Here is a 72089-nt window from a genome sequence, read left to right as displayed (position 1 = left end):
ACTAAATACGTCACACGCACGCTCTGTTGACTGGCTTAGCGGCGCGGATGCGATTAATTGCTATAAAAACACTCTGCTGCTACTACGGACGGTATTACTGCCAAAGCACAATAACATTTCAGCTTGGCTCTTATGGTGCTCATAAATCTTTTTCCGCAGGTTATTATTATTATTCTGTTGATCAATGCTGAATCCATTCTTGTGAAAGGTGCACTCCGGTGGATTTTTCTGCGAGCGGCAGGGAGATCAATATACTTTTGCCTCTTTGCAAATCTCACATCCACATTTTTTATGAAAAGCCATGGATACCTATACTTTCATTCCACTTAGTCCATCTTTTCTGTGTCCAGTTAAAAGGCAGGTCATGGGCATCGTCAGGTTCGCTAGTGCAGGTGGTCCCGGCGGCTGTGGCCGTTGTTGAAGCCTCTTCAGGCTCCGCATCAGCAGGCCTCTCCCTTGGTGTGGAGCTGTCAAACTCGACCCTAACACAACTAAAAGTTGTTCCGTTCCCGTTGTAATTTTTAGACTTCTTTGCTTGTGAATCTAAAAGCTGCGAGGCTTGGCTGTTTTCGTTTCGCCATATTTTTTATTACAAAGCCAGAGTTAAAAATATCAATATGAAAATTTAAAATACCGCGCCGGCATCTCCGCCGTAACCATAGCAACGTAAGTAGAGTAAAGAATGCAGCGCCGCCACCTAAAGATGGCAACACCCAGAAATATTCACACATATAAAACAAATATTCAGAAACTGTAATGAACAATGACTATTATTTATTTCAAGAACTTTTATTTACAGAAACTCAACATTTCTAATCTGTGTGACACAAATATGCACAATTGTTTTGGGCTCCCCCTATTTATCTCAAAGTCGGCCTTCAGGGGAGCTCCCCCCTCTTTAGGGGAGTCAAGCTCCTCCTGGCTCCCCCCCGTTTCGAACACTGCCAATAATATATGCCTAAAAATAATATGTTAGGAGACCTTTAATGTTTAAAAAGCTCTTTATTTTTCTCATACTGCCTGTGCTGCAGTACCTCTTTTCACCCTCTGTCTGAAACAACCTGATCTCACAACACACTCTCACTCCATAAACGTCCAGGAGCGACGCTTGGTCAGGGTCCCCGAGGCGTGCAGTTGTGACGCTCCTAGGCTCCTTCAGCTTCATAAAGGGACGCAAATAGCTTTCAACTGATTGCAATGTATTCCCATCTGCGGCGGGATTTGACGGTCATGGAAGCACGGCATTCGTTTGTGTCGGCTGCCCTTAAAGGCAATGTGCGTGTCCATTCCCATTGGATAACGGAGAATTGTACACCCGGAAGTAAGTATTCCCCTTACTGTCGATTGATTTGACAGTGATATCTGCACCACTCATCGAATAAAAAACACCAGATTACCCTTGTTAATTACACAACATTGATTGGTTTAAATTATGTGCAATGCTTTTGTATTTTTCCCCTTAGATTCGGAGAAACAATAATTTTTTCGGATTAAAGGATGGCAGAAGACACTACACTACCCAAAATCCCCAGCTATCGTTTAGGACTACACCATGTGCTCTGTTTGACAAACCCAAACCCTGTGATTAGTTCTCAAGCTCTGTGATTGGTTGACCTCCAACTGCATTCCATATGAAAAAAAACGTTTCGTAAAAGATAAAATCATACTTTATTCAGCAGTGCTTGCTTTACTCTTTGAAACTCATCACATTAATGCATTGTAATAAATGGTGCGGCTGCATTAAATATAACACATCTGTCGTAGTTCATTATTTTTATTTATCTACATAGATCGGGCTCAGAATAGACCGGAAACTATTCTTTGACCGTTCAGTTTGAATTTCACAATAAAGTTAGTAGTAATATTTTGTTTTGATATTATTGTTTTCTATTAACTACTAGACCGCTGGGTCATGTTAAGACCATCTTTTCTGTGTTGCTGTGGGTTTTTTCCTTCGCTTTTGTGTTACAAATATCAAAACAATAACTAAATATATCCGTCGTAAACTAAACCAGAAACAGCAGTATATTTTATTTTGTTAACACTGTAAACTTGACAGCTTTTTAACCCAAACCACCTACTGGTTAAAGCACGTTATTACATGTTTAGTAATGCAATGCAGGTAGATTGTGTTGCTTTATAATGACTGTTTAAAATGCCTTTTTCTTAATGTATTTCATTTTTGTAAAGCACTTTTGAGTGTGTTATATTTTATGAAAACATTTAAATATTAAGAGTATATACAAAATAGGAGGAAAGTAGAAGGTCAATGATAGAAATATAGAATAGAAAATATCAAGAAGATACTGTAAATGGTATCTAGAATAATAATAATAATAATAATACATGGGACTTGTATAGCGCTTTTCAAGAAACTCAAAGATGCTTTGACAGAGAATAAAAAAACAAACAAAAAAACAAAAACAAAGAAATACAAAAAGAGATCAACGAAAGGACACGTTTGGATAGTGTGCCCTCAATGGGTTTCATTCCATTTCAAAGTGCTATTTGACGCGTGTAAACTTTGCGCACTGCCACTCCAACATCCAATCACAGAGCTTGAGAACTAATCATGGGGTTTGTCAAACAGAGCACATGGTGTAGTCCTAAACGATAGCTGGGGATTCTGGGTAGTGTAGTGTCTTCTGCCATCCTTTACTCCGAAAAAATATTTGTTTCTCTGAATCGAAGGGGAAAAATACAAAAGCATTGCACACAATTTAAACTAATCAATGTTGTGTAATTAACAAGGATAATCTGGTGTTTTTGAGTTGATGAGTAGTGCAGATATCACTGTCAAATCTATCGACAGTAAGGGGAATACTTACTTCCGGGTTTACAATTCTCCGTTATCCAATGGGAATGGACGCTCACATTGCCTTTAAGGGCAGCTGACACAAACGAATGCCGTGCTTCCATGAGCGTCAAATCCCGCCGCAGATGGGAATACATTGCAATCAGTTGAAAGCTATTTGCGTCCCTTTATGAAGCTGAAGGAGCCTAGGAGCGTCACAACTGCACGCCTCGGGGACCCTGACCAAGCGTCGCTCCTGGGCGTTTATGGAGTGAGAGTGTGTTGGATCTCACCAGAATGCATGGCTCCACCGCGACTCCTTAACACTGCATTGCGTGGTGGAGTGATGAACTTTGTTACATGTACGTGTCTGCACCACGCAAACAACCGCAATGTAAAGTGAATGAGGCTCCTTTGTCGTGGTGCACACACGCATTTAAAACTTCCAGCAGTGAGCTTTTATTCTATAAAACGTTTTTAAAATCTACTTTATAGCTTGTAGTCACTCACGGGAGCCTTCTTTTATTTTATTTGTTTTAATACGATACAATAACGATACGATACGAAAATACTTTATTGGTCAGATCAATTCTGAAATTTGACTTGCGTCACAGCAGCTCCATGTCCAACATCAACAGACAAATATGCAGACACAATACATGAAACACAAACAACAAACATTTAACATAACAGCACAATCAGTGAGAGACAACATGCTCAAAGAGCCTTCCGCCTGCATTTGATCTGGGATTTAGCTGTGTATTTAATGTGAGGATTGACTGATGCACAAAGTAGTGCTTCGGTCTGACTTTATTGAATCGTGGGACCCTGTATCTCCGATTAGATGGTAGCAGTTCATATTCACTGTTCAGAACATGGTTTGGGTCAGAGATTATGTTGTTGGATAGCCTTACTAGGTTGTTATGATGAGTCATAGAGTCTCTGACAGGATTGACCAACAATCTTTGAGCAGATTTTTAACAGGTAGAGCAGTTTTCATTTTAAAGCTGCTGACAAACATTTGTACCAGGTAGTATTGCAGTACTGCAGAATAGACATGATCACAGATGTAAAGAACAACAGAAGAATTTCTCTGCTCGCCCCAAAAGACCTAAGACGGCGGAGAAAATTAATTCTTTGTTTTGTCCTTTTGCACAGATACAGCTTAGTAACTGTAATGTCATTACTGCTGTTATCAACAGTGACGCATTACATTACTACGTTACAGACAAATGTAATTTGATAACAACAACGCGTTACTTATCGAGTCCTTACCAATTTGAGTCGACTTTCTTGCCCTGCATTGACTGAGCTACAGTATAACCAGGTGCTTTCACTGCAGTGACAGGACCTTGTTTAATGGAGTAAAGAGCAGCTATTAACACCCTCCCTGATTCAGTGCCTCTATTACTAACACTACACAGTCAGATGAGTCTACACTCTGGCGCTTCAGCAGGCCTGCAGCAGAATGAAATGTTAATAGTGTAAATCAGAACTGGAGGTAAACAAGTATATTATTTGTCTGATGCCAAAACAGCATATTTCACTTGCTTAATCAGTAATAGTTAACACAATCCTCACTATTTCTTAGCCACTTAAGCCAAACTTACTAGTTTGCTCAACATGATTAAAAAAATATGAACAGATTAGTTCCTCATCTCATGGGACTGCTGCAGAATTGCATATTAAATATTCAGATGTTGAATCCCAGTTGGTCGCTGTGCCTGTATATTTAGAACTGCTAAACCTTTTAAAGAGGCTGTATTTGGCTTTTGGGGGGTTTCCCTCTCCTTTAGTGTGTTCTATAGGTTTTATGCATGGAAATGGTCTGAAAAGGCTAAAACCCCTGTGTTCCATACAAAGGGAATTTCACGCTCTTATTGGCTAGAGCTCCAACACATTGTACCGGATCATCTCTAAGCAGTTGACCAATCAGAGCAAACTGGGATCTGGTTTCTGACAGAGGGTGAAAAGAGGTGCTGCAGCACAGGCAGTATGATAAAGGGCTCTTTGAACATTAAAGCATGAAGTAAACTAAGTAAAGTACTGTGTATTTTAGATAAACAAACATTTCTTTTTTTGATTGACTTTTTTTGATTATGTTCAAAATTGTATTTGATAATGTTTTAAGATGACACAAAGAGTAGCAGCAGTCACGATTTTGTGCTTTTACCAAATTTGAGTATTTATTCTGGGGTCTTCATCCAACCATGTCTGTTATATAGACAAGTTTACGCGCCAAAACACGGGTAGCGCCATGACACTACACAAATGCACTTCATTTCCGCCGGAAGTCTTTTGCACAGCGTCTGTCGGTGTAAACCGATGTAAACAGTCAGACGGGCACTGGTGTAAACACAGCGATTTCGATGCTAACAGTGATGCTAGCTTGGGAACACGATTCTACTTCTTTGACAGGAGATGGCGTTACTCTCCCCCACCCGAATTCAGTGCAAAACTGGGAGGATAACATGACGACGTGGCCCAGCATAAAACCAAAATAAACTGCCTTATTTAGGTCATGCCCACAGGAGCCAACAGTTGTCTGTTGTTTACATAATGCACAATTTACATGATCTCTTTATGCTGTGCAATATATCATATGTGCCTGTACTGTTTGAGTGAAAATAAAGTTTGATGTAATTTAATTTCATTATTGCACTGTTATTGCATTATTGCATTTCATATGTTCCTTAGAGTGCTACAATTTCTTTTAACACAGTTCATCATTCATATTAAGCTCATACTGTACATAAATAACACTGAATTAATTAATTGTTGAGAGGAAACTAAAGAAATGGCTTCAACAAGAAAGATCACATGTTTAATCCTAACAGGTATTACAAATTAAAATATAAAAGCAGCCCACACAATTACATCACCATGAAAATATTCATATATAATATAAAAAAATACAATGCATGCAGTATTTGTTGTGTTTATCTGTATTTAATGAACAACATGGCTGGGTGCTGGGTGCTGGTTTGTGGTCGTAGCACTCTCTATCTAACCACTCGTTCAGGTGCTTTCTCGAGTGATTGCAACCAACTACCGCACACGTAGTTCCCGAACCACTTTTCTTCATGTTGTAATTGTTATATCCTCTTTGTCTCTGCGATATCAGTGCTTTGTCGGCACAACGGAGCTAGCTAGCAAAACAAACCCAGTCCGCCAAAACGGAAGTGCATTGCATCGAAGGGAGGAGTTCAGGATGTAGAGCGGAAACGGCTCAATAACTTGTGTATTGTTTAGAGTATTGATTACAGCGTTTAGAATGTGTTAAATGAAAAGTGATGAAAGAGAATATGAGGAGAAACGGCGTGTTAAGCATATATTGAATGTGAAAAGAACCTATCCTCTGTTTAAATGCAATGACGGACATTGGAGACGAGGTGAGCCGGCTGGCGGGGAGGAGCCAGCAGAGGATATATATAGCAGCGCCGGAGGAGAGATCCGCTGTCTTCTTCTTGCTCAGGAGAACCAGATCACAGCTGTTTTTTGCCGGAACAATATTCTGTCTGTAACACTACCGCGCCTTTTTTAATTAAAGTATCCCATTTGAATCTTTTCAGAGACTCCATTTAGTCTCATTTTAAAGCTTCTCTCCTGGACGCGAGAATAAAGAACATATTTAACACAACTAAATAACACGCTAAATCGCCCGCAGGGGGGAAATTGGTCGCCCGCGTGCATGTTCTAAAAATAGCACAAGTCACCATGGAGCTCCGTCTAAAAAAATTATTGAATACATTTTTAATTTTTAAATGACAATATTGAATATAACATTTTAAAAGCACACATTTTGTATGTAAATATGTAAGTGAAATGGAGATTTGGTGCGTGAAATTGAACTCTGACCCCAGATAGGTTCAGAGTTTAACTCCACGCACCAAATCTCCGTTCCACCTTTAGCTGAGACAAGCTAGCATGAGCAGCTACGATCATGGGCCTCATCACACACACACACACACACACACACACACACACACACACACACACACACACACACACACACACACACACACACACACACACACTCACAGCAGTGGTGAGGATCTCAGCCTGCCACTGACGTTCAACCAGAAAACATCAGCCGTTAGCTGTTAGCAGTTAGCAAACAGAGATCACAGCTCCTCATATCTTTTCAGAAATTGGACAAAAAGTTAAACAAGTACAAACCACAGACTGTCTGTGTCATAGTGAATACAGTCGCTGGTTTATTTATGTCTGTAGGCCGTTGTTATGAGTGTGGAATGAGCATATACAACGTTAGCTTAGCCTGGTCGACCCAATCTCCATTCAGAAAACAAGCATTTTAAAACGTTTTTCGCCTGCTGTCTTGTCTGCAGACTTGTCAAGCATTAATTCATGGTTTTTACTAAACGGTATCAGTATGTTGTTACTTCGGCATCATTTAGAAACGTGTATTACAATTTAATCACGGTAAAATATGTTCATTTTGTTGTAGTTGTAGCGCGTCTTGTTTGAATGATGCGAGTAAACACAGCTGGCAGCAGCGGTGAAACCGAGCGATTAGAGCGAAGTCGCGTCCGGTGTGAACGCAGCATGACAACGACCCCTGATAGATCTCGCGAGAATGTGTATAAATATAGATACATTTTCATAACAAAACAATGGGGTTGCTATAGCAATGGTAAATCATTGTTAATAATTATTGTGAGGAATAATTAACATTAACATGTGATCAGACAGTCCTTCACATACAGTAAATTAATATGTATTCTGATTATTATTAATAATAATATTATCATTAAAGGTGAACTGTGCAATTATGTTATTCAGGAAGTTTGCATCAAACAACTAGCCCTTCGTATTACTCAGTACCCTTGAAGTAGCCCTCGGTGACAAAAAGGTTGGTGACCCCTGATTTAGAGGTATCTGTCACCAACACATTTTTAATATCAGTTAGAATGTACACCCCAAAAGTACATTTTTTAGGGCATAACCACATATGACGACATACGTACCACAGCTATATTTACTAAATGAATAGCACACAGCAATCTTCCTTAAATAAGAAGCTTTCAAAAATATATACAAACCCTTTTTATATTGGAATGGATTGAATATAAATCCTTATTTTAAAAAAGTGGAAGAGTTCAAAGTGATTTTTGGAATTATTTTAGAATCCCACCAAACATTTTCTGAGTTTGATGGGGGATTGTGAAACTTTGCTGATTAAAATATTAGTTTTCTTAAATGATTTATATTTACTTAGATTTCCACAGTGGAAATAAGAGCAGATCTAACAAACTGTGTGCAGATTGATGAGGTGTGATGATATAAACTGCAGCTGAACTCTCCTACACTCGGAGCTGTTACAGAGCGCTCTGCAGCGTCTGGAGTTTCTCCGCATTACTTTTGTCATTTTAACCTCACAAACCCCCCCTGCTGAGTGTTTACATATCAGCTCATGTACATCTACATACCCATATTGGGGAAAGTCTTGCATGACTCCTGGCTACTGCTACAGCAGGGCTTCAGAGAAATACAAATCAAACAAATGTACACTGTATTTCCTGTTGTTGCTGGAATAGGGAGCTGCTCTCACACACAGACATGATGTTGGAACAGTCCGTTGCAGCATTTTTCCTCTTCTGCACAAAAGCCAAAACAAATATTGAAATGACCAGGAGGGAGTTCTCTTCCGCCTGGTTATAGAAAAAGCTTCTTATATTCTTTAGCATAGCTAGCTAACCAGATGCTAATAACAACAATACCCGGTACCGCTCTCTCTCTCTCGCTTGCTCACACAAAATACGCTCGTGCCACACTCACACAGAGCCGAGCTTGAGTGACACACAAAGACTCAGAAGTAGTTGTACTGTAATGTAGCCTATTATTTTCGATGGCGTTATTGTATGATCAGTATGACAGATGAACAGATCGCCACTGGGCTTACAACTAAAGACAAAGCCACGCAAAAACTGCGGCATGTGTATGGCTCCTTATACTGCAAGTGCTGGAGCGGCGTTCCGGCACGTGATTAAATGTTACGCTCGTGTTTTGTTCAAGGAAGTCCTTGGCCAGGAAAAACAGGCAGTCGCATGTGTAATTTTATTGCGGTCTCTAGATTTCTTAGAAAAAAAATTTTTGCGTACGTTTATGAATTACCTCGAGGGCTGTAACAAATGGTCTCGCGGACCGTATACGGCGCGGAGGTTCCTCACCCCCTGAAACACATGAGTGCATACTACAGTTTAAAAAAGCAGTAATACAATCTGAGCTAACAGGAAATGCTGCGTTTAAGTTTAATAAACTGAACAAAAATATAAACAAAAGACTTCTGTTTTTGCTCAAAAATTTTAGGAGCTGTAATCTAAAGTCTAAGACTTTCAGAAAACCAGTATCTGGTGTGACCACCAATTTCCTGACTCAAATACATTTATAATATTTTTTAAATAAAATGTGTTAATCGTAATAAGTTGACTTTACTTAGAAAACTTCAGGAAACCGATTGCCTCAACATTTCCAAGTAAAGTTCATCATTAATTTTAAGTTGTTTCATCTTAAAAGTACTGAGTTCAGGCAACTTATATCATTACAGTAAACTTGAGTAGACCCAACTCAAGATCATTCATTACGATGACTATAAAAAGTTGGTTTAGACAACTTAAATATCTGAGTTATGTTGAATTAGCACAACTCATAATAAAAAGTGAACCTTACTTGTCAAACCAGTTCACTTTACTAGGGTAATATCAGGAAACCGATTGCCTCAACATTTTCAAGTAAGCTGAACATAAAATGTTAAGCTGTTGTAACAAACAAGACATTTCAATGGTAATGATAATCACATTTTATTTGTTTTGTTAACAAACATATTTTTGAGGCTGACTTCTGTGCTTTCATCGGAAAAATGTACACATTTTACACAAAAACAAAGTCCCTCTGTGGAACGCGGCCTTTGAAAAATAATAATAATTACAAAGAAAAATCACTTTTCCAAAAGAGAAAAGGTCCCAGTGGTATGGCAAGCCGATTTAGCTTTTATTAATTTTTGAAGGATATCAACAAATAAATTCTTACTAGAAATAATGTTTATTTCTGATATCAAAAATTGAATTTTAACTTGTTAGAAAGTGAATTCCTGATATCAGAAATTAAATTGTAACTATTTGTAATGTGTATTCTTGATATCAGAAATGCGATTTTAACTAGTGAGATTTGCTTCGTTTTTCTCATTCATTTCAATGGGAGTCGAAATTTGAATAGTTCAAATGCCAGTTTCTGATATCAGGAATTCAATTGTTACTAGTTACAATTACATTTGAACTAGTAAAAATACCAATTTCTGATATCAAGAATTCAATTTGAAGTAGTCGAAATGCCAATTGTTGATATCAAAAATACAATTTGAACAAGTTCAAAATCGTTTTTTTTATATCAGGAATTCAATTGTAACAAGTTATAAATACAAATTGAATTATAACTAGTAACAATTGAATTCCTGATATCAAAAAAGGATTTTGAACTAGTTCAAATTCCGACTCCCATTGAAATGAATGACAAAAACGAAGCAAATCTCACTAATTAAAATCCCATTTCTGATATCAAGAATACACATTACAACTAGTTAAAATAGAATTTCTGATATCAAGAATTCGCTTTATAACTAGTTAAAATTCAATTTTTGATATCAGAAATAAACATTATTACTGTAAGAATAGATTTTTAGATATCCTTCAGAAATTAATATAGCTAAATCGGCTTGACATACAGTCGGAGGTGCTCTGACTCACTGCACCAGGGCATTTTTGAGGACGACTTCTGTGCTTCCATCAGAAAAATGTACACATTTATAAAAAAAAAAATCTTAGTGCCTGTGTGTACTGCAACTGCCTTTGAAAAATAATAATAATTACAAAGAAAAATCACTTTTCCAAAAGAGAAAAAGGTCCCAGGGGGAGGTGCTCTGAGTCATTGCATCAGGGCATTTTTGAGTGATTGTAGTTTTGGTTTAAGGGACTTATGGCCAAGTGAGAGCATCACCCTTTGAATAAATTCAAAAGTGTTCTTCAGTTGTTGAGGGTATTGCAAATGTAGGGCGTAGATGAGCCCAAAAAGTAGGCACATGGCATCTGGGAGAGAATTGATGCCGTCCATCACCATTTTCCCTTCCAATATGATGGCGATTGCTGACGGTGCAAGGTGGACTGAGTCAGGTGAAGCCAGGCTGTCTTCAGGGATGACTGTAAGGATTCCGATGGAGCTGTTGGAGATGTCCAGGTCATCACAATCCTATAACATAGGCAAAAGTACAATTACAACCACAATAACATTTTAAATACAGAGTTTACCTTGGCCTGCTGAAGGCCCATTTTTGGCCAGTATCATAACAAAAGCTAAAATATATTTATTAGGGCTGTCAAGTTAACTCGTTAATAACGCGTTAATAACGCGTTAAGGCAATATTTTTTAAGGCCACTAATTATTTTAACGCAATTAACGCATGTGTATTTTTTGTCCTCGGCCGCCCCGTAGTTTCAGAGCGCATCGAGTTTAAGATACCATCTACAAGCTGATGCTGACAGCCCCGCTCCTGCCGTCCGCTTGCGGCAGACCACACTTCCACGCTCTCCGGCAGGCACCGACTGGCCATCGGGAGGACCGAGAGGGTGTGTTTATGTGTGGCGCGAGAGAGACACCTTACGTGTATTGTTGTTGTTGCTGTTAGCATCTGGTGCTAGCTAGCTGCGCTAACGGATATAAGGAGCTGTTTAAATGAAAACAGAGGAGTGACATTTCACCGACAACTGCGCAGAGCACTTCACTTTATGCAGGTAACCAGACAGTGGGACATTGTGGGAAAAGTCAGCACACTCAGCACGGATAGTGCGCGCAACATGATTGCAGCGTCCAGGCAGCTCCCGTTCGAGCATATGCCTTGAGTTGCACATAGCTCCAACGATCCAAAACACACACACACGCACGCACACACACACACACACACACACACACACACACACACACACACACACACACACACACACACACACACACACACACACACACACACACACACACACACACACACACACACACACTGTATTATTTTATGAGAGAGGTTCCAGATTGAATTGAGGCGAACATTTGTAATTTTCAGAGGTTGTTGTGTTTAATATTCATGAGAATATTTGTCATTGTTCAAATGATAATAAACATTTGCATAAAGAATATTTGTCCACTCATATGTTGACAAGAGTATTAAAAGCTTGAAAAATATTCCTCTAAGGTACATTTAGAACAGATAAAAAATGTGCGATTAATTTGCGATTAATCGCGATTAACTATGGACAATCATGCGATTAATCGCAATTAAATATTTTAATCGACTGACAGCCCTAATATTTATGTAACACAAGGGACAGGATAAAATAGATTGGGAGTCCTGTGGCGTAGAATTTAAATAATGATGAAAAAAGACTACTTACAAAGCAAGTCTTGAAGAAGTCATTGTTTTCATCACCCAGGATGACAGGAAGACCTCTGAGGACTGCTGTTCGCTTGCCATTAACATCTGTACCCTGAAATATATAGAAACACACATTACTCCTAAGTGGTCAAGAATGATTTGTTAACAGAAAAATAAAAAATTATGTTATTTGTGTATGAAAAAACGTACGGCTGGTGCCACCTGTTGCAGATACCCCTCAAGTTTGCGACCAACACTTCCCCCCTTGGATTTAAAGATGTCAAAGAAGCGGGGAGTGTATTTATCCAGTTCTTTGAAGGATTCCATCTTCAAATTTTTGCTCGACACACGACAGAATTCTGCAACAATCTATGGGAAAAGTTAGACAAATTAAGATTTCAAATCGAATTTAAAGCCATCTTGGTCCTACATTAACGAATAAAAAACACTCACACAAATGATGCTAAAAGTAAAGTATGGAGGCATTATTGTAGCAAAACTATTAAACGTGTGTCTTAATCTGTGTTTGCGTATTCAGATGTGTTAATATGTAATACAATCAGTAAATATGTTCTGAGATTTTTGAGCATGAACAGGAATCTTCAAACGTGTATTAAGATTCTATCTATCTCCAAAACTTAAAATACAGACAAGTGTCTTTTTCGAAACTTTTGCAATAAAAAAAAATATTGGAAGATTTGTAAATGCATGCAGCAATCAACAAATTTGTCTGGGGATTTGTCCAATACACATTCACAAATCTTAGGACACATTTACAGATTGTTTTAAAGATTTCGATATATGATGTTTTGATACAATAATGGCCCCATATAAAGTGCTTTACAAAGAATCATAGGTCACTTCAGTAGGACAATTTCAGACAATCAGATGTGTTGTAAATCTGTATATCTGGAGGGCTTTGCAATACTAGTTTCCTGCCCAGTGTAATTGTTTTGTGTTGCTTTTGTTTGAGCAGACATTTTGGGACTCTGAATGACAATAAGCAGTTCATTTTTGTTGTTGTGTTTTGATAAAATGTGCATAACCAAAATTATAAAATGATATTCAAATTTAAACCATCCTAAAACAGGCAAACAGTTTCAAAATACCTGACTTTCAGCAAAGAGTACTGGCCATCTATCCATGATGTCCTTTACTGGCGTCTCCAAGGTCACAAACTCCCTTCTTTTCAGGGCAAAAGTAGAGTCCATGTTCTTGTTTAACAGAGTGGCATTTGGAGATCTTTTTTTCATCTCTTCCACAAGTTCCGTTATTTTGGACTCCATAATAGTCTCATCTTCACCATCATGTAAATGGGTAGGAAGTTCACTTCAAACCGCTTGGGTCTTTTGTAAATTCTTAGAGGCGCTTGGCCTTTTCTTTTCCCTTCATTTACGGCCACATCATTACACCCAGCTTGGCGTAGGTTTTGTGCGATAATTACCCATTTAAAATTTGACGCTATTTTTCCAGCCATTACATCCATTGGAGGAGCATGGTTCAGCGAGACATGGATGTTTTTGAATAAGAGCAGTTGCAAAATCAAGGTATTCTTCATCACAGGGATATGCCTTGAAGCTGTAAATGGTCTCAGCAAGTTTTCGAGGATCTCATGCTTCATGTCCCTGGGCAATTGTAAATATTTCTTGTCCCTCATACAGATGTAGCACTGAATTTCGGACTCCAGCTTACAGCTTCCTGCCTACGGCCTGCCAAAGACCAGTATAGAGGAATGTTAAGCCCTCCCACTATTTTCCAAGAGGGCGTTGCCAGATTTTCAATTTCAGGTTTTAACCAGGAGATGGCGCTTCATTCACAAATACAGAAAGACAAGTTTCATGGACTTTCAGTTGTGTTTTGAAGAGCATTTGAACACATCAATATTTTAGATCAACTAAAGTATATCTAATCTTGTAATTCAATAGTATATAGTCTTTATATATTAAATAATCATAATTATAATGTAAATGTTTACATTACACTTCTTTATTTGTTATGCTCATACTTTAACCTTTACAATCGTTTGCTTTAATATGCAGTATATTTTTGTGTTTGCTTCCTCCTGCTCCCTTTCGGACACATACTGTATGATTTATTATTATTATTAATATGAAGATATTATTAAGATAAGATAAGATGTTACTTTATTGATTGAACATTTTAGTTTAGAATGTGCTGTCCCACGGTAATTCAGAAGGCTCACAGGTCACATTCCGACCATTATTTAGAACAATAGGTGCTTTCACACCTTCTACAGTTTGATTTGTATAGAGGGAGCTCTGTCAGTTTTCGAATTACCCATTTGCTTTCGGGGAGCCCTATTTTTCAGAGCACATCCTGCTACTAAATATGTCACACGCACGCTCTGTTGACTGGCGCAGCAGCGCGGATGCAATCAATTGCTATAAAAACACTCTTCTACTAATACAGACGGTGTTACTATGCCGGCGGATGTGGCCGTTGTTGAAGCCTCTTCAGGCTCCGCATCGGCAGGCCTCTCCCTCGGTGTGGAGCTGTCAAACTCGACCCTAACGCCGCTTACAGCCGGCCAACTAAAAGTTGTTTTCCGTTCACGTTGTCATTTTTAGACTCCTTCGCTTCTTTGCTTGTGAATCCAAAAGCTGTGACGCTTGGCTGTTTTCGTTTTGCCATATTTTTTTATTACACAGCCAGAGTTAAAGAATATCAATATGAACATTTCAAATACCGTGCCGGCATCACCGCCATAACCATAGCAATGTAAGTAAGAATGCAGCGCCGCCACGTACAGATGGCAACACCCAGACATATTCACAAATATAAAACAAATATTCAGAAACTGTAATGAACAATAACTATTATTTATTTCAAGAACTGTTATTTACAGAAACTCAACATTTCTAATCTGTGTGACACAAATATGCACGATTGTTTTGGGCTCCCCCTATTTATCTCAAAGTCAGCCATCAAGGGAGCTCCCTCCCTCTTCGGGGGAGCCAAGCTCCCCCTAGCTCCCTCCCATTTCGAACAGTGTCTGTTGCTGAATGGCCAGCGATTAGGTGCGGCGCATTTATCAGAGCTAACTGCCTGCCGTCAGATTTCATTTTAAAACTATTTCTGCGCTCATAAAGAATGATAAGAATAAGAATAATGCGTATTGAACTGGTTTAATTAATTAGTGAGTTTATTTAACACTAGAACCGCCAATCGGGTCAATTTGTGTGATGTGTGTTGTGGGTGTGCAATGTGACTTTTTTTCAATAAAATATTAAAGTCTCCCAGTCCGTGACTTTTCCTGAAAGTGTGTTATGTAGCACCCTATGTTGTTAAAAATGGCATTCTAATAGCTGGATTTGACGGGTTTAGGTAGGCCTATACAAAAACCTCTTGCGGTTCCAGTGTTAAGGTAATTAGGTACAGTAGAAGCCCTTTTTTATCAGTCACGAATTTAGCAGTTGAACATAAAAGTCAACTAACTGAGGGTCACTTGCAATGACAGTGTTGGGTCTAACTGTAAGCTTGTCACTCAGAGTAACCTACCGTTAATTTAGCTGCTGGAGAAGAAAGATCAAGGGGGGAGGGGGGGGAGAGAGCTGTGGTTGATGGGCCATTAGTTGTGTAAATACACAGCTGAGAGCTGCCGTTTCATTCAGACTGTTTAAAAAACTGTAACAACGGACTATTTTTCTTAGCGGATGCATGTCAATTTAAATCAATACATACAACTATTTTTTAAATCAATACATACAACTATTTTTTAAATCAATAAAAACATTTTCTAAATCCATAAAAGCATTAAAATTAATATTGGGAGTCATGTCGTTACTTTGTTGAGAATGTGGCCGTGTAATAAGTGGGATAATTTGCAGCGACTTGTTCCTTATTGGGAAAATAACACCCGTCATGTGTGTGTGTAGAGGTGTGTGTGGTTAAAACACTTTCATGAAGTGAAGGAATTTCCTTCTATAAAACGGCTGTGGGCAGCAGTGAGTGTCACGGACATGAATTCATAGATCAAGGCAGACTGGTGCACACACTCTCCTGTCCTGCCAGGCGACATGCCCGTTCTAAGCCGTGTCCCTCACTCCTCACATCCCAAGCATCCCCACAAGTGTATTATGTTGTTACATCTCAGATGTTATGTTTCAGTTGTGCTCTGTCTATGTTCAGTGATGCAAACTTGTCACCTTTCGGCGAAATTCGCCGTTTTGAATCCAAAATAAGTCGTTTGTGTGATTCATGTAGATCTGCAATACAAATATTTTTGGGGTATGGGGGGGGCTGGGACCCGGAGTAATCTGCGGCCGTGAGCTGTTATGTGCCATCATGACACGCATGGTGTTCTTTTTTTATATATTATAATGAAGTACGAGCTGTGTGCTCGAGTCTTCCTGCCTGTCGGCTCTGCTCATGGATCGGGCCGGCGCCACGAGGGGGCAAAAGGGGGCATTGCCCCCTCAGTTGTATTATTTGCCCCCTCACTTTGAGCATCATTCATCCATCAAAAAGTACAATAAATGTCACAATTATTAAATAACTTTAAATAATTTTTTTCCACAATACACGTTACTATGTTTAGATCAGATATGTGGGCAGGCAGTCAAGCAACGTGTAAAAAAGCCTCAACCCCAAGTGAGCTAGTCTTAATGTTAGCGTGTGTGCTTAGCTGTAAACACAGTTGTATGGGTGACCAAAACGTCCCCGTTTCCGGGCAGAGTCCCCGTTTTCGGTGGCTGGTACCCGGTTGAAACTCCCGAAAATGTTCCCGTTTTTGAACGTGCGTTAAAAAAAATAGAGCAAGGTGAAATCAAATGTTACATGTCAGTAAAAACAGAGTAACAGTGTTGTGCCTGTTTGTAGCGTTAGCGTATTTCTTGTTCTACAACTACTACTTCTTCTTCTTCTTCTTCTTCTTCTTTTGTCTTTATTGGCGAATCGCTTCCCCTTGGAGCATATATCGCCACCTACTGTTGATTTATTAAATGTTCATATTAAATCCTTGTCCTCAGACCAGTGTTTTTCAGGAACTTGAAGATCAGCTTGTTGGCTTAATTTCTTGATTTACTTTCGTATATTGACTTGAAATCCATGTTGTTTGACATCAACAAAAAATAAGACAAACAACTACAGATAGCACCACACGTGATGGTTACTTGTTATTATTTAGGGCTGTATGGATCAGGTGTTTGCCAAAGCGAGCCCTTTTACTAGAATAATAATATGTTATGTATTATATCAACCATATTGGTACAATGAGCGACATCTCGTGAGGGATTTTGGAACATTGATTTGATTTTTCTCATGGCAGTTAGACTCTAGAGACAAACCATGGGACTTTATTTTATTTTTAATCTGTGTCTGTCCATTTGGTGTAGTATTTAATCCAATATTACATTTGGTTTATATATTAGTCACTTTCTTATGAAATGCCAGGTTTTAGGCCTTGATTTGAATATTCAATCCTGAAAATAAAAAATCAGCCAGATTAATGTTTATTTAATCCTGACTTGACAAGAGGTAAGTAAATCTGTACAAGAAGACGAGTTAAGGGATAGAGGAGAAAAGGTTATGGTATAATTACAGAGCCTGTCCATTTATAAATTGAGGAAATCAATGTTAGTCTGTTAAACAAAGTTCGGCCATCTAATAATGTACTATCTAATAATAAAGATCAGAGGAAAAAAACAGAACGACAGAGGTAAATCCAGAATAACAAATAAAGAAGCAAAGAGATTGTAGAGCAGTTAGAAGGAAAAAACCTTGGTGTGTCAATTCATTACATTGCCAGTATTTTTTGTTGTTGTGAAAAAAAGATCGCCCCCTCTGATTTTTTAACAGCCCCCTCAGTCATTTCATCCTGGAGCCTGGCCTGTCATGGATGTATAATAAGGCTCTGCTGCTCCGAGATGATGGTCTAGCTTCAGCAGCTACATTACCTACGGGTGCGTTCGTTAATATTACCTGTGCGTCCGGAGTCACTGTGGCACAGACTGGACCGCTGGTGAACAGCTGTTAGAACGGGCTCAGGTGTTCAGAGCAGAGCTCCCTGTCGGAGCGGCAGAGCGTGATGTGAACTGAAAAGTTTTTCTGTGGCAATATTATTTAAGGAATCGTTGAGCTAGCTAGCTAGCATACATTGTCACTATCTGCTAACGTTAGCTTTAGCCTTCTATTTCTAATAGTTTTTTTCATAGGCTATAAACAGAGGTGGTATAAGTATATATATATTGTACTTGAGTAAAAGTAGAAGTACTCAGATCTTGTACTTGAGTAAAAGTAGAAGCACACAGATCTTGTACTAGAGTAAAAGTAGAAGTACTCAAATCTTGTACTTGAGTAAAAGTAGAAGCACTCAGGTCTTGTACTTGAGTAAAAGTAGAAGCACACAGATCTTGTACTAGAGTAAAAGTAGAAGTACTCAGGTCTTGTACTTGACTAAAAGTAGAAGTACTCAGATCTTGTACTTGAGTAAAAGTAATAGTCCCAGAGTGTAGGAATACTCTGTTACAGTAAAAGTCCTGCATTCAAAATGTTCCTCAAGTAAAAGTAGAAAAGTATTATCATCAAAATATAGTGAAAGTAGCGACAGTAAAAGTAGTCATTGTGCAGATTGGTCCATTTCAGAATAATAGATATGATATGTTTTATAATGATTGATCATGAAAGTGTTCTCAAAGCTGCTAAAGGTGCAGCTAGTTTGAATGACTTTGTATACTGCAGGGTAGCTTGTGGATTTACTCCGGGTGGAACTAAAGTCTGATTTAACACTTGATTATATTTCACTTAATTAATCCAGATCTGTGAAGTAACTAAAGGTATTAAATACATGTAGTGCAGTCAAAGTACACCATGTACCTCTGAACTTTAGTGGAGTAGAAGAACAAAGTAGCAACACATTGAAATACTTAAATAAAGTACAAGTATCTCAAAATTGTGCCCAAGTATATTACTTGTTGAGTTTATGAACTTAGTTACTTTACACCATATGGCTATAAAGATAAAAAGACTTAAGCCTTGCACAGAGGCATGAAAATACATTTTCAAAATGCTCAACAGTGCTGCCAAAATTATAAACTAACACTGCTGCTTTAGTTGTTCTGACTGCTAAAATCCTCTGTCATTCCGTGGGGTGGGGGAGCCGGGGGCTCCGATCGTTGTCACCTTTTTCATACCTGATGAGTTTGCATCCCTGTATGTTAAAAAGCCTCCCTCAGTCACCTTAATTCATGTAATAAAAACATCTCAGGTCAGTAACACTCAAAGCTAAATGTGCAATACCTTGTTCAGCTATGTTACTATTTATAATGTTATTGTTGTTACATCAGAAGATGTACATATTGAAATGATTTCTTCACTTACAGTAGGCTATTTTTTACAATGTGTGTTGGAAGGATTTATTAAATTACAACGAATATTGTCATTGTTGAAGGCTTGTAGAGAAGGGTGAACTATAAGCCTGAATTACATAACATTTTATACCTAAAAACATAAAAGCCACAATAAATAAATCACAATTATTCTAGTTATTTTTACCTCCCGTATTGCTTTCAACCCACCAGCTTTTATGGTGTTGTTACGTCACTAACTGTAAGCTTGTCACATATAGTCTATGGTCACTCAGAGTAACCTACTGTTAATTTAGCTGCTGGAGAAGAAAGATCCGGGGGGGGAGGGGGGGAGAGAGCTGTGGTTGATGGGCCATTAGTTGTGTAAATACACAGCTGAGAGCTGCCGTTTCATTCAGAATGTTTAAAAAACGGTAACAACGGACTATTTTTCTTAGCGGATGCATGTCAATTTAAATCAATACATACAACTATTTTTTAAATCAATAAAAACATTTTCTAAATCCATAAAAGAATTTCAATTAATATTGGGAGTCATGTCGTTACTTTGTTGAGAATGTGGCCATGTAATAAGCGGGATAATTTGCAGCGACTTGTTCCTTATGGGGAAAATAACACCCTTCATCCAGATGAGGATCCCTCCGCTACACTTTGGGATCCTGATCGACCGACGAAGCTCCATTAAAGGCCATGTAATGCATCTAACACAGGTGTTTTTTAACATGTAGTTTAGATATCACCAGAATAAAAATAAATAAAAATGTTTAAAGTTTCGTCATAATTAAATGACATATACGTTAAAAACCGATGTTGGTTCCGAAGTTTGCCGAGTACGCCCCCGATCACTCCCGAACGAGCGGTGACGTCACACGTGGCAAACATTGCCATTTGATCAAATCAGTCCGAATGGCAAGCAACGCGATAACTTCAGACAGCGACAGCGACAGCGATCATTCAAGCTCAGATTCGGTGGGTTATCTGGATACAGTTACAGAAGTAGAGAGTCAACCAGCTAGCCTTTCACTTCAAGGCATCTTGCCTTATAAGTACGAGCCTCCTGCCCAGCAATCGAACAACGAGGCAGAAACTTGTGAAAGAGAAGCGGATTCCGCAGCCGGCGAGACTCGAGTCGGCAATACTGAATGGTAAATTCTGTTTTATTTAATTTGACCTGCACTAAATGTCGATCTTAATTTGTCATCTGTTCCTCACACGTCCGGCAGATATTGTTTTGTTTTTTAATGTTATGTACAATATTCAGGTGTACATGTCAATGCTGTGAAAGCATGCCCACTGCAGATGAATGTGTATGCTGCAGAGAGATCTGGCAGGTGATGGAACAAATAGACAGTTTGCAACCTACTGACCAGATAGCAGAGTCCTGCATCGGGTCGGGTATCCGCGGGTACCCGACGGGTGACCCGCAAAAAAGGTGATTTGCGGGTGGTATTTTTTCAAACGCTTTTTTCCGGGTTCGCTTCTGGGTAAAACAAAGATGATGCGGGTCCGGTTGCGGGTGTTGCATAATAAATATATTTAAACAATAATAATTTAGTTTAATGTTTAAATCCTCAGACCTCTCCTCCGCGTTACCGAGCATAATCATAACCTCTGCAGTGCATCTATCTGCTGCTGAGCGCACCACATTCTGAATGGCTGAGGTGAAGCTCTCTATAGGGGAGAATACAGCATTTTCAATAACTCTTCCTCAAGAGCGAAATCCAACGTCTGGGAGGCTTTTGGTGTCATCCTAGATGGAGAAAATAAACAACATCCCAGGCTTTTTGAGCCAAATATGCAACTGCGTGTGTTAATAATTGCACGTTGTCACTGCTTATAGGCCTATATATGCGGGTTCGGGTCGGGTTGCGGATCATGTGCCGGCGGGTCGGGTCGGGTTGCAGAACTAATTGGCAATATGTGCGGGTAGCGGGGCGGGTTCGGTACTGCACGTCACGGGTGCGGGGCGGGAGCGGGTCTTGAAAATCAGACCCGTGCAGGACTCTGCCAGATAGAAGACACCGACGAGAAACCAAGGTGCATTATTAGCCACCCAGGCTTTAGAGAAGGCTGTCTCAGTGTTTGGACACTGAAAATAGCGTATCTTCAATACAAACAACAACACAGAGCAGTTGATGGCCCACTACACCAGTAAGTAAATATTGATTGACCCAACTGCCTATTGCAGCTTTGCTTTCATATAATACTTTTAGTCGCTACAGATATGGTACACTTTTAAAGATACCATTAAACTCTTTCAAGCAGTCAAAAACAGCTTGGCTTTTATTTTTTCTGTGTATGCAAGTTCAATGTATGCTTGGGAAAAGAAACAACTACACATGTGAGGAAATATATAAGAGGTCTATGATTCTGTCAAGCAGTCATGTAAAACCTCATATTTATTTTGTACAAGTAAAATACAAATATCATGTTATAAGCCAATTTGTAACCATTGCTACATAATAGTACTACATAACATTTTATTTTTCTCCAAATATATTTATAATCTGTATACTTTTTTTTCATTAGGAAGTATCGATATACAGCTTATCGACAGTTTGTACGTTGGTGCTGGGGTGTACTCGGCCCAAAAATCAGAATCCCGCTGCCTGCATGTGCTGTAACCGAGATACGGAAGACTTACCCTGAACCGGGAGGCCGCTATCAGGGATTTCAATGGCCAAATCTGTAATTTGACATAAGTCATGCAGCTGAACTGGTTAAAATGGTTTCGCATGATGTAAATAATTTACAAAGTACATCATTTACAATATTATTTTTCCAAAGAAACATGTAAATAAAACAACATTTTCCAAATCGCAAATTTGTAAGATTGTATTAATTTACTGTTTGATAAATAAAAAAGGGTTCTTTTGTTAATTTTTCACTTGTAACATTTTATCTTTATTGCAGTGTACATTAGTCTATTTTGGTATATGTGCGAGCCCACAAATAATTAAAAGTGGTAAAAATAATAAAGATATTCAGACGTAATTCATTTTTGGCCTTACTTATTTCACTTCAACTTTTATATATTTCAGTCACTAGGCAAGTTCACTGTACTCTGGTGACATTTAGCTCAAGCTGGCATAACACCTGTAGTAACTTAATTCTGACCCGAGTTTTGTGCACAATCTTCCAGCACCCATGATCAATGTTTATAGCAATCAGGAAACATTCACAGCTCACAATTACACATCGCTTCCCCATCATGAATTGTTAGATAAAAAAAGTTTAGCGAGGTCCGGTTACACATATGTTAAGCGAAAATAGCGGAAGGATACAAAACAAACAATCCAGACGGGGCTGGTGTTTGCCACGTGTGACGTCACACAGCTGGGTTAATGGCTGGCAAGCTTTTTGCTACCGGAGCGGAATAACACGGGAAAGTGGCACACATTTCATGTTATTTGGGGGGTATTTATGGAAAGAATCATTGATGTTGATATGTCAAATGAAACAGTGGAAAGTGATGAAGCGATTTATTAACACAGAATAACATTTATTTTGGACATTACATGGACTTTAAAATATACATATTTTTGGTGAATTACTGAGTTTAGGCACGTTAATAAACGTTTTAATGAAGTTGAATACAGTTTATTCATATGTGTCAGTGATTTCATGTCAATTCGGCGAACATAAACATAAATGATCGTGGTGAAGATGATGATTAAATTTGGATTAAAAATCGAGAGCCGGGCTGCATTTCCTCCCGTTCGCTTTTTTCGAATAACAAAATTATTTTGTTAAATAACAACATGGCGATGTTTTGTAAATGATTACATGTCTCTTATTTTGCACAGTAGTATGATATCCGTGACATATGGATCTTAACAAAGTTCCGCTGTACATCCAGCGTACTGTATCTCACTTTATTTCACATGAGCTCCAGTGTGGAACCCCACTGCACCCCCTGGTGGATCAATGATCCATTGCAGCTGGCTTCATTATAATTACATTTATCTATCACGGGGGCGATCTCAAGTCAAGCTGGAGGTTTTCCCTTGAGCGAGGGCAGATCACGTACCAATCACGGCCCTCGCGTTTCAAACTGTCTGAAATTAATCGCTACATCTGTATAGAGGAGATTTACCTGGCGTAATCTGCATTCAATGTCTGTAGGAAAATCAGGAATTTCAAAGTTGTCTGGCCATGGAGACCTTGTAAGACTTGACCAACTTTCGGGGGAGGAAATAGACATGGTCGCTGTGTCCGCAGTGCTTGGTGTGGGTGTTGGCACCAGGGAGAGGATCTTTATGGTGGGTTGCTCAGGCAGGTCAGCAATGTCAGCCAGGTTGATGAGTGCATTGTTGAAATCTGGATCCTCATACTGAAGGCAGAAAGCAGTGATTCAAGTGTCTGAGGTTTCTCATTCAGTGTAATCTTCCTAATGTCACCGTCATGCACAATTACTCGTAGAATGGTCCGTGTCCCCATTGTTTGTTGTGATTGTAAAAAGGATTGCAAAAAATGCAGTTCAATTCCTGTTTGATACTTCAAATTCAAATCACATCCAGTCAGCACAGAATATAATGTCTAAGGGTCACAAATGTTCTGCCTCTAATTTTGTAGGCTGCCTGAGGAAACGGGTCATTCAGATCACACAACATGTGCACCGAAAGTGATGACCCATGACTGCATAGCTCATAAGAACGCAGGTGCTCATTATACCATGCTGTCAGATGTTTGCACACAAACAATACATCACTGTTAATGACAATGATTTTGTCAATTTGACTGAAATCTGGTAGAGCTGAACAAGCACCAACAGACACAATCATATCTGGACTGTATTTGATGCCTTCAATGCTCACAGATGATGCAACAAAGACAGTGTTCTGAGCTGCATTCCTCTGTTTCAGTAAGTTCTGAATATTCTCTGGGAAAGACGAAACCAATGAGACTGTCACCTTGTCCATTTGTATAAAGGTTTGAAAAATGAGTAGGAATCCACATGGTATGCCATCATTCTTTGATGCCTGACAGCCAGAGTTTGTGTGACGTTTTTTAAGTTTTTTGTGTTGCGAATGACTTGTTTGAAAAATGTGTGTTTGCCTTCAAAGCGCATTGTCCACATGTCTCCGAGTGGCCCATGTATTTTCATCAGCTGTGGATAATGCTCAACAAAGTGGTGCTTGGGACGCAATCTGAAATGAGGAAATACTTTTAAAAGTAAGCCTCTATGCTCTGAGATCTTGGCCTCGAGAAAATCTATAGAATCTTCCGTTAATCTAAATGATGCTGCCAGGTCTAGTATGTCCTTCAAAAGCATCACAATTTCCCATGTTTGATCATTCTCTGGGACATCAAATCCAATCATGAGTGGGAGAAGTCTTGTCAGTGCCCAGTTTTCATGCGCGTTCCCGCTGATAGTACCTCTAGAAGCAAATGTGGCTGGGATGGTCTGAGGCTGATCAGTTTTGTCAGTGAATTTGTAAGGGAAGTTTTTGATGGCTTCATTCAAGGACTCAAGAGAGATGTACTTCTTGGAGATCAAATCCTTAATACACAAAGACATCTCAATCGGGATGATACCCTCCAAGAGGTCATGCATTAGGTCAGGTGGAAACCCAGTGAGGGTGTGGAAATGTAACAAATTCTCTCTTAAAACACGCGGACCTTTAACCCCATACTGTTTTACCAAAGTTGGATCCTCTAAAACTTGAGAAACTTGCATGTCATGATTCTGGCTGGTTCTGCGCTCAAATTCTCCTGAACGGACCTCTTTCAGCTGAATGTCACTCTTCTTCACCATGCAAAATCGGCAAGGGTGCTCCACTGTGAAACATTCCTGGAAACCAGCCAAAGAATGAGCCCCTAGGTCAGTGACCACCAACTGGCGGCCCGCGGGCCACATCCGGCCCGCCAGACATTCTCATCGGGCCCGCACGACGGGGGTGACTGTGGCGTTGGTGGAGTGTTTTTTTTTACAACGTCTCGTGAGTAAGGTGCAGTACCGGAGTCCAACAGAGAGGCAGCAGCTGCGGGACAGTAGACTGCGTACTGCGAAACCTTCCCTGCTTTGAAGAAGAAGTGATCCTTCCTTTTGAAGAGTCTGCTTTGTGCGCTCCGCACCACAGCAGTTGCCCCGCTGCGACAGAGTCCAACAGAGAGGCAGGGGCTGCGGGACAGTAGCCTAGAAGCAGGGTTGGGTTGTAATGGAATACATGTAACGGCGTTACGTAATCAGAATACAAAAATCAAGTAGGCTAACTATTCAGCTGGCGTTACATTTGAAAAACGAGTAATCTGATTACAGTTACTTTCGTAAACCTGAAGTGAATACATTTTGGAATACTTATTGGAATTATTGGTGGAAAAGTTTCCTCACAAAATGCAGTATTCATTACCGGCAGAACTGTGTGTACACTGCACAGCGCTGCAGCATGTCTGTGGGCGAGAGAGAGATGCAGCGTGTCTGTGAAGCCCCGCCCCCGCACGCAGGTGAGAGAGAGAGATCTCTTTTCAAATGTATTGAAAGTTAGAAACGGAGATGGTTAGATAAAATGTGAAAGATAACGTTTATGTAGTATTTATTGTCGAAATGATGACATTTCATAACGGGATCAAATCAAAGTGAATGGCCTGCTGCTGAGCGTGCTCCACTAGCACATCCTCCCCCCCCCCCCCCCCCCCCCCTTCTGGGCTATATAAAAATCACTGGCCCGCGATAGTGTCTATTGGATACATTTTGGCCCTTGGACAAATGTAGTTGGTGATCCCTGCCCTAGGTTATCAGCTGACACATAGAGTACAGTTCCTTTCACACACTCGCCTAACTGTTCAACATAGACACCGCGTTTTTCACGTGTAACCCGGTCTTTTAGAAGTGGGTGAAGGACATCAGCATAGCCATACTGTTTAACTGCACTTGCTCTGCATAACATTGCTAGCTGAATAGAGTGAAGAGAAGATCGGTGCTTTGCCGGAAGATTGGCAAGAACCCAATACACACCAGACAATTTGTGTTTCTTTCTTGAAGTGCCCAGAGGATTGGCTATCTCAAACTCATCAATTTAAAGCCCAAGGACAATCCGGAGGGTCTCAGTTTTAAAGAAAGCCCTATCACGATAGTGTGTGCCATCTCTATAAGTGTTTTATCCATCAACAGATTCAGCTTGACTGAGAAGTTTTTCTAAAACATCAGCTCTGTTTAACAGTTTTTGTAACATTTCCATGATTGGCACATAAGTTAGTGATTTTGATTCTTGTCCAAGCTTGTATTCAACTGGCATCACTAGAGGGAAATCCTTTTCAAAATATGATGCTCTTTTACCAGCTGTGGAGAGTGACCTGCCAGCATCAGTCATTTTCAGGACCTGGTTATTCTCTTTGACAGCATTTGTAATCGCCCTCAAAACAGAATCACTGTCAGTGACACCATGTTCATCAAGAATGTTTTTAATGGCATTATGCAAAAGAGGCTCTGATAAAAAAACAATCTGAGTCAGATGTTGGATTACCTCCTGTACTGCAATGTCAGATATATGCAAGATTGCCTGCAGTTTTAGAAATACCGAGGCTAAATTGTGTTCCAGTTGATGCTGTAAATCATCCAGATTTTCGATTTGAGCTTCTTCCTCATTTTGCTCTCGAAAAAAAACGATAGGATCATTGTAAAGAGCCTCATCTTGTGGTGCATCTTGAGACAGATTCAGATCTGAATTGTAAGCTGCACTGGTCACAGCAATGTCAGGCTTCAACTTATTCTGTCTTGGATGACTATGTTCCTTGCATTTATGAGCATTAAATGTTGAGTACACATTGCTCTCAAAAGTGCAGTTTTCAAATGGACATTTCACCATTTCCTGTTTTTAAGATGTTGGCGCAAATGGGTGAAGAAAATGACTTCTGTACAGGGTTCTTCAAAATCTCAAAGAGGACAATGGTATATAACAGGGAGATCACCAGCTTCGCTCATCTGCATATCATGGGAGTGATATCTTGTTAAATGGACTTTTAAGGCATTAAATGACTTGAATGAACACAGACAATCTTTGTAGAGGCATGGAATTGGAGTGGTTCTGGCATAGCTTCCATGTTTTAAGCGATAATGCTTCAATAGCTGAGCCCTCTTTTCAGAAGAAAATAGGCAGTATTGCCAATGCATGTTTTCTGTCTCTGAAGATCAATACCTACACACAAAAAATAGAAAAACCCAATAAGTTAAACTGCATTCAAACTATACAGGGTTTCTACACAAATTCTGAAATCAAATTTCATGCATTTCCAGACCATGACGAAATATAGAATAAAACTTTACCAAACTAATAATGCAAATAAGGCCTGCAACTATGTTAGAAATAATTTACTCAGCATTTATTGGAAATGTTTTTTAGGTGTTTTTTTTCGTGTTATTTTACAATGTTTGAAAAATATACAATCCGCCCATATATATCAGTATGTAGTTAAATGGGACGTTTTTGAATTGTAATTAAATTAATTCATTTATAAGGCAGCTTGTGTTAAACTATTGCATGTAAAATATCAGTTTTTAGTGTTTTAGGACACGGTAGGTCTGTGCGGTGTGAACAAATTTAATATCATAGTATTTTTCCGAATTATAACGCAGTGTTTCCCCTACCATTGTCTTGGGTTGACAGTGTGTGCTCTCATGTGTGTGTCGGCAGGGGATCCCCGTCCTTCAGAAACAGAGCTAAGGAGAGAACGTCTTTTTTAAATTAATTTGTTATATATGCCAAATTGCAAGGGAAGTAATCTATCTATGGTCACTTTTCGCATTGAACATGTGCTCTTTTATTAAATAAACTAAAGGCTTATGTTATTTATCCAATTTATGTGCATGTTTCAGTGTCCACTGCATTACTTTGCACGTTCTAGCTCTGTTTCTGAAGGGCGGGGCTCCCCTCCCGACACACACACACGAATACACACACTCACAGTCAGAGACCAGAGCAGAGGAAAGGCGGAGCACACAGCCTGCTTAAAACGAACGTAGCGTGCACATTCTAAAAATAGCTCATTGATGATGATGAGCAAGTAAAAATGGTTAATATCGTCTGTTAGCTGAGTTTCTTCCCGTGAAGTGGGTGCATCATTAATAGGTTTAGAATGTTTAAATGTGAAGTAGCCCTAAAACGCTGTTTTTTGCAAGACGTTGCGTCCCGCGGGGGCAACCAGGCTAAAGTGAGAACAACAGCAACGCCTAAAATGGCGGTAGAGGAACGTGCAGCAGTGGCTAATGTGTGCTAACAGGGAATGCAGCAGTTGCTAAATGTGTCAACCGTTAACGAACATGCTGCTTTTGCTTTTACACAAGTTTTCTTCAAATACATTTATTAACCGGAATTAATTCCACGCCATATGCCTACATGACGGGCTAACTTTATTAGCTTTAAAGTTAGCTCTTACCTTATAGCCTTACCACGATTTTTAATTAAACACGGTAAAAGTCGGTGTTCATCTGACAAAAGAGGATGACTCATTACAACAACACACACACTGCAGTTCATATATTGGCCGATAGGGACTGACTCCAAAAAGGAGCAATTGTCATAGACCCCCATGTTAAAATGCCCAACTTTACAGCAGAAAAAAACATGTTTCTACCCATGGATGTATTAACTATGTTCGTTATTCTCGCGTCCAGGAGAGAAGCTTTAAAAATGAGACTAAATGGAGTCTCTGAGAAGATTCAAATGGGATACTTTAATTAAAAAAGGCGCGGTAGTGTTACAAGCAGAATATTGTTCAGGTGAGGAGAGAAAAGCTGCAGCTCCCTCTCGCAATGGCGTCCGTGAAGAAGAGAGCACACAAGTCTTTGTACTTCCCGCTTGCTGCAATAGAGAGGCGAAGTCCCTCCCCTTCCGGGAGCCTCCATGGGACCCCGGAAGTGGAAAATTATACATTGAAGTCAATGGAGAGAGAAAAGTTATCTTTTGATCCCGTTTCAATCGTGCCACGAATGACACATATGATGTTTGTCAATCTTAAACAATCATTTCCATGTAAAAAAAGTCACAGTTTGTCGTAAAACTGTTGAAATATAAGACTATGAATAATACGCAACTAGAAAGACTACAAATCCCAAATGCATTCTGGGTCGCGTAAGTGATGTCATAGGCGATAATGCTCCAAGACTGGTTGCGACTCGCAAAGCAAAGAGGAAAAAGAAGACTGATTTATTCCCTCCAATAAATATAAGAGATTGCTCCAATAAATTCACTTTCACAAGATGCCTGTGTGCTTTGTACCAGGTTGTAATCACAAAAGAGATCATATCACTTGCTCGTTCTATCGCTTCCCGTCTTATGAAAGGACCAGGAGTCGTTGGACCAAACATATCAGGTAATATACCTGTTTTGCATGGAACATAGTCAAGTTAGCTACCTAGCTAGTAGCGAGCATGTTAGTTAGCATTACATTACATTACTTAGCCTTGTCATTTGTATTAGCCTTAACATGAAGTAAACCAAAATGTTAAACAGTAAGAGTAGTCATGATGGTAAGTATTTTGTCAAACATTTGAAGAGTAGCCTATCGCCCCCTCCACCAGGTGCTAAGGGGGCGGGAGGTAGGCTAACGCCACATTATCATATTTTCTACTTAATGCTATCTGCACAAATGGTTAACATTGAACATTAAAAGATCAGGCAGTTCAGGGAGAGTCGAAGGAAGGAAGGCAGGCAGCTTTGCATGACATTCTTCTGGACGTGTTTCATTGTGATGATAGTGAGAGTGAGTCAATCTGTTTGTTGGAAAGACAGTAGTTGAGTGATTACTGAGAGAAAATTATTAAAATAGATAATTATTCAGTGTTGTTACTTTAAAGTGTTGTTACTGACCTTTTTCTCTTTTATTTTCTTTCCTCACCTGTAACTGCTGAGACCCTGAGGAACATGCACACTGGACTGACCTGCTCTGGCAACCTGATTTCCACTGTACGTAATAGTATTTGGTTATGGTATATTATTTATATACATCAAAGGCACAATGCATCCCCCAGAGACACACATGTATTGAGTGTGATATTTTGCATTGGTCATGTGAAATCATCTTTACATACTAGAAAACTGTAGGAGCGGCAACTTGTTTTGAAATTGAATTTTTAATATCCGATAATAAAGTTGATCTGTTTTCTTTATTCTTCTCTCTTCCCAGCTCCATCCATCACCATTCTCTGTTCCTGCAGGTCCTGCTTGCTAATCAATGCTCATATATTTTTTTACACAATTACAAATAAAGTCAATGTATTGTATGACATGAAGTTGTGCTTCATTCGGAGTCAATAATAAATTCATTCTGCCTTCAACTGCAAAATTATTGTGGACTGCACCGACATCCATGTAGCTGCCCCCCAGTAAGACGAACCAAGCAAAGCTGACACTCAACATACAGCTGTGCTCTTAAATTTACATGAAGAATTTGTGAAATATTGGTAATAACAGGTTTAAATGATTATTAGTAATTAATTGTATAATTGTCTCATTGTAGACGAGCAGACAGGGAGCCAGATGAGAAAAGCAGAATATGCAGCTGCCATTTTCCACATGGAAAAGAGAAAGGGCCAAGTGTATTTGAGTGGACAAAAGAGAAATCCCAAATACGAAAAATAAAATTATACAATTTACAGATATGCATACAAATACATATATATATATATCCTATATACACCATGTATAATGATGGTGTATGATGTAGAAGGAAGTGTGGTAGATAACAAGTAAATATAGAGTTACATACAGATCCATGTTACAGTAAAAGATGGAATAACTAAGAAGCACGCAGTATAATAATAATTACACGCAACAATTAAATAACTGCTCAGCATCTCCACCAAAATCCCAATCTGCTGTGTCCTGTTTTCCTCCCCTCTGCATAACACCCCATCACACATACGAAACACAACGCAGAATCCGAGGGTGTTAAGAGTATGTTTATTTAAATGTCCTCCTCTCTACTGTCCAACACAGGGAGCATATGCTGGGTGTAGAATTGTTCCAGGAGGAGGAGATTTCCATGCCATGCAGGGTCTTTGGGGATGGGGATGATGATCGCCTCCTTCGTGGTCCACAGTAGCAGAGACTCCGGTCTGTGATGTGCAGCTGTTATATAATATACAATACATTTTTGAAAAACATTTGATCAACAAAAAAGGATTTGGTCAGGATCCAGAGTCAGTGTGTACTTTATTAATTAATCAATGCTCTCTACATTAGGAAAACACATACCAGTGTACCAGAGGGAGTCACACACAGCTGTGCCTAGATAACCAAACAAATTGACAACAGGGATGCAAACTCATCAGGTATGAAAAAGGTGACAAGGATCCGAGCCCCCTGACCCCACAGAATATCGGCTTTAAAATGAGGAATAACAGAGGATTTCAGCAGTCAGAACAACTAAAGCAGCAGTGTTAATAATAACAGAAACGCCAAAGAGTCACATCTAATAGAAATATATAAAAAGCATTTATTTTAATTGTGTAGCAGCCAGTTTATAATTTTGGCAGCAATGTTGAGCATTTTGAAAATGTATTTTCATGCCTCTGTGCAAGGCTTAAGTCTTTCTATCTTTATAGCCACTGGTGTAAAGTAAGTAAGTTCATAAACTCAACAAGTACTATACTTGGGCACAATTTTGAGATACTTGTACTTTACTTAAGTATTTCAATGTTTTGCTACTTTGTACTTCTACTCCACTACAGTTCGGAGGTAAAAGGTGTACTTTTACTCCACTACATGTATTTAATCCCTTTAGTTACTTTACAGATGTGGATGAATGATGTGAAATACAATCAAGTGTTAAATCAGACTTTAGTTCCACTTGGAGTAAATCCACAAGCTACCCTGCAGTATATAAAGTCATTCAAACTAGCTTCACCTTTACCAGCTTTGATAACACTTTAATGATCAATCATTATAAAACATATCATATTATTCTGAAATGGACCAATCTGCAAACTGACTACTTTTACTGTCGCTACTTTCACTATATTTTGATAATAATACTTTTCTACTTTTACTTGAGGAACATTTGGAATGCAGGACTTTTACTGTAACAGAGTATTCCTACACTCTGGTACTTCTACTTTTACTCAAGTACAAGATCTGAGTACTTCTACTTTTACTCAAGTAGCCTACACGATCTGAGTAGGCTACTTCTACTTTTACTCAAGTACAAGAACTGAGTACTTCTACTTTTAATCAATTACAAGATATATACTTATACCACCTCTGTTTATAGCCTATGAAAAAAACGATTAGAAAACGAAGGCTAAAGCTAACGTTAGCAGATACTGACAATGTATGCTAGCTAGCTAGCTCAACGATAATATTGCGACAGGAAAAAAAAAAATTTCAGTGCACATCACGCTCTGCCGCTCCGACAGGGAGCTCTACTCTGAACACCTGAACGGCCCGTTCTAACAACTGTTCACCAGCGGTCCAGTCTGTGCCACAGTGACTCCGGACGCACAGTTAATATTAACGAACGCACCGTAGGTAATGTAGCTGCTGAAGCTAGACCATCATCGCCGAGCAGCAGAGGCTTATTATTCATCATGAGCAGAGCCGACAGGCAGGAAGACTCGAGCACACAGCTCGCGCTTCATTATAATATATAAAAAAACCTTGCCGCACATTAATCCGGGTCCCAGACCCCAAAATATTTTTATTGCAGATCTACATGAATCACACAAACGACCTATTTTGGATTCAAAACGGAGAATTTCGCCGAAAGGTGACAAGTTTGCATCCCTGGACAAGATAACCAAAATCCTTGAATCTACACACAGCAAATAAACTCAAATGACACAACGAGATGTAAAAAGGAGATCACACATATAGTCGATATAAAACTGGCCGCTTCAATCTGAAGAGCAACTAAAACAAAACACGGGAGTGTATCTTCTTCTTGTGAACACTAATGTTATCCACAGCATACATAGACACCACGAAGTTCTTAAGGAGAAAACTAGTTGCGAAAACAAAACACGTTAGTGTACCTTGTTAGCTAATGTTAGCGAGCTGACATTAACCTTAAACATTGCACTCATATTACTCACTGAAACCTTGTAAAGCCGGTCCCGCATGCTGGCTCTTACAGAACCGACTAACTCCCCTTTCGTGTATGTACAGCTCTCAACATGCCCAGACTTGTAGTGATTTTCACCTCGTTTTATACTTTTTCGCCTCATTCTGAAAGAAACAGGTGAAATTTACTAACGTGACAGTCATCTTTGTGATGGTGACGCGTATTGTGCGAGACCAGAGACCTGTAGTTCACTGAGCGGTTTCAGACCAAAAAAAATTGTAACTTCACAGTTTTACGACACATTTTTATTTTTTTGACTTGCAAAATGTTCTTTTAATTTGACAAACATATGTGTCATTCGCGGCACAATTCAAACGGGATCGAAAGATGACTTTTCTCTCTCCATTGACGTCAATGTATAATTTTCCGCTTCCGGGGTCCCATTGGTCGGAAGTAGATGGGCGGGACTTCGCCTCTCTATTGTATGAAGCTGCAGCGTCGGAGGCGGCAGATACAGACTATTAGATACAGACAAGTAGATACAGACTTCTAGTTGTTTTGCAACATCGCCCCCTAGCGAATTGGATGCCCGCAAAAGTACAACAAGCGAGTATTGAGTCTCATGTATTTTGTATTTAAAAAGATAGTCTTTTATATTTTTCTTATCAAATTTGACATACAACACATAAATATATATATATATATATTGTAGTAATAATGATATCACCTTTACATTTAGATGTATATTTGTTAAAAGAAAACAAAACTGTTAATTTATTTTTTGGGAGAAGGGGTGGGGTTAAATACGTGTAAACCTCTTCCCACGCCTTTTCCGATGTGTAATTAGGTAGATCATTTGTTCATATATAATTGGTAATACAATAATATTCACTTTATCAATTTGATACTGCTTACGTTTCTACAGGATCATTCTACAGTATCATAATTATTTTGTTTCATTTCATTATTATTATTATTTTTTTTTTATTGTATTAAATCAAATGTGTCTTTGAAGAGGTGCTAGATTACTGAAAAACAACTGTTAATGTGTTTATGCACCAGGCTGCAAAAGATAAACAAGCAGTTTGACCGAGAGGCAATTCAGTGCAGAATACATTTTTATTTATTTGCACACTGAGGATTCTTCACTGGGGTGAGGCGGGTCTGTTGTTCCGTCAGCCACCAGAAAACAGCTCCAGCTGCAGTACCCCGGGAAGCCCTCTTCTGAGAAGAAACCCTGAAGCCTTCCTCGCCGTCCACTTCCCCGGTAGCCTGTCCCTACGTCCTTATACAGGCTGTCACACTGGAAGCACCTGGAAATTTGGTACGCCTTCTTGTACTCCTGTTTGTGTCCCTCTGAGAACACATTCCAGTTGATGACACCTGAAGTAGAATGTCATAAGACAATTACAATTCAGACAGAAAAGAACAAAACCTTCCTTAATTTAGCTGACCTTACTCTTAGACAATCATTTGCATTTCACAAGAGAATGTTTGCTAACTTTACCTTCATGGAGAACTGCTGAACGGTTGAGGTGGCTCTCTAAATGGGTTTGGACCTTACCCAGTCTGGCTGGACTGAACAAATCTGAGGCACAGAATGGGCAGTGAAAGTCTTCACAACAGGTAATGCACCGTTGAAGGTCCGGCGAGGATCTCCCCTCTTGGATTGTAATATGCATCTTGAAAAGAGAGAGCCTAATTGGTCAAACTGAACATTTTGAAATAATTTCACAGACAGACATAAATTAGGCCTAATTGTTAGATTCTGACACGACAGATTCTAACCTACAGAATAGGCCGACATAATAACTGACTAAAACACCTCATGCAATATTACACAACATGTCAAAATGATGAGACTGTCTGATTAACAGTAAACAGGCAATCAGCACAGTTAAGATTATTTACAATGAATTCAAATAGTAATACAATGACTATTAAAGAAGCATTTACACTGAAGACAGAACTTAGGCTACTGCTGATTTAATGTAGCGGACGCACAGATCATATTGACAAGCTATTGTCATCCTTTGAAGTTTAATTAATTAGCTGACTATAATTAATGATCAGGGTTGGGAAGTTTAATTTTTTTTAAATGTAGTAGGTTACAGATGACTAATTACCCTGTTAAAATGTAATAAGTAATGTAACTTGAATATGTAACTATTTCGATTGAAATTCTAATGTTAATTATGGTTATTTTATGTTTTTTGTGAGTTACTTTGGATAAAAGCCTCTGCCAAATAACATAACCATATGTTATAACCATAACACGGTTTCATTAAACAAATAAACAAAATGGCTAACAGTTGGTTTTGCAGCGAGTCATCATAGGCTAACACAGGGGTTTTCAAAGTGTGGGTAGGTGAGCCTCCCCTCAGAGAACATAAGAACAGCCGCGCCCCCCCTCCCAATTATTATTGCTGTTATTATTATTATTATTATTATTGTTGTTGTTGCTATAATGCAGGGGTATTCAATTGCATTTCAAAGAGGTCCAGTAAGAGAAAATGTAATTAAATGCTCTGTTTTCGCTGTCTACCTTCCGCCATTTGAAATTACTCCGACTGTTTCTCTCCTCTTGTCTCGTGTCTGTGTTTGTGTGTTTGAATCTATCGTGCTGACTGCACCGATTTGATTGGCTGAGTAGCGTCACCTCCTTAAAACATTAAACAATAACTTTTTTAAACCTTTTTATTTTTATTTTTTAAACATATTCTATAAAACTCCCCCACTACTTGGACTATTCCTTGCACCCCTCTAGAATAAGCCCGAATGGTCTCAACCATATTGCATCAGTAACGTGCACTTGTTATTATAACAAGATCGCAAGGACGCTGGTAGCGATCGGAAAATTGAGTGTTGTTCAGTTTGTGTGTTGTGGAACATGCGTGTCCGTGCATGAAAATATACCACACACCCAATTACAATTGCATGTTCAATTCACTACCCTGGAAGTTAATACAGTTGTTAAAGTTGGAACAGCCTGTGGACAGCCGTTCTTCCTTGTATGTCAGTCGCCGACACCTTCTTACAGAGGACAGGCACATCTAGCTGCAGCACGACCCGTATATTTCCGCACGCCGTGTTCTCAAGACATATTTTTTTTAACATTTTCAACATGGTGGATAAATCCTTATATGCTCCCGGTAACACACTGAACGTACACTTTGCCTCCTTATTACACTCACCCCTACTTTAGTGGGAACAATGAGTCTGCGTCTTTGATGCACACAGGAATAAACGCAGATCATCCTCTGGCTGCAGCCTCTACCGGCACTTGCTTTTGATCAAAGTCAATGCGGAAAACCTGCACTCACACAGGTAGGTGGAGGGGAAGGGAATGAGCACTTTTACAGCCTTTTTGGCGAGGTGGGGGAACTCACTGTCCACAGACAGCCACAAGTGGGCAAGTGTCACTTTACTCGTCTTTTTCTCGTTCTTTTGTGTCTCACGCTGCGCCTCCCCTGAAGCTCTCTGGCGCCCCCCAGGGGAGGCGCGCCTCACACTTTGAAAACCGCTGGGCTAACAGATGACATTTAGCACGTGTTGCTTGTATGGCTGTCCAATTCAATACAACATAATAGTTGTTAACTTAAATCAAACAACATGATTCACATTACTCACACTCTTACTGTAATTAGTGATTAAATCAACAACTAGGACACCTAGTTGGGCTTGCCAAAATCACGCTAGTTTCATTAAACAAATAATCAAATTATATAAATCAAAAGGCTAATGAAGCTAATGCTTTTGCTAATGCTTTTGCCGAAAGCTATAGCTAACAAATAGTTGTTTTTGCAGCCGGTTAGAAGCTATCCTAAGCTAACAGATGTTTGCTTGTATTGCCTTAAGACTATCATAGTGAATGTTAGCTAATCACACTTCATTTGAAGACACCGGAATTGTTATTAATGTTAAACAAATAAAAATGTAAAAGCACTTCACATTACTCACACTCTCTGCGTTGTCGTTCATGTGGGAGTGTCACGAAAAACTAGGGAGCTGTATCTACGCGTCTGTATCTACCGGTCTGTATCTACCAGTCTGTATCTGCCGTCTCCGACGCTGCAGCTTCATGCTACTCGCTTGCTGGCTGTTCGCTCCTCCTCTGGGAGCTGTAGTGACGTAGGGGACTCCCCCCTCATTCTTCTGAGTCCGATATTGCGTTATACGGAGGATTCCTTTAATTCACGTAGGTGTAAGTACAAAACCATCGCTATGTTTTTTCATCAGGAAATGCAGCCCGGCTCAAACAAAAGATTTTCAATCATCATCCTCACGATCATTTAATGTATCATATGTTTGCGAATTGAAATGAATGGACTAATACATGTAGTTTAATCCACGTGAGTTTACAACAACAAAAATAATCGCTTTATTTTTATATCACATCCGACCGGAAGAAAATGCAGCACGGCTCTCACTACCGATAATCCTAATCCCACGGGCAAACAATAATATTTACAGTGTTAATAGTTTACTGTATTATTAGTGTCTAATATTACTGCTATAACAATCACACATTGAGTTGTTAAAATCAGACCGTTGTTTTTTTTTTAAACAGTCTGAATGAAACAGCAGCTCTCAGGTGATCAGCTGTGTGTTTACCAGTGTTGGACTAACGTGTTACAAACTAACGCACACAACTACCTTTTGCGGTAACTAATAACGTTACTAGTTAACTATTCCCATTCAGTAACGCCGTTATAGTTACTGTGATTTAAATGGGTGCGTTACTGCGTTACATTATGTGATCCAATTTAACCGAATCTCGCTGCGGATGTAATTTACAGGCGAATACAGCGATGTCCTCTCACAGTACCATGGAAAAGTGAAAGTGACCAGAGATGAGTGATGATTGGTTAACGCGGGGTAACGTTTCAGGGTAAGCCAATCAGAGACAGAGTTGGTCTTGCCTCATGGGGAAAATACACAGACACACAAACACTTGCACACAAACACACAAACATACACGGCAACGCCCACCACCAGCACACAGACACTATGGCAGAGGCAAGTATCAGCGAGAGCAGCAGCGCATTTACAACTTGGAGATATAACCACTATTTTCAATTTGTGGGGATAAAGGACGCACGAAATATTACGGTCACATGTAAACTGTGTGCAGGACAGAAAGCATTGTCCACATCGAATAACAGCAATGCCGATCTCCTGAAGTCGCCAAAGACCCCACCGTCTCAACCACCGGCAGTGACCCAGATGGAGCAACAGCATCTAAACCGCCAAAAAACTATTTTTTAAAATCGCCACATGTCACCCAGAGTCAACTAAACAGATTGATTGCTGAAAATAGTTTGTTTGTCTTCAGTGTCAGTCTGACCGTTTATTATTTATCTAATTGTTACTGCCAAAAGAGTGTAGTTCTTGTTTAATTGTTACACTGCCAAAATAGTGTAGTTGTTAATGTGTACACTGTGGTGATTGACATTATTCACCCACGGATCTATGGGTTGGGGTATTGTTCTGCACGGACATTTTAGTGAACCGGACTTCCTGTTTCCGCCGGTCTTCGCTTCCCGGGCATGAAGTTGTTTACAATGGTTTTCAGATGCTAAATAAAAGTTTAGCTTGTACCTTTGATGCCCCGCCTCCGACTCCCATCTCTCGGCACCACAACCAGGGTGTCTGCGGGGTCTTAAAAAGTATTAAAAGTTGATAAATCAATTTAGCGAAAATTAAAAAGTATTAAACGGCATTTTCCAAGGTATTAAGAAGTCCCACAGCAACGACAACATGAAACACCCTTTAATTTACTGAAACGACATGTCGGGATACCCCCTCAAAGCGGCCCCATGCATAGCGCCGTAAAATGCTGCTTCTTATTTTAAGTTTTGTTGCCTTGCTCCGCTCTGTGGGGGGGGGGTTAATCTATAGACAAGTTTACGCGACAAACCACGGGTAGCGCCGGAAGTCTTTTGCACAGCGTCTGTCGGTGTAAACCGGTGTAAACAGTCAGACGGGCACTGGTGTAAACACAGCGATTTCGATGCTAACAGTGATGCTAGCTTGGGAACACGATTCTACTTCTTTGACTGGAGATGGCGTTACTCTCCCCCACCCGAATTCAGTGCAAAACTGGGAGGATAACATGACGACGTGGCCCAGCATAACGTACAGCAAAATTTGCTCCTACTTCGTTCAATCCATGGCAATAGATGGAAAAGCAATGGACAGTCTGAAGGCATATCATAAGGCTGCGCACATTCTACTTTGCCCACATGCTCCCGAAAATTGTTGACGATTTTGTTGAGGGAAGGTTACAGTTCTGCAGTAAATATCTCAGCATTTTAAAACCAAAAAAAACTGCCTTATTTAGGTCATGCCCACAGGAGCCAACAGTTGTCTGTTGTTTACATAATGCACAATTTACATGATCTCTTTATGCTGTGCAATATATCATATGTGCCTGTACTGTTTGAGTGAAAATAAAGTTTGATGTAATTTCATTTCATTATTGCACTGTTATTGCATTATTGCATTTCATATGTTCCTTAGAGTGCTACAATTTCTTTTAACACAGTTCATCATTCATATTAAGCTCATACTGTACATAAATAACACTGAATTAATTAATTGTTGAGAGGAAACTAAAGAAATGGCTTCAACAAGAAAGATCACATGTTTAATCCTAACAGGTATTACAAATTAAAATATAAAAGCAGCCCACACAATTACATCACTATGAAAATATTCATATATAATATTAAAAAATACAATGCATGCAGTATTTGTTGTGTTTATCTGTATTTAATGAACAACATGGCTGGGTGCTGGGTGCTGGTTTGTGGTCGTAGCACTCTCTATCTAACCACTCGTTCAGGTTCTTTCTCGAGTGATTGCAACCAACTACCGCACACGTAGTTCCCGAACCACTTTTCTTCATGTTGTAATTGTTATATCCTCTTTGTCTCTGCGATATCAGTGCTTTGTCGGCACAACGGAGCTAGCTAGCAAAACAAACCCAGTCCGCCAAAACGGAAGTGCATTGCATCGAAGGGAGGAGTTCAGGATGTAGAGCGGAAACGGCTCAATAACTTGTGTATAGATTCGTGTTCACCAACACGATTTTCCCCTTTTTTTCGTGTTGCACAGCACGATTTTAAAAGCAATGTATTTCTATTGGTAGTCTTTCCCCTTTTTTTTCGTGTTGCACGGCACGATTTTAAAAGCAATGTATTTCTGTTGGTAGTCTCACGGCATTACGTGTTATAGGAAGACCGGAAGCTGCGTGGTTCATAAAAACATGTCCTTACTCAATATCAAGCCACGATTATTGCTTTTAGTTAAAATCGTATCATTTCGGACTTTTGTTGCTGTCTGTGAGGAAAATAAATGGGGCTCATTTTTCCTTTTAATTTGTTATTCTTTTCAAAATAACACACTGTTATTTAGTCAACAATAACAAACAATTATCCTTGTTTTTATTTATTTGTTTAATTCTATAATCTCTGGCTTTTTTGCCGTCCTTCAGGAACTGAATTTCAAAATAAAAATAACCGGAAACAGAGGGACATTTTGAGCATCATCGAGTTTAGGATGGCCGAAGACACTACACTACCCATAATCCCCAATTAAAATGAACCGATTAAACATCTCTCTGACACAGTTTAAACGCATTTCAAGTGGAAGAATTGTTCGTGTCTCCTCTTCGTGTCTCGGGAAGCTGGAAGCTGTATTATTTTCAAAAAATAAAAAAATATTTTTTTTAACCATAACGGGTACTTTACACAACATTGAGTCAAACTTATCCTTGTTTTAATCCTTGTTTTATTTATGTTAAATTGTTGTTGTCGGTTCATTTTCCATTTGATTTATTTTGGTTTAAGATATCATTATTTTTTATTTATTATTATCATGTTAGATGTTTAAACTTCTGCATTTTATAAAGCAATATATACTTTTTTGTTTTTGTCCGTAGGCTACTTAGGTTATTAAAGAGTTATCGTGTCAAAATATAGGAAATGTATTAATATTTTATTGTATAATCGGTACAGGAAATTACATCATTCAGAGCACCACCTATTGGCCAAAGACGCTGCCACCGGCATTGCGATCCATCCTCTGACAAAGTAAGTTGGGTCACTAAAGTCTGATACATGTTTTGCTTAGATTTAATAATTGGGGCTTTTCTTTAAGCCTTTACTCGCATGGTTCATCATACATACTGAACTGTTCTAAGTCTGAGAAATGCTTTCGCCATAATCAGCAAAGCAACATTAATGTGAAATTATTCTTGCGTGCGGCTAGCTAGCTAGCTCACGTTCAACATAAGCTTAAACTAGTTTAGCTACATTTATATCAGCTCATAAGTGGTGTGTGCAAAATATTTGTCTTAATTACGGCTACATACGTCGGTGTTAAAGTGTGAGTTATACGTTATCTTAATCGCTTTTGTTTTACACATGACAGTACTAACGCTGGCCGACATTTTAATATATGTTTGGGGGGGAGGGGCATAGTCCACGTCCATGTGCTTGTTACGCGTATGAAACAGGAAACACGTAAATTAACTCAGTCTGTCTAAAGTAGTTAAACCGTCACAATGTGCATTTAAAAAAACTAGTTTCACTACATAATTCACTTTTTCTGTTCTCTCCTGCAGCTACTGTACCCACAACACAAACCCATACACTGATCTAAACCATCATAAAACCAACAGCACTTTTAAGAGCCAAACTCAACCTATCTCCCTATCTAGCTCTCATATATCTATCATCTATTTCTTTATTCACCCTTCTATCTATGCTGTGTACTTCTCTACTTTCCTGTGTTTGTCAGTTTGTCTGTCTGTCTGTCTGTCTGTCTGTTTGATTGTAATCCCGTGTTAATCATGCCAGGTGGGTCTACAAAAAAGACATGTCACTTCTGTCAGAACATGTTATTTTGTGCACAGAATATGTGTGGACATTGCCTTAAGGAGCAGCCAAAAAAGCCGCGGCTTGAGAAGAAGCTCAAGAGGTTTGATGAGAAGCGAGGGGGTTGGGTGTCAGGGCGGAAGAAGAACCACAACATTGCTTCCATCAAGGATGAAGCCATTGTCTTGGTATGTACACTTTTTACTGTATGTTAAGGCCCGGACACACCAAGCTGACACCAAAGAACTGACAAAGACGGACCCTGACTGTTTGCCAATATATTGGGCCAGGATCAAGTTGAATGTTGTATTTATATACATTATATCTATATTTATTTCTTAATGATGTTTGTATCTTATTAACCAATATACACTTTGATATCAACTTCAAATATAGATATTATTGCAAAGGTATTATTTAATATTCTCTTTTCTTTCAATTTTAAAACTACTCTTATCTTAACTTTCACAGCCAAGGGACACTATTTTAATTTAACTACACATTTAAATAAACAGCGCACTTCCTTCACTTCCATGTTGTGTTCCATTCTTCCTTATGTACACACTTTTAGACCTTAAAGGCAGGGTATGTAAGTTTGACAAACCGGCTCGAGATCGCTAGAATTTGAAAATACACAACCGGAGAAAATCTGCCACTTCCTTATAGAGCCCCTCCTCCAACACACACGAACGTGCACATGACCAATGAGGGCACGAGATAAGTTTGTGCACAGATGGAAGGCTGACAGGCAGGTAGGCCATCCAGTTACTTTAGCCGGGCCGGCTCAGATGATTGGTCGTGCTTTTTACAGTATTATGGTTCCACAGATGACATTTTTTTATGGATTTTTTGTCAAAGCACTTCAGATATTCATTGCTATCGGGATGTTAAGAGCATTCCATGGAATATAACAAAAAGTGTATCTCGAGCCGGTTTTTCAAACTTACCTACCCCACCTTTAATAAGACTACATAATTGTATGTTACTACTCTATATTACTCTTACGACTGCAGCCACAACATACGGGAACGTTTTACATCGTAGCACGCAATTTCAATTTCAACAGTGTCAAGCTATGCTTGGATTGTGTTACATTTTTAATTATGCAATAGTCATTCTAAGTGTTAACTGTTAATTGTTGAGTGGTCACACATTTGTATCTTATTGTACTTTAACTTTAAGATTATCAGGGTTTGAACTGGGACTCAGGATACTGATTTATTTGTATTTTGTGTTTGTCTATAAAATATTTTCTGCTTCTACTGTGTAACCCTTCCTGGTAAATACATGATTCTGCAAAAGCTTAACTCAGCATCTAGGTTTATGAATGGCATACAACTAGATGTTGTCATCAGTAATGTTATAGTTGTAGTTATATAGTTGTTGTTGATGTTTCCTTTCCATTTCTTTAAAAAGTAAATATATTATTTTGTCATTACAGCTTGAGAAACTCCATGCCATTGCCTTCAAACCAGTGCTGCTTCTTGGCAAGGAGACCAGGAAGAAGGACGTCAAATGTGAAATCCTAACCCCTCGCTGCACACTGACCGCCTATGCCCAGGATTACCTTGACAAGATAGGCACTTTTTATGAGTACCTTTGTGAAGGTGAGATGCTTGCACTATATCTTCACAGTATTGTGTACACAAAATGTTTGTATCAATGGAGAGCTTAACATTTCCTTATAACCAACACAGTTATATGGAATGAGTTTGGATCAACTCATTTAATAAAGTCAGTTAAGTTAACAACAACTTACAGCGACTGTTTTCAATCCATCCAAATCTCGTGGGACAACAACTTGATCCAGTATTTATCCTTTGATACAGCCAGAAAGCAGTCATTCGAGCCATTTATTTGGGTTTGGCAAACTATATTTTTGTGAGACAACTAACACACATCCTTTCTACCTGTTAACTGTCACTATTTTTAGCTGCAAAGTATTACAAAAGTTGAAAGTAATTGCAAAAATATTTAGGGTTACGGAAAACGTTTGACGGTTTTTATTTTAGCAAACTACATACAATAAATACATTTTTAAACACTGAGTATGTAGCCTAATGAGACTTGGCTTACTCTGCAGAGGGGACTTGTGGACATTTAACTGTTATTTATCAGGAAATAATTAGGCAAGTTTACGTGAATTTGAAAAACCATTTTGGGGTATTGTGGTACCACTTGCGCATTCATTGTGTACAAATTGAAAGTTGTAAAGTTGTTAATGTCAAGGTAGTTAGGTTTGATGACTGAAATGTATGTTTAGGCTTGAGCCATCCCTTAAGCAATTTCCTTTTAGCAAACCGTTCCTAAACGGTTTCCTTTATCAACGCCCAAAAGGGAGAAATATTTTGAGGTTAATGGTAAGAGCACAATACATGAAGACGATCCCAGTTGACCACATATTCAGTTTGGCAGTTCTGTATTAAGGTCATGTTTCTCGGGTTGTAAACAAAAGCAGTTATCCAGTGCATCCAGAGGTCCCTTTACATTACATTTATGTTTTTATCCAAAGCGACTTCCTACTTATTTGATTGCACTTATGCAAAACACGTTTGCGTCAGTCTCATAAATTCTGAACAAAATGTGTGGATGTAAATAATGTAAGGGAACATACATGCACACGTCTATATGTTGTCTACCGACAAATTGACATGTCACATCACATGTGGAATGTAGACAAAAATTGGAAGAATAATATCGCAAAAACCAAACTATAAATGGTTGACTGGATAAATACCACTATTTCTCTGCTATTACCGTAACTTTGTCTGCACACAGTCCTATGACATGACGAGTATATTTTTGACCCTGTCTGGAAACATACCTTAAGCACGCTGTATTTCTTATTTCTAGATATATGAGTTAACCTCTTCGTCTTAAGCAAGTCAAGACCAACATTTGTTTAACTTGCACAGGTTGGACACAGGACTCCACTGGCCAGGGGGTTGCGGAAGATCCTGAGGAAGAGACAGTCACGCTGAACCTCACACCCTGTGACCCATCTGAAGCAGAAAACAACTGGCAGGAGGCAGGGACCACAGAGAGCCAGGTGCCAGAGACAAACACCGTGCAGGTGGAGGTGCTGTAGACCCCCCCGTGAAGCAGTGCACCATCATAGAGGTGGGGCAGGAGGAGCAGCCGCAGCGGGATGATGTGAGACAGGCTACCACCACGGAGGGGCCAGGTAATAAAATAGATAGATAGAATCGGAGGGATGAAACCCTCTTTAATGGTCACACATGCAGAGCACACAGCACACACAGTGACATTTGTTCTCTGAGATTTGCAGCTTTTATATTTATAAAAGTCAAGAGTGTTTTCCGATATTTTCCTAAAAAATTATTGGAGGTAACTTGTTGGCAAGTCATGCTTCTACAATATCTCAAAACACCTAATTGCACTTCTTGCATTTTTGGGAATAATGATTGTTCCAATCGGTAAATAATAATAACAACAACAACAATAGCTTAATCTAAATAACAATTTCACCTACAACTTCATAAATATGAAAGGAAAATGGGATACTTGGGTATGTGTATATCCTTAGGTACTCGGATATAAATAAATATTAAACGTTTAGAAAAATACAGTCTTTCATTCCTGAACAGACATGTGGTTATTATATGGTTATACCTTTTTCACACAAAAATGCAAAGCAACAGCAGGCTTACTTAACATTTGATAAATCACAAAATAAAACTCCTATGTGATTTGGTTTACACACAGAAAGGGTCTTACATTGTAGCGTTGGGCAGTAGGTCGATTACATCAAAATGATTTGGCTCATGTCCATATATTGTACGAGAGGTTGATATCATTAATATTGTGGTCTACCTGAAGCAATCCCTGACCATAGGGGTAAACTTCGAAGCAACTCATGCAACAACGTCATGCAGCATATTTAAACTTTATACTCAAGAACTGCATTTAGATACGACACTGTCCCATAATGAAAATACGGGGAATAAACTTAGGTTTTTGAATCAAAGTTAAATTCATTTAACGTTACAGCACAACATGTTAATATTTATCAAACTATTCCTTACACATAAAGTATGGAGTCAATTATATAGGCAAGACAACAAAACACCTAGACTTCATAGATCAACCTCAATTAAATCGCAATAACAAAAAAATATCTGTACCTAAAACCTATTGCATCATGTGATGCTGCATTTGTGGGATGTATTTTGAAACTTGAGTTTAAGCTTAACTTGGTGTACTGTATGTATATAGTAACATTTCTTCTTCAACCCACAGCTGTCAGGACAGGGTCCGTGAGGGACACAGTACTTGGTCCTAGACGCAAAAAGAAAAAGTCAGGTATATTAACAGTATTAAGTATTTTGACTGATTATAAACATTTGCATGAGTCGAATTGATTGGTATTCTAATAAATCTATCGACATGTACTTTAGCAAAGTGCATGTAAACGCAGTGATTGATGCTTCTTCAGTGAGTTAACAATGCTATATTGTGACTAATAGCTATAACTGATACATTATCCAAAAATCCAAAGGGCTTTAATTGTCTAATTAGACTCAAATACATACAGTCATAGTTGATAAGGTGGTGATGAGAATGCTAGGCAGTAAAGGAAGCAGCAGTGCAGTATTTTCTTTGGTCATCTCAGGCTCAGCAGTGGTATGGCCATTCAAACAAGCATCCCATGTTAGGACTGAGAGCAGCTTGGTTCCATTTCAATGATGTATACAGTAACTTTTGACCAGTGATAACAGTGTGGTCACTTTTCATCATGCAAGTTTGGTTGCTACTTCAGTGTTCATAGTTGTATTTATTTTCTTTCTAATATGACTAATACTGTATGTGGAACCTGCTTTGATGTTCACAGATTGCTCCTACCATACTCGCCTTGAAACTTTCCCCATCAGGAGTGTAATAAAAGAAAGAATGATAAAGGTTAGACGGGAATAAAAGTAATGCATAGGGTGTGCTTTATGATTTACAAACTTCCAACACAATTGTTTGCTAAATAGCTAATATGCGTTAGGTCTTTCCGAAATTAGAGATTTGTTTTCTTCTCTTGATAGGGAAAAGCAGAAATGTTGGTGGAGTGGGAGCCCTGTCCAGTATGGTATATATCTTCCAGTTACTTGGCTTCATGTCATCTGATGTAGTCCCATGTTGGAGAACAAACACATGATATTTAACAAATGCAAAACATCCAAATCTACCACCAGTCCTCTTATATATTTCACTGCTGTTATTCTGAAGCAGCTGAAGTAGTGTAGGAACAAATGATTGTTTAACTTCATTGTTGTTAATGTATGTATTTTAGTTTGTTTTTATTGTTTGTTAGAACATTTGTTTTAATTTCTATGTTCAATTTTTCTAAATGGTAAATGAAACATTTACTTATATAAATTGAGTTATAAGATGTTTGCTTCACACATGGTTTATGCTTTTCGGAAAGACGAAACCAGTAACTGTAACTAACATTATTCCATTCTGTTTTCAGTGGCAAGGAGTGGGCTCATTCCTGGCAGCCGAAGAATTCTCCGGGATAATGCATACAAATAAAATCTGTTATTTGAACACCAGTTTTGTTTTTGCACGTTTGTTCTCTTGTTTATATGCTCCATTTGAGTCATATTTAATATGTTTCTATTAGAAATAAGATGAAAACCTCCACAAAAATGCATTTGACTTTTTAGGAAATAACAGTTGAAATACTACATGATTTCATTGTCAGTGATAGGAACACCATAACCTATTTTAAGCATATTCATGTGTGAAATCTGGTACTTTGCCATCCACTGCCTTATCTAATTTGTTTAACTTCCGAAGTATAACGCTTTGGAGGTAGGCTTGCATATAAAGCGTCTTTGGGTTTCAGAAAAGCGCTCTAAAAATAAAATGTATTATTATTATATCATTTAATTATAGGCCTAATTAAAATGATCCTGATCTGGATCACTGGTTTTGCTACTACATTTGAACGCTTTTGGGGACAAATGCTTGAGATATTAAAATGGTAGTGATTACTTTGAATTTTCTTTTTCACTTATTGAAAACCACAACTCGAGTATCAGGATGGTCTTTATCTGGAAAGTTATCCACATCTCATCACCACGTTGTCACGGCGACCCTTTGTCACGTCACAGATACGGTACCCGAACTCAGATCGCCACCCAAACGATACTGCCGTTGCTAAGGAGGCAAAAGTGCAAATTTGTATTTTATATTTTTTTAAACACAGGGTTTGGTTTCGGATTGCGCCCGATTGACGGATTTCTGAAAGGGAATGGAGCCTATATGGCCGTCAACGCAAGACAAGTCGAACGAGTCCACGCACACACGCCGGAAGAACTACAAATATGTCAGCTCTGTGTACTTCGTAACGATTGATGGGCGCGTATCTAATGGGAATTGTAGTTTGTAGCACTGCTCTCATATCATTTCAATGTATGTTTTGAGCTGAGATGCCAACTCAACATACAATGTTGATGAAATGAATGAAATTTGGTGATGATTCATGGTTTTTGTGTTAATGTAATAGCAGTTAAAACAGGACCGGTCAAATTTGACCGCGAACACCAAAGTAAGGGGGGGAAACGAATACAATAGGAGGGTTTTAATGTAACCATTGCTTATGACATTGATGATATTTTAAATCAAAAAACATTCCCTAAAATGTGGAAGCTCTGTATGCCATACAAATGAATAGTTTATATTTTTGTAGGGCCACAACTTTGGCACTAGAGCACCTAGTGTTATCAAACGCATTTCAATGGTGAAACTATCCAACATATTGCATATGACAACATTTTCCACTACGATGAAAGTAAGCCAAAAAAAACCTTATTCTTATTCCATCATGGGTAACCCCACCCATCCTCTCCACCTGCAGCTGGACAGAAAGATAACCCCCCCCCCCCTACCTGGACAGACAGGAGCTCCTTCTCCAACAGACTGCTGCAGCTCCGCTGTCACAGGAACCGATACAGGAAAACATTCCTGCCCACTGCAATAACTCTGTACACAACACGTTCTCACTCCCAACCGGTCACATGTTGACGGACGGTCAACTCCTTGCAGTATCAATACTATTTCGGCTGACTTTTATATTTGATCCAATCGGTATATTGGTATATTTACACCATAACGGTGCACAGCTGATAGAAAGGGACACCTAGTGGTTAAAGCACGTTATTGAAATTTATTATTTTATTATTAGATATTAATAGGAGACACAGACAGACAAACTAATAAGGCTTTATTTAAACATTAAAGAATACTTTAGGTTAAGGTCTTATTTTGAATAAGTAAAAAGCTTTGGGGGTATAAATATTAAGCCTGACAAAGTACTAATATATTGCTTTCCTGCAATGTTAACTACTGTATGTTTAAGCACTTATTTTAACTGATATTATGTATTATACTCTTATAAGATGTATGTAGATAGTATAAGAAATTTGCCGAATATGACAGTTTAATGTTGGAGGTATACACACATATTGATAGATGTCTTGTAATGCAGTGTTGAGGAACCTGCGACCCAAGTTGTTCATCTCCGACCTTGTCAGGTATTGAACATTCAATAAATAAAGAACACAGAATTATTAAATATAAAACACAGAATTTGTGTGATTATACTAAATGATTTACAAATAAACACCACTGCATATTTACAACTGTTTACAACCTGATCCTGATGCTGATGTAACGCAAATGTTTCCAACTTGGGATCAATAAAGTATATCTTATCTTAAGATGATCGATGCCTACTGCCATATTTGCAAAATGTGCCTCTGAACCTTGACAAGTGCATGTTTCAGGCTTATCAATTTACAACAGGAGGGGTCACAGACATAAGACCAGCTGTTAAATAAAGCTCTTCTGACCTTAGCTGGCATGTGGGTATATATACCCACATGCCAGCTAAGGTCAGAAGAGCTTTATTATTTATATTATATTATATATATATTAGGGCCGGGACTCGATTAAAAAAATTAATCTAATTAATTACAGGCTTTGTAATTAATTAATCGCAATTAATCACATTTTTAATCACATATAAATATTTGACCTGAGAACAGTGAGAAGCTATTTTTTTCACATGGATTTTAGTATACCATTGAATAATGACTGAATACGTAAGCTTAAGCAACAAAACATTGTTTATTTTTTTCAAAGTGGTACTTAACCAAGACCAACAGAAAAGTGCAATTTTTGCCATAAAGTGTAGCAATAGCATATTTAGGAATATAGTACATTTCAGAGATTCAGGTAGCCTATAGGTAGGTAAACCTTCTGTAAACTATAACACTTTGTTTTTTAAGTAAAACACAATACTTTCAAGTACATTCAGAACATTGGAAACCCTGACTATTAGAAAACATCTCTCTGTTGCTTCAGAGGCCATAACAGACTTTGTTGATTTACCAACAGTTGATTTAAAAAAATCTAATCAATTTCAGTCCAACTCTCTCAATAACCTTGGCCAAAACAATAAACAGTTCAACATAAAGTGCCAGTTGCACCAACAACGTCATAAATAGTTCAACATAAAGTGTACCATTTAAAATAAAATAAAAAAAGTGCCAGCGATTGACCTCAATCCCTCCTATTCTTCCAATATCCTGATGAAAAATAAAATCTCTCTGTTGCATAGGCCACTGTTTGATCAACGCGAATTGGGTGTGGGTCCTTGTACTCCGAGTCGGGCTGAAGTCCACGCTAGCTTCCACGCTAGCTCCTATATGTTTTGCATTGAGGTGATACTTGAGGCTTGATGTGCTGCGGTGATATGCAAATTCCTTTTTTCATAATTTGCAAACAACCGTGCTCTTATCGATGCTTCCATCCGTCCGTTTTTTAAAAAAAAATGTCCCATCCACGGGGCCAACCAAAGCAGTCTCATCAGCTTCTTCATTCACGTTTGACTATTGTTCACTGTGGTTTGTTGTTGTTTGAAGTCATGAACGTTAGTTGGTGCTCCAGTATAATCGGTACCCCTGAAACTCATCCAGTGAGAAACGTTTCACGTTGCAAAAATAAGTGCGATTAAAATGCGTTAATTTTTTTAACACGTTAATTTTTCTGTAATTAATTAATCTTAATTAACGCGTTAAAGTCCCGGCCCTAATATATATATATATTATATAATATATATATATATATATTATTTATATTATATTATATATAATGGGCAGCATTAATATATATATTAATGCTGCCCATTATGGGGCACAAGCAATTTTCCCCCATTTATTAATTATATGTTTTAAATGTGAGTGTTTCCTATCCCCTAAACCCCCAGGGATGTACACAGTTTAATACTGGCAATTTCTTATTATGGGAAATATGAAAACGTCTTTTAAAACTACAATTCCCAGCAGAGACGTGCCATAGAACATGTTGCGAAACACACGATAGTGTTTAGTTACTACACAGTTACTACATTTGTAGTTCTGGGGACGGGGTGGGGGAGGGGGTGGAACCGTTCAAATCCAGTTTTGGACAGTCGGCCGTGGTTCCATCCCATTTCAAAGTGCTGTTCGACGCTCGGCGTAACCCTCGGCGCACACTCAAACATCCAATCAGAGCTTGAGGACTATCACGGGGTTTGTCCATGGATGGGTTTGTCAAGCGAAGCGGAGAGAATACTTACTTCCGGGTGTAAAATTCTCTAAAGCGAATGAGCTGCTCCGACCCTCGGTCCTGACGGATTCCAACTTGTGTTTATTAATCAAACAAATAAATACACACAAGGATACTTATGTGTTGTTGAGTAAATGACAGTGTGTGGTTTAGAAAATAATACAAAATTAGAAGGAAAAAACGATGAAACAATACAGATTTCAGTATTCTGAGCCCCTACTCCCCCCATAACTGACGGCAACAAAAGTCCTACATTATTCAATTAAAATAAAGAAGTAAAAACAATAAATGTTGCTTTGATATTGAGTAAGAAAAAGGTTGATAAACGCAGTGAGAATGGATCTGCGGAGAGCATTTCGCCGCGATCCCAACGTGTCTATTACCAACGTTCAGGGAGCTCTATGCAAGTCGGTGACGGGGAGGGGCCCTGACCGTCCGTCAACATGTGACGGGTTGGGAGTGAGAACGTGTTGCTGTACAACAAATCACCTCTGGCTGGAAGAGAACTCTCTGCTCCATAGTTTCTCTCTTCACTGTACATTTGACATATTCAGTGTAATATTTAATATTCCATCTGTCACATAGTTATGTAAACATAATACCTTGCATATCTTGTTATTGCTCATTTGTAAATTCAACATGTATATTTCCTTCTTTATTTCTTATCTTTTTATTTGTATTGTATAATGCCATGTGTTTTAATGCTGCTGCAACGCAAAGATTTCCCAAATTGGGATCAATAAAGTTCTATCTTATCTTAAACCAACAACCAGTGTTCCGGATGAGGATCATCTCTTTACAAAAATATTCAAGTGCTAACCCATATTGTTACTTCTAAATGAATTTATTTCCAAACGCATTATAATGCATTGTGATGTAAACAACAAAAAGTACCACAGACGTATGCTTAATTTATATTTATTCATCAACCAACCACATCAATAACATTGTTTTTAAAACAATAAAATGGTCCTCTCTGGCAATGGTTTACTTATTTGTTTCACCACAATACAAGTAAAAGGCCACCATAAGGGTGTATGTCTTGACTCTAGAGCGTTGGGGTTAGTCTAACATGAAAAGCATGGACAACAGAACATAAAATCAAGTTATGCAAACAGTTATAACATACAGTATTAAGAAATCATACAACACAACCATTTTTTTATGATTTAACTATGTATATTAAACATGTACATTCTATGTGTAAATCAAATATAACAATTTATAACAATGTATTATTTGGTTTTGAGAACAACAATGAGGTGATTCACCAAATAAACTATTTGTTGTTTATCTCAATGTCCCTAATTATACATCCTAAAAGACTGTGCATTGTACATGTTGGTTGAAGTACTTCAATCAATCAGGTTAATAGCTGGAAACCAAGAAGGAAATATAACTGACAAAGCAATTAAAGCAAGTAACGCAAAAGAAACAAAAATGAACAATTAGAGGAAAGCTGTTATTGGCCTGCGGTGTAACAGGTGCAGTCGTATAAAGTTAATGACAGGTAAATCCTATAAGAGATCGAAAATAATAATGCATAGGCATCCCGTTCTGGGAAAAAAGGGAAAGACCTCCTGCTCTTGGACAATGATGTGCTCACCAAGTTGTATGGTAACCAGCAAGATATACTTGGAGATTTAGGAATTTACATTCTAGTGTTTCAAAAAGGATCAAAAGTGAATGGTTCATTGATCAGGATGCATTCCAGGGACGCTGAGCATTTTCTTCAATACAATTTAAGTTGTGTACAAGTGAAATGTTTGGCCTGATGCTGCGGCATAGGGAAAAGTCATATGGTCAACATATTCAAGGGTGATCTTTCATTGAGGAGTATGAATACAATCTCCAAATATAAAGTCAGTAAAGTATTTACATTTCTGATAGCACATCAAGTCTTGGCGGATATTCGTGCTTGAGAGCAGCAGCAATCTGGGGAAATACAGAGAAACAAAAAAAGAGGGGCAGATCAGAAACCAAATTTGAGGTTTTTGAATACACAACATATGTTTAGCATTAATGAACACAAAAGTAACAGCAACATGTCTAGGTTGAGGCTAAATCAACAAAGATACTGTACATTAATTCATAAGTAAATTACCTAAATTATGTTTCCTTCTTCATCTTTACTGGTGTCTGGACTGCTTCGGCCACTTTGACTTTCCTCTTCATGTTGAAGGAAACAAGCATCAGGACCTAAAGCGGTCTTGTACTGCTGCAGTACCACCTGCAACCTCTCCAACGCCTCAGCATGCTTCCTTCTTAGGGTGCACCCAAGTCCTCCATTCCCCTTGTCTACATCTGAAAATACACAAAATATTGTTTTATGGACATACTATAAAGTAAGATTGCTTCACGAGGCCAGAGCACTTCAATGGACTATATTCTCTCCCATGTACATATAAAGATGATTGTCACTGTCAAGGGACTACATTATGTAAAATGGCCGGGTCGAATGGGCAAAGGCCATTATACTCCATCCAATTTCTGTGACCAAGAATGATTTGGGCTGACTTTTTTCCTTTAAAACTCATACTTTACAAGGTAGGTTAAGTTTTGCTTTCAACTTACCTTCCTCAGCCACCTTATTTTTTAGAGCAACTGCCATGTTCTGCAACCATGTGCAATGCTGCGCCATCTCCCACAATAGGATGCCTTTCTCCTCTTGCAGTCTCCGTGTAAGCATGACTTGATCAAGTATCTTTTTCTTGGCTGTAAAGTTAGCTAAAAACCAATCACAGTTATGTTTATACATGAATCACATTTTCATTATAGCATAACAATATGTTTAAAACTCCAAACATGTACTTTCAAAATAATCAAATGTATACACAATAAGAAAACTTAAGATATACCCTTAAACTAAATGAACGTTCTAACACTCTACATGATATGTGCATAACTCAGCAAGGTATACCTTCATATAACAGAACTTCAAATTAATTATTATGAAATATCTGAAAACTGACCCATGCCATGAACTTCCCACGGCCACAGCGCGGACATGATGCTCCCTCCAGAGAGGGAATGCTCCACTGCAGCAACATCTATGCCTCTGGCAGAGTCGTGTACCAGCTGGTTGTACTTCAGTACCTCCTGATTAAGGCGCTTTTTGTCGTCTGCAAGCTTCCTTCGAAGTCGATGGCGGAGCTTGCTGCTGTCTGAAAAAGACATGAAGTTGTGGGATAGGGATATGTGACAAACTATATTTGCAAGTGCAAAAAATATATATAATTCAGTAGGTTGAATCTGCAACCTAAAACATTATATTGTTATACCATTCTGTCGGTAAAGGGATTGCTTCCGCTGCCTCACACTTAGGTAAAGCCCCTCAATGCTTTGCTGCAGTGCTGTTTGAAGGATGTCTTCAGAAGTACCCGATGTTTCTGATGTTCCTGTAGAAATAATATTGGCAGTAAAATGTACTGTTACACAACACGTAACGGTTTTGAGAAACAAAGTTGTGCAACATATTTAACACCTTTTAACACAAATTGATGGTACAGCTATGGAAACTGGAACATATCAGAGATAAACATGGACACATAGTTGGCTTGCTATTGCTTGAAGATTATGTCCCTGTCTACTGAAATCCAGTGAGGGTCCCATTACGTGGCATGAAAAATCAGCCTTATTGCCTTAAAATTGGCTGCTCTTTAGGATCAAATCTGTAAATTCAAACAGTCATGGACAATGATATGTAGCTGGTGTTATCTCGTCGTGCTTACCAGATGCCCATTCCTTCACGTCGGAAATCCACGTCGACACCATGTCATCTGAGACACAATGTAGCTCCGTCTTGAGTTCCTCAAGACTTGCAGTCTCTTCCAGGAGCCTCTTACTAGTCTGATAAACAGTCGACGATGGAAATTAATCTAGATTAAAACTTGCTATGATTAACAACAAGCCATGTGCAAATGACAAAGGACACAACAACACCTTTAATAGGAGGCTCACCTTTACATATCTTGTGGAAAGTGCCTGATGAAGGGAGTCACCTTTTTTCCTGTTCCATCCCATTGCATGCACTGTGAGCATGTCCAGTCGTGCTTTTGAAAGCAATAATGAAGTTATGATGTGTCATCTATAAAAGTATGCAATAATAGGGCAAAACCTTCCACTCACCTGCTTTGGACATGTATTTTGTTGTCAGGGCACAACGGGACAGGCAGCTGTTGACCTGCTCCACCTCTTCCCCAGCGGTCATCCCTGCTCCCTCCTGGTTCTTCCCACTCCATATAATCTGATGGTAAAAGGTTGCTGGAATTGTTGTGCAAAGAGGCTACATACTACTATACTAAACAGTATAGCTTAGATATTTACTACTTCAGTATCATAAATATAAAAAAATTTGGTAGCATGGGCTCGAGCATGCGTTACACTGAGGAATGGCTTCATGGTGGTCAGCTCCTGGAGAGCAGGAAGGACACTTGCAGCTTTCTCCATGTACGGCCAGTACTTGCAAGCCACATCCATGGCGAAGAACTTGGCTTTGGCTGGCATGAGTTCCTTTTGAAGATACAGGGGGTAGGCGAATATCTCCCCCCTGTACATATTTAAGGCCTTCAAAAGAAACCCATGGCGACATACAGCCACCTCCATCCCTTCTTCATCCAGCTTCGAAGCCCTCCTTGACGTCTCCCTCGCTGCTGTCCACTGGGAGTCCCCACATGTGCCTCTTCCCTGGGTCTAAGACACACATTACATCATGACAAATCAGTTAAAAGCAATGGAATCACGATCTACACCATTTGTTCTAATTATCTGATTTTGGAGTAGATGGTAAGGAGAAGTAGCTGAATTTGAAGAAAGTCAGGGTCGGATATACATGGCTATTTTTGTGATATACCTATAAGGTAAAATGAAGAATAAAAACTTGCATTTTTCAGTGATCTCTGTATTTTGTCGACAAATGCAGCGACCGCGCTGTCTTCTGCTACAAAGAGCCCATTAAAAAAGGCGCTGCCATCAGAACTGAGGAAAAAAAGATTAGCAAATATATCCATGAAATATAAACAGTAATCAAAAAACTTAAATAACAACATTGTAAAAACAGCACTTTCCACTTCGCCGAAAGCGATACAGCTTCCTGTTTCCATCGGCAGAAACAGCCAACATCTCCGGCGTGCAGGCAGGGCAGATGAGAGGAGCACCACAGCAGAGCTGGTCTTCCTCATACGAGGCATAGGAGAACTCCAGAAAGCTGCGCTGCAGTGCATCTCCGTTGACAGGTCCAGACTGGAAGATAATGACATATATTGCTGTGATTTGGTCTATTTACGGAAATGTTATAATGTATAATATGGTAAAGAATATTTACACTTACTCTTCCTCCACACTTTGTGCGATGCTCCAGCAGCTTTGCAAAGGCCTGTCTGGAGAATCCCGGAGAGATGATCTTGAGCTCTTCAAAGGAGCTCAGGAGGTCCAAGGTGTAAAGTGTGGAAATACTGACCGAAGCTGGCCAGTATCCACTCTTAAGGAGGACTTTCAAGTCGGGGGTCCACTGCTGCTGGCAAGTTTGACAGACATATAGTGGCAGATGCAAGTCATAACGCCCTTGGAACAAGTAAATAAACATAATTAAGACACATTTTACAACAGTTCCATCTACAAATAGTCAAAGATGAACAGATATTACATGAAGGTTTTACTCCAAATGGAAGCACAATGCCTCAGCCCAACAGTAAACATAACAACAATTCAATAGAAATCCAAATATATATATATATATATATATATTTATATTTGTTTACCATTGATGGTAATTAAAATCACTGGTTTGCCTGGTACCACAGTGAAGTTTGTGTCTTTACAGGAGCAGTTGGGTGCCTTCACAGTTGGAAATATGCAAGCTGTCAAAGAAAAGAAGAAAAGCACTAATTACCATTATATGCTTGCCGAAGAGACATGTGAACATCAAAATGCAATTTTGAGAGAGCATACCTTGGTCATGGGTGTCATATCCACCTTCCACTCTAACAACACACGTTGTTGGACTAATTGGTTTAAAAAAAACATTCATTAAACTGTCCGTGTTGTGGAGTGGCTGGTTCTTGTGATGAAGTACATCACAGTCTCCACAGAACCACTCCTCGGGGAGACACTCTCTACACCTTGGGAGGAAATACAAAATTATTCTAATATCCTAGAATTACTTTCATTTTCATGTGGGTTTTCTCTAGGTATCCAGTTTTCTAACATCCCAAAAGTCATGCATGTTAGCTGAAATAGCAGGGCACTGAGCATTAATACTGAAAAATTACAATTAGGTAAAGTAATTTAAATAAAGGTAAATGTTATCTCACCTAATAACAGCCGGCTCGTGGCAGAGGCCACACAGGGGATGACCAACAGCCTCTTTTTCTAGAAGGCATTGTAGGTGGTGTGGTCTCGCTTCTTTCCAGCACTCTGAGGCTTTCTGCTGCCGAAAAGACCAGGATGAGGCAGAGCTTCTTTGAGGCTCAGGAGGAGGACATGAGGAAAGAATGTCAGAGAGTCTCTCCATATTCTTTTCTGTGAACAGAATGGGAAACTTTAACTGTAAATGACTATATTTAAGATGAACACTAAAAATCAAGGATCATTTCTTTGCTCAGTAAGGAACTGGCCAATATCTTTACGGAATTACATTCCTCGTTCGAGTCCTGAACTGTCAGTTTTGTATAAGGTCATTTTTTCTCACTAACACAATTTATTTAAAAATTGATTTTAGTTTTAAACTTAAAGCCATTTTTGTGATTTACCAAATTCGTGTTGTGCTGAAGGTTCAGTACGCAGAACCTCCACACTGGAAGACTGGAAGCCCTCAGTCGGGGGGGATGTGACTGTAAAACATCACACAGAGGGTTAACAACAGATAACTGATGATTTGTATTATCTACCTATTGTTTAAAAGCTTGTGAAATTAAATAAAGCATAGTTCTTATGACACCACAGTGGGAATGTCTCCGACTGTAGTGTCACTATGTGTTTATATATTGGAATTATTGTAGACCCTCAACAAGTAATTACTGTGTTTTTTTCGATTTTCCAACCATTTACTGAGTAAATTCATAAAAATGTAAAATAATTGGGATTTTAACCTGTAGCTGAGCCTTGGCGTCGCCCTCCACGCCTCCCTCTCGGCTTGCCACGTCCTACACAGCCCCTTTTAGGGGACTGTAAAGTGTCTCCTACAGAGCGTGCCCGTTTCCTCTCCTCAGCTGCTTTCTGTGACCAAGTAACAACTCATGTAAGGTTGATGTTGCTGATAAACTGATACCATATGACAGTGGACAAATAAAAGTAAATTCATTCACTTGAAGAACATTTTTGCTTCAAGTTTTTCCTACCATATACAACTAATGAAGTAAAACAAGTTGAACAAGCTTTATTTAGTAAGCCTCTGCCCCCATGTTGTAATGATGAACCGTTTTGCAAAGGCCCTATACATTGATCCAAAATCCAGTTACTGTTGGCCTGTTCAGCATTTTTTGGATAACAGATAGAGCCAAATTCAAGTGGGAAATGAATGAGGTCATATGGGTTAAAACACCAACCTTAGCTTCAGCTAGCATGTGTTCATGCTTCAGCTCAAGAGCCATGCGTTCCCCTTCTTTGGATGTGGGATTATTGGGGTCTGGGTTGTGTTTTGTTGCCATTGCAACACAGCCAGCCAGACAGACAGACAGACAGACAGACACAACAGATATGCAACAGCTGCTGTATGAGACAAACAGAGATAGAGAGACAGATTGTAAGATTGAGATGGATAGATGAAGAAATAGATAATGAATGATAGAAAAAGATAGACAATAACTGTAAGAAAGGTAGGTAGATAGACAGAGAGATAGGTTGAGTTTGGCTCTTAAAGGCCATGTAATGCATCTAACACAGGTGTTTTTTAACATGTAGTTTAGATATCACCAGAATAAAAATAAATAAAAATGTTTAAAGTTTCGTCATAATTAAATGACAAATACGTTAAAAACCGATGTTGGTTCCGAAGTTTGCCGAGTACGCCCCCGATCACTCCCGAACGAGCGGTGACGTCACACGTGGCAAACATTGCCATTTGATCAAATCAGTCCAAATGGCAAGCAACGCGATAACTTCAGACAGCGACAGCGAGAGCGATCATTCAAGCTCAGATTCGGTGGGTTATCTGGATTCAGTTACAGAAGTAGAGAGTGAACCAGCTAGCCTTTCACTTCAAGGCATCTTGCCTTATAAGTACGAGCCTCCTGCCCAGCAATCGAACAACGAGGCAGAAACTTGTGAAAGAGAAGCGGATTCCGCAGCCGGCGAGACTCGAGTCGGCAATACTGAATGGTAAATTCTGTTTTATTTAATTTGACCTGCACTAAATGTCGATCTTAATTTGTCATCTGTTCCTCACACGTCCGGCAGATATTGTTTTGTTTTTTAATGTTATGTACAATATTCAGGTGTAGCCTACATGTCAATGCTGTGAAAGCATGCCCACTGCAGATGAATGTGTATGCTGCAGAGAGATCTGGCAGGTGATGGAACAAATAGACAGTTTGCAACCTACTGACCAGATAGCAGAGTCCTGCATCGGGTCGGGTATCCGCGGGTACCCGACGGGTGACCCGCAAAAAAGGTGATTTGCGGGTGGTATTTTTTCAAACGCTTTTTTCCGGGTTCGCTTGTGGGTAAAACAAAGATGATGCGGGTCCGGTTGCGGGTGTTGCATAATAAATATATTTAAACAATAATAATTTAGTTTAATGTTTAAATCCTCAGACCTCTCCTCCGCGGTACCGAGCATAATCATAACCTCTGCAGTGCATCTATCTGCTGCTGAGCGCACCACATTCTGAATGGCTGAGGTGAAGCTCTCTATAGCGGAGAATACAGCATTTTCAATAACTCTTCCTCAAGAGCGAAATCCAACGTCTGGCAGGCTTTTGGTGTCATCCTAGATGGAGAAAATAAACAACATCCCAGGCTTTTTGAGCCAAATATGCAACTGCGTGTGTTAATAATTGCACGTTGTCACTGCTTATATATATGCGGGTTCGGGTCGGGTTGCGGAACTAATTGGCAATATGTGCGGGTAGCGGGGCGGGTTCGGTACTGCACGTCACGGGTGCGGGGCGGGAGCGGGTCTTGAAAATCAGACCCGTGCAGGACTCTGCCAGATAGAAGACACCGACGAGAAACCAAGGTGCATTATTAGCCACCCAGGCTTTAGAGAAGGCTGTCTCAGTGTTTGGACACTGAAAATAGCGTATCTTCAATACAAACAACAACACAGAGCAGTTGATGGCCCACTACACCAGTAAGTAAATATTGATTGACCCAACTGCCTATTGCAGCTTTGCTTTCATATAATACTTTTAGTCGCTACAGATATGGTACACTTTTAAAGATACCATTAAACTCTTTCAAGCAGTCAAAAACAGCTTGGCTTTTATTTTTTCTGTGTATGCAAGTTCAATGTATGCTTGGGAAAAGAAACAACTACACATGTGAGGAAATATATAAGAGGTCTATGATTCTGAAAAGCAGTCATGTATAACCTCATATTTATTTTGTACAAGTAAAGTACAAATATCATGTTATAAGCCAATTTGTAACCATTGCTACATAATAGTACTACATAACATTTTATTTTTCTCCAAATATATTTATAATCTGTATACTTTTTTTTCATTAGGAAGTATCGATATACAGCTTATCGACAGTTTGTACGTTGGTGCTGGGGTGTACTCGGCCCAAAAATCAGAGTCCCGCTGCCTGCATGTGCTGTAACCGAGATACGGAAGACTTTCCCTGAACCGGGAGGCCGCTATAAGGGATTTCAATGGCCAAATCTGTAATTTGACATAAGTCATGCAGCTGAACTGGTTAAAATGGTTTCGCATGATGTAAATAATTTACAAAGTACATCATTTACAATATTATTTTTCCAAAGAAACATGTAAATATAACAACATTTTCCAAATCGCTAATTTGTAAGATTGTATTAATTTACTGTTTGATAAATAAAAAAGGGTTCTTTTGTTAATTTTTCACTTGTAACATTTTATCTTTATTGCAGTGTACATTAGTCTATTTTGGTATAATGTGCGAGCCCACAAATAATTAAAAGTGGTAAAAATAATAAAGATATTCAGACGTAATTCATTTTTGGCCTTACTTCAACTTTTATATATTTCAGTCACAAGGCAAGTTCACTGTACTCTGGTGACATTTAGCTCAAGCTGGCATAACACCTGTAGTAACTTAATTCTGACCCGAGTTTTGTGCACAATCTTCCAGCACCCATGATCAATGTTTATAGCAATCAGGAAACATTCACAGCTCACAACTACACATCGCTTCCCCATCATGAATTGTTAGATAAAAAAAGTTTAGCGAGGTCCGGTTACACATATGTTGAGCGAAAATAGCGGAAGGATACAAAACAAACAATCCAGACGAGGCTGGTGTTTGCCACGTGTGACGTCACACAGCTGGGTTAATGGCTGGCAAGCTTTTCGCTACCGGAGTAGAATAACACGGGAAAGTGGCACACATTTCATGTTATTTGGGGGGTATTTATGGAAAGAATCATTGATGTTGATATGTCAAATGAAACAGTGGAAAGTGATGAAGCGATTTATTAAAACAGAATAACATTTCTTTTGGACATTACATGGACTTTAAAAGTGCCGTTGGTTTTATGATGGTGTAGATCAGTGTATGGGTTTGTGGTGTGGGTACAGTAGCTGCAGGAGAGAACAGAAAAAGTGAATTATGTAGTGACACTAGTTTTTTTAAATGCACATTGTGACAGTTTAACTACTTTAGACAGACTGAGTTCATTTACGTGTTTCCTGTTTCATACGCGTAACAAGCACATGGACGTGGACTATGCCCCTCCCCCCCAAACATATATTAAAATGTCGGCCAGCGTTAGTACTGTCATGTGTAAAACAAAAGCGATTAAGATAACGTATAACTCACACTTTAACACCGACGTATGTAGCCGTAATTAAGACAAATATTTTTCACACACCACTTATGAGCTGATATAAATGTAGCTAAACTAGTTTAAGCTTATGTTGAACGTGAGCTAGCTAGCTAGCTAGCTAGTTAGCCGCCCGCAAGAAAAATTTCACATTAATGTTACTTTGCTGATTATGGCGAAAGCATTTCTCAGACTTAGAACGGTTCAGTATGTATGATGAACCATGCGAGTAAAGGCTTAAAAAAAAGCCCCAATTATTAAATCTAAGCAAAACATGTATCAGACTTTAGTGACCAAACTTACTTTGTCAGAGGATGGATCGCAATGCCGGTGGCAGCGTCTTTGGCCAATAGGTGGTGCTCTGAATGATGTAATTTCCTGTACCGATTATACAATAAAATATTAATACATTTCCTATATTTTGACACGATAACTCTTTAATAACCTAAGTAGCCTACGGACAAAAACAAAAAAGTATATATTGCCTTATAAAATGCAGAAAAGTTTAAACATCTAACATGATAAAAATAAATAAAAAATAATGATATCTTAAACCAAAATAAATCAAATGGAAAATTAACCGACAACAACAATTTAACATAAATAAAACAAGGATTAAAACAAGGATAAGTTTGACTCAATGTTGTGTAAAGTACCCGTTATGGTTAAAAGAGAGTCGTGTCAGAGAGATGTTTAATCTGTTAATTTGAATTGGGGATTATGGGTAGTGTAGTGTCTTCGGCCATCCTAAACTCGATGATGCTCGAAATGTCCCTTATAGGCCTACGTTTGTTTCCGGTTATTTTTATTTTGAAATTCAGTTCCTGAAGGACGGCAAAAAAGCCAGAGATTATAGAATTAAACAAATGAATAAAAACAAGGATAATTGTGTGTTATTGTTGACTAAATAACAGTGTGTTATTTTGAAAAGAATAACAAATTAAAAGGAAAAATGAGCCCCATTTATTTTCCTCACAGACAGCAACAAAAGTCCGAAATGATACGATTTTAAATAAAAGCAATAATCGTGGCTTGATATTAAGTAAGAACATGTTTTTATGAACCACACAGCTTCCGGTCTTCCTATAACACGTAATGCCGTGAGACTACCAACAGAAATACATTGCTTTTAAAATCGTGCTGTGCAACACGAAAAAAAAGGGGAAAGACTACCAATAGAAATACATTGCTTTTAAAATCGTGCTGTGCAACACGAAAAAAAGGGGAAAATCGTGTTGGTGAACACGAATCAATAGATAAAAAATCGTGTTGGTGAACACGAAATGCCTTGAGACTGGGTTGCTATATGATCATTTCTGATAACGATGAAATAGCCCGCCTCCCTCTCCCCACGTCTCCTGCTGCTGCTGGGCTGTCAAAAGAGGGGGAGGAAAAGAGAGGCAGGCACCGTTTATTAAATATTATTATATTATTATACAGAGAACAGAGTCGTTATCAATTTGTTTTAAAGCTCAATAAATAACAAAGAAGACCTCTGATCGGCACTTTTCTATTTTGTACGGAAGATTTAAACTTTAACGGACATGTTGACCGGCTGGAATTTTTTTTTAACTGAAACTCTGCCGCACGGTCCCCTCGTTCCTTGGAAGAGGCGGAGAGGTGGGTGTTTTTCATCTGCTGGTGGACTACCTGAGAGATATACAGCAGGAGAACACGCCGTCCACCGCGGAGAATAAACAGAAGGGCAACCATGGCAACCATGCTCCGGGGTCTTCTTCGCTGCTTTTGGTGTATTTTGTGGCGGCAGCAGCGCCACTTACAGGCCTGGCATATGTACTACAGCGTTTCCAGCATTTCCAGCGGTCTAGTGTGAACGGACACGTTAATGAATCGAATGCGTGTGAACGGAATACTTTTTTGCGTTTGTTATGCGTTTTACCGTATGCGTCCTCGTGGGGCCGGGGTCTAAGCCCTAACTATATCCGGTCACAGAGATCTGCTATTTTAAAGTAAAGTGAACACATATCGACCCTAATATAGTCTATATTAAGAACGAGAAAAGTCTTAACATATATATTGTTTTTTGAAAACATATGACAAATGTGTGAGGGTGATGACGTCAGAGCATCGTCCTATGTGCCAGGGCTTAGCCCCGGACAGCCCCAGCCCAATTTAACCCCTGGGTATTTGTGAGGGAGCTCCTATATGGCATTACCTCGCTGAAGCTCACCAAAGTTTAATATATTTCATAGTTCAAAGTTTTGTCAATTGTTTTGTTTATTGATCAAATACTGATTTCTAATGGTTTCTGAGGAGTTTTACTGGAATGAAAGAACACAGAGTCTACAGAAGCAAAAAAGCAGCATACTGCATTAAACCTGATCTTCACAGAGAGGTTGAAGTTCATGTGGAGAGGAGGCTTCAGTAGTCTGTCTGCACTCTGTTTAGTTGTGCTGTCTTACAATCAATACAGTAAATGTGAGGTAAAGTGTGTAACCGGTTAGAACTCAAAGTTGCGATGAGGTCTTAAAATGTATGGAAAGGGTCTTAAAAAAGGTCTTAAAAGGTATTAAATTTGACCTCAGGATTCCTGCATATACCCTGACAACACTGCCAAAAGAGTGTAGTTGTTTTTATTTCATATTGCACTACTTAGAACTTGATTGTTGAGGCCACAATAAAGATGCCTGCTTTATTGTTATTGCACAGATTACAGGTACTGAGACAACGAAATGCAGTTTAGCTTCTAACGGTGCAACAAGCAGTAAAGTGAAAAGTAATGTACACAATCTACAGAATAAAATATAGAATTAATTGAATGATGAATAAACAGTGAGGGGTATGAATACACTAGATATACACAGCAGCCTGTGAGCAGTATTAACAGTGTGTATGAATATGCTAAGATATATAAAGTATGAAAACGGTAAGCAGTGCAAGTATAGCATACATGCCAACCTTTCCAAATCCAAAAGAGGTAGGTTTGCGCGTGGCAAATGTGAACGCCCAAATTAGGTAATCAGAAGAAATGGAACCCCAGTAATCACATGTATAAACCATGTATTTAAAATATATCGCATAATTTTATGCATTTTTCAGAAAAAGTGGTAGTTTGGTAAACAGTGACATCAACGACATGTCTGGTCTGTAAAATGCCCGAAAAGTAAAAGAATGGGAGATAAATATCCCAAAGTCTCCACATTTTATTATATTTTAATGTGTTTCTGGTCCTCTTTCAGTTGAGACAGTGTAGATGAAGGATGTGTCAGGATGTAGAACTCTTGTGTGAACATTGGATAAAGCCAGGTTCATATTCTTGTTTCATGTTGTTGACATATTAGAGTCAAAGGTTTGCACAGAGCGAAATATCTTTGTGTTGCGCCATAAATCAGAAAATACTGCATTAAAAAAGTAATTTCCTGCTTTTTAATACTGATAAAGTGTGATATAAATAATGTACAGGCTTTCAGATTGCTGTAGTTCACTAAACACATTAACGACATGTTTGGTGTTGAAAATGTCAGAAAAATTGAAAGAATAGGAGATAAATATCCCCAAATCTCCAAATTGCATTATATTTTGTGTGTGTTTGTGGTCCTCTTTCAGTTGAGACACTGTAGGATGCTTCCGGAAAAGACCAAACACTGGATGTCTTTCAGTCGCCAACATGTGTTTTCGAGACACTGATATTAACGGGGAAATCCTGCAGGACTCAAATGGCAGCGTTACCCCCGGTCTGCACGTTGTTTCTCTTTCAGAAACACAGAGGACTACTGTTTGTATGATGCGATCACGCTGCAAACGATGTCCACCAAAAGTCGAGTCCAGTGTCTATGGAGTGTCATTTTTATTTGTTATAGTTTGGGAAGATTGAAAATCGGTAGGGAAAGCCAGCTAAGTCGGTAGGCGGTAGAAACATGTCAAAAGCGGTAGACTAACGCCCAAATCGGTAGGGTTGGCATGTAGTATACTATAAAATATATGGATATTAATTTCATGATAAACATTGTGGAAAAATGATGAAAAATGTGAATGGAAGTGGCGACGTAAAACTGACAAAAAACAACAACAAACTTTTGCCGAGCCAATGGAGAGTTTCATCAGCAGCGGGTACAAACCACCAATGAGCGCTCAGCTCGAGATACCAGCGAGTCGAGAGAGTGAATTATATCTGCATTTTCTCTTTTGAGAAGCCCCCACCCCCCATGTTGCAAACTCTTTGTTTAAAGCTAATTGGCCATCGGAATGTGTGGAGTAAGTCTCCCAAGGGGGATGCTCACATTCCACAGCTTTTATATCACATCCTACGGGAGGAAATTCAGCAGCTCTCACTCCCGATTTTTAATCCTAATTTAATCATCATCTTCACCACGATCATTTATGTTTATGTTCCCCGAATTGACATATATGAATATACTGTAGTCAACTTCATTAAAACGTTATTAACGTGCCTAAACTCAGTAATTCACCATTTCTACGCATGAGAACACACTTTGTCCGTGTTTGGTTCTCTCGCCGCACAGTGAAGCGTTCCCGCATTGACGTCACTTCCGGCTTCCACCAAAACTTCAAAATGAGTTGAAGGAATTTCCCCGCAATGTTCGAAATTATTGATATTTATCGGAACGGTATCGCACCTTCTTTTTTAAACTGACGGTTCGAGATGACTAGTAGTCCAATATTTCATTGCACAACAGTTGTTGGGATGCTGTCACAGGCTCTTTAAACTGTCGCACTTTCTGTTGTTTCTATCGCGCATTGCCGGTATGAAAGGGTCTGTGCCGGAAATATAAAACATTTAATAAAAGTGAAAAACAATGAACAAGACTTAACGTATTCATAATAATTAATTATATTTATTCCGTTTGGATGTAGGATATTTGACTTTGTTTGGAGCAGCAGTGATCTTCAGCAGAGAGCTAAGCGCTGTCAGACGGGACGTAACCCTGAAAAGTATTATCATCTGAAATTAATCATTATGTTATTCATATTAAATACATATTGTATTTTTACAACTTGTATTTAGAAATACTCTGTTGTAATTATTGATGCATAAATGTGTTCATCCATTCAATGTGGCATCTGCTATAATGGGATTAATGTATGATATTACTTAATAATACAATACATTATAATATATGATATGATAATTATATTTTAGTTTTATTCATTTCTTATTTCATAGTTTCTCATTATTATTATTTGTATCGCTCATCTTATTTTTGATTTTATTAATCTGTGTGAATCTGTGCTATCCGGTTTTTCACTCTTACCCTGTTGCTGTTTGAACTACTGGATTTCCCCACGGGGATTAATAAAGGTCCATCTTATCTTATCTTAATGTATAAATTGATTTACTTCAATCTACTTTACTGTGTAAAAACACCCCAACAATATTACAAAAAATATACTGCATAAAGCAAACTATATACTTTATTTGATCTAAAATATTGATGTCTTTTCATTATAGTAGCCTGTGAAAACTATAACAAATAAGTGATTAAATGCTACAGTATTCAGCAAACACAACTGCAGAGCTGCAAACATTGCAAACAGACTAAGTTCTACAACACCCAGTTGTCTTTGTGTATTTGTGAATGAAGCGCCATCTCATGGTTAAATCCTGTAATTGAACAAATGGGGAAATTTGGCAACGCCCTCTAGCAATTTGGCAACACCCCCAGCCACTGGGATCCGCTGGGCTTTTGACTGGGACACACCCATGTGAGTCCTATCTGGAGTGCTACATCTGTATTGCTCTCCCTGAGGTTTTCTCATTCATTTTTCCTTTAAACTGTGGGGTTTTCTCCGTAAGTTTTTCCTTCTATGATGTGAGGGTCTAAGGCAGGGGTGGGGAACCTTTTTCCTCTCAAGGGCCATTTCAATTTTTTCAACATCCTCCGAGGGCCGTACAAATAATTGACCTCTGCTTAAAAATACTAAAATCACAGCCCATTCATTTCGCCTTTCTTTCATGCTGTGCAAAGAAAAAGCAACCTCTTAATCCAGATATCTCACCATGACATGCATGCACGTGCACGGTTGTGGCATGACCACCAAAACAGAAAGATATGGATACAAGATGTGAGCAAATGTATTTAGTATCCTATCCATGTGAACATGATTTAAGTGGGGGGGAAGATTTTTTTTTTTTTAAATGTTGAAGTTAAAAGCATCAATCTGGTGCACTTTGAGAGCAACATTAGGAGATCTATGGATACATCTCTCAACACCCATATGAAACAGAACTGTAAGCAGATTTCATTTTTCTTTATGGATATTTTACAAATCCCTCCCCTTTAAAAACTGTATTCTCTGTTTACTTTATTCTCTTTTTTTTAATAACTATAATGATGATGTAAAGATGTGCCTTTACCTTGCTGGTTGTAGAAAAAGCTTCTTATATTTGTTAGCATAGTTAGCTAACCAGATGCTAATAACAACAAAGTTATTTACTGTATGATCAGTATGACAGATGAACAGATCACCACTGGGCTTTCAACTAAAGACAAAAAAAAAAAATGCAAAAAACTGCGGCATGTGTACAGCTCCTTATGGGTACTGGCATTTGTGAAGTCCCGGCCCAGAGCGACGTCCTGGTGCTCTCTGGCAGCTCTAAACCCCTGTCGGACGAGACATATACCACGTGATGACACGTTAGGCTCGTGTTGTGTTCAAGGAGCCTGACCTTGGCCAGGAAAAACAGGCACTCGCTTGTTTAATTCTTTTACGGTCTAGATTTCTGTTTTTTTTCTTTTCTGCGTGTGTTACCTTGAGGGCCGTATCCAATTGTCTCGCGGGCCGTATACGGCCCGGGGGCCAGAGGTTCCCCACCCCTGGTCTAAGGACAGAGGGTGTCGTATTGTCATACTGATATTCTGTACAAACTGTGAAGTCCACTGAGACAAATGTAACATTTGTGATATTGGGCTATACAAATAAACATTGATTGATTGATTGATTGATTGATTGATTGATTGATTGATTGATTGATTGATTGATTGATTGATTGATGTTTGAGTTACTATGGCTTTTTGGCAGAAAATGGGGATTCGGGTAATAACTAATAATAACAATACAAATTACTAAAATGTATATAGCGCCTTTCATAAACCCATGGTTGATTTAACAGAGGGACAAACACAAAACTCACTCTGGGACATAACACACTGGGAAAATGTGGGAGGCAGATGAGGCTAACTGAAATTAACCAAGGTCTATCTTTGAATTTATTTTACGTGACATCCTTCAGTAAACACAACACATTAAGTTCTAAATCTCCTCACCTGTAATGCATTCCTTTTTGTCAGGCACAAATGCAGAGAAAGGATTACGTGGTCATCATAATTGTGGAGCCCATCCTCCCACTCCTGGTACGTGTACATCAGGCTGCAATTCAAAGAAAAGAAAATGTCAACCAAAATATTACCGTCCTAATGACACCAGTAAAACTATTTCTTCTTTTATTATTTGTATGTCTGAATTACGGACATTAAGATCATACAAATGTTACAAGATAATATCAATAGTACAACTGTGCTTTTACTGACCTTCCGCCACCCCTGTGGTTGTGAGAATCCTGCTTTTTGCAGTGATCAGCACTGGATCACTTAGAGGGCCATTGCATTCCTTACACCTGGCTTCTTTTGGGATGAGGTGCTTCAGATGAGCATCTAGTGCAACGGCATCTCTTGACTGCTGGATGGTAGCCTGTGGGAGTTCCGCTGGAATTTTGTTATTACCCGATAGGTAGTTTAGCATCCGCTTGATGCCAGTCTCACTAGGTGGATAATGGTCCTCTCCTGGTACACTATCGTGCTCAGTGAAAGTATTTGGTGGAATGGATTCTTCAATATCCGTCGACTTAACTTTCCTGAACAGTTGTCTTCTTGTGGCAAAGAGGTGCCATTTCCCGATGGCTTTATGGGTGCATGATTGTCTTGGTTTGGCACAAGGACAATGCCAGCTGTTCTGCTTGCTGTCATATGCAACCACAACCCTTCCCAGCCTACTGTAGTATGAAGCCTTAGGCTCATACACAGAAATGTGATATTTGGTTTCTGGTCCACCAACAGTGAGCAGGACAGACAGGGGCACACCCTTAGCCTCTGCCTCTTGTTGCCACTGTACAAGACTGGCCTTGCGCTCCTCACCAAACCATTTCTCCTGAACCATTGTAGCCAATGATTCCTTTTGCAAAGTTAATGGTTTGTTGCGTGCAGGTGGGTAGTACAGCAATGATTGCAAATGCTGACATTCATAAGGCAGCATACCACTTCTTCGGGCAAAGTCAGCATTGAGTTCACATAGATGAACTGGGTTCCATCTCGCTGGGTCCATCTACAGCAAGCAACACGGTGTGGCAACGTTCGTCCGGACTGAAATAAGCTGGTCAGCCAGTAGCCAATCCCCACCAGGCTCTTACATCGAGTGGCTGGTTACAAAAATCCAGGAAACATCAGTCGTCAACGTATAAAGCCCCCACCATCAGAGCTGTCCACGACGTCACTCCCATCAATAACTGCACCCGCCATCTATGCAGGTGTCTTCAACTGTCAGCACACAGACTGGGGTTACAACTACACAACACCTAATGGAGTGGCGCTGAGTGAATGGACCTCCAACACTGATGCGCTGCTGCTGTATGACTCCAAGGAGCCTCCAACCTTCTTCTCTGCACGCTGGAACACCTCCACTAACCCGGACCTGGCCTTCGCCATATGCCACAGTAACGACCCAAAACCGGAGAGACGCGTCCTGGAAAGGTTTCCCCGCTCACATCACCGACCATCCATCATTAAAGTCCCATCACTGGTGGAACCGGTACCAGGGAAACCCGTCAAGCGATGGAACTTCCGAAAGGCCAACTGGGAGTCGTATGCTGAGGAGACTGAAAGAAGGTCAGCTGGCCTGCCAGAACCCAGACACAGCCGACCTGGATGCGGCCTATGCAGCCTACTGCCAGCTCCTCCTGGGTGTGGCAAAGAAGACCATCCCACGTGGCTATAACAGGAATTACATCCCAGATTGGGACGAGGAATGCAGCCACCTTCTGTGTGACCACCAGAGGGCTAGCTCCAGAGAAGAGGTGGATGTGACTGCAATA

The 72089-nt window shown here is 39.1% G+C and overlaps 2 protein-coding genes across 13 annotated transcripts; one reads left to right on the top strand and one right to left on the bottom strand.

Moving 5' to 3' along the window:
* Window positions 1-25657: 25657 nt before the first annotated feature.
* Window positions 25658-47996, top strand: LOC307014088 (uncharacterized protein). Of its 6 annotated transcripts, XM_079641799.1 has the most exons (9): window positions 25660-26002; window positions 41575-41649; window positions 42183-42623; window positions 43877-44042; window positions 45351-45619; window positions 46696-46758; window positions 47288-47355; window positions 47487-47530; window positions 47915-47996. In XM_079641799.1, exons 3-5 carry the CDS (start codon window positions 42411-42413, stop codon window positions 45521-45523), a joined length of 552 nt encoding a protein of 183 aa, XP_079497925.1. In that variant the 5' UTR covers window positions 25660-26002; window positions 41575-41649; window positions 42183-42410; the 3' UTR covers window positions 45524-45619; window positions 46696-46758; window positions 47288-47355; window positions 47487-47530; window positions 47915-47996. The 6 variants fall into 6 exon arrangements, 5 of the variants coding, with proteins under 5 accessions (XP_079497925.1, XP_079497924.1, XP_079497927.1 ...); XR_013801147.1 differs by lacking the exon at window positions 42183-42623 and having other exon boundaries at window positions 25658-26002; XM_079641798.1 differs by having other exon boundaries at window positions 41575-42623.
* A 4965-nt stretch (window positions 47997-52961) lies between these two features.
* Window positions 52962-62752, bottom strand: LOC307015414 (uncharacterized protein). 7 transcript variants are annotated; one of them, XM_079643994.1, is made up of 11 exons: window positions 56943-57079; window positions 56443-56751; window positions 56188-56305; window positions 56020-56111; window positions 55791-55908; window positions 55341-55457; window positions 55032-55223; window positions 54634-54786; window positions 54164-54363; window positions 53939-53976; window positions 52962-53836 (listed from the first exon to the last, which is right to left on the bottom strand). In XM_079643994.1, exons 1-9 carry the CDS (start codon window positions 57066-57068, stop codon window positions 54164-54166), a joined length of 1425 nt encoding a protein of 474 aa, XP_079500120.1. In that variant the 5' UTR covers window positions 57069-57079; the 3' UTR covers window positions 52962-53836; window positions 53939-53976. The 7 variants fall into 7 exon arrangements, 4 of the variants coding, with proteins under 4 accessions (XP_079500120.1, XP_079500119.1, XP_079500118.1 ...); XM_079643993.1 differs by having other exon boundaries at window positions 52962-53994; XM_079643992.1 differs by having other exon boundaries at window positions 52962-53976.
* Between the last annotated feature and the right edge of the window lie 9337 nt (window positions 62753-72089).

The sequence above is a fragment of the Notothenia rossii genome (assembly GCF_949606895.1).
Source record: "Notothenia rossii genome assembly, chromosome: 8".
Lineage (NCBI taxonomy): Eukaryota > Metazoa > Chordata > Actinopteri > Perciformes > Nototheniidae > Notothenia > Notothenia rossii.
The sequence above is the reverse complement of the archived record's forward strand: the minus strand, read 5'-3'. Positions and strand labels throughout refer to the sequence as shown.

What these genes read in the sequence shown, in the direction of transcription:
- LOC307015414 (XM_079643993.1), bottom strand. Translation starts at nt 57,068, where the DNA reads ATGGATATATTTGCTAATCTTTTTTTCCTCAGTTCTGATGGCAGCGCC. An exon ending in TACAGAGATCACTGAAAAAT is followed by an intron (nt 56,752 to 56,942) that starts GCAAGTTTTTAT and finishes TGTGTGTCTTAG; the next exon opens with ACCCAGGGAAGAGGCACATG. An exon ending in ATCCCTTTACCGACAGAATG is followed by an intron (nt 55,224 to 55,340) that starts GTATAACAATAT and finishes TGTCTTTTTCAG; the next exon opens with ACAGCAGCAAGCTCCGCCAT.
- LOC307014088 (XM_079641799.1), top strand. Translation starts at nt 42,411, where the DNA reads ATGCCAGGTGGGTCTACAAAAAAGACATGTCACTTCTGTCAGAACATG. An exon ending in AGGATGAAGCCATTGTCTTG is followed by an intron (nt 42,624 to 43,876) that starts GTATGTACACTT and finishes TTGTCATTACAG; the next exon opens with CTTGAGAAACTCCATGCCAT. An exon ending in TTATGAGTACCTTTGTGAAG is followed by an intron (nt 44,043 to 45,350) that starts GTGAGATGCTTG and finishes TAACTTGCACAG; the next exon opens with GTTGGACACAGGACTCCACT.